This window comes from Apium graveolens, chromosome 7, assembly GCF_009905375.1.
Source record: "Apium graveolens cultivar Ventura chromosome 7, ASM990537v1, whole genome shotgun sequence".
Taxonomy (NCBI): Eukaryota; Viridiplantae; Streptophyta; class Magnoliopsida; order Apiales; family Apiaceae; genus Apium; species Apium graveolens.
In genome coordinates, this window is record NC_133653.1 from 120,437,535 (window position 1) to 120,509,623 (window position 72,089).

General features: G+C 36.3%; 2 protein-coding genes and 1 non-coding gene across 9 annotated transcripts; 2 read left to right on the forward strand and 1 right to left on the reverse strand.

Annotated features, from left to right (window-relative positions):
• The first annotated feature begins 16,951 nt into the window (after nucleotides 1-16,951).
• Nucleotides 16,952-17,058, forward strand: LOC141675951 (small nucleolar RNA R71). Its single transcript, XR_012556573.1, has one exon. It is a non-coding gene; the product is annotated as a small nucleolar RNA R71 (small nucleolar RNA).
• Nucleotides 17,059-20,063: 3,005 nt separating this feature from the next.
• Nucleotides 20,064-23,916, forward strand: LOC141672997 (uncharacterized). Of its 7 annotated transcripts, none has more exons than XM_074479718.1 (5): nucleotides 20,064-20,205; nucleotides 21,793-21,981; nucleotides 22,944-23,197; nucleotides 23,319-23,443; nucleotides 23,549-23,916. In XM_074479718.1, exons 3-5 carry the CDS (start codon nucleotides 23,113-23,115, stop codon nucleotides 23,795-23,797), a joined length of 459 nt encoding a protein of 152 aa, XP_074335819.1. In that variant the 5' UTR covers nucleotides 20,064-20,205; nucleotides 21,793-21,981; nucleotides 22,944-23,112; the 3' UTR covers nucleotides 23,798-23,916. The 7 variants fall into 7 exon arrangements, with proteins under 7 accessions (XP_074335819.1, XP_074335822.1, XP_074335818.1 ...); XM_074479721.1 differs by having other exon boundaries at nucleotides 21,793-21,873; XM_074479717.1 differs by having other exon boundaries at nucleotides 21,793-21,861.
• A 6,916-nt stretch (nucleotides 23,917-30,832) lies between these two features.
• LOC141674004 (uncharacterized) lies at nucleotides 30,833-31,584 on the reverse strand. The gene is made up of 2 exons (XM_074480732.1): nucleotides 31,273-31,584; nucleotides 30,833-31,069 (listed from the first exon to the last, which is right to left on the reverse strand). The coding sequence occupies exons 1-2, from the start codon at nucleotides 31,582-31,584 to the stop codon at nucleotides 30,833-30,835; spliced, it is 549 nt and encodes a 182-aa protein (XP_074336833.1).
• Between the last annotated feature and the right edge of the window lie 40,505 nt (nucleotides 31,585-72,089).

The following is a 72,089-nucleotide window of genomic DNA, read 5'->3' on the forward strand; positions in this document are numbered from 1 at the left end:
AATTGTGTCTTGTAAAAATAAAATTGCATATCTTGAGAACTTAGCTGCATCTACCCTAGGAGACCATTGTATGACTGACCAAAAGATTATAAATACCTACCAAGTTCCAATTTCAGAGGACTTAGCTATGGTTCATGAATTAGAGGACATAGGTATGGATGTAAGGGGACCACCTATTGAAAATCTTCCTGATTTGGTTCATGTGTGTGATGCTGATGGTAATGTCATTGGGTGAACTATGTGCTGCTTGTTGTTGGATGATTCGGTGTTGTGTTGTTCTGCTGTTTATGCACTTCTTTTGATGATCTATGTTTAATGTACTTTTAAGAACTTTGTATTGCCTTAATATGAATTGTAATTTGAATTGTTGGCTGGATTTGATGGAGTACATGTACTCCTGGTATTTGTAAACTTAAAACAGGTGCATGATTTTGTTCTATTTAATCAATGAATCCCTCTGATTAATAAGAACACTTTTGGTTAAATGTCATGATATGTTTCTGCAAGTTATGTAATTTCAATTCATCTTATGATTTCAGCTTTCTTGACTTAATCTGTTAGCTTAACAAGATATGAAATATCTTTGACTTCTCTAACCAGTCTATGCAGGAACAAGATGAAATTTGTATTTAGCCACTTATAATATGATCTAGAACTCATTGCAATTAACTGTTATTAACCTATTAGGCCTGTCCATTTCTATATTATGCAGAATTAAGATAAAATGGCTATTTCTGAAACTCTGACTTATTGATGTACAATATTGAGTCTAAAACTAAATGCAGCTATCAAACTACTTGATATCTATCTTAGTGATTAAAAGTTGCTATTACAAATTTTAGAACTAAAAAAAATTGGAAAACCAGTATATTTGTATTATTTAACCCTCTGCATGCATGAAGCAAACATTCACTTATAAGCCAAAGAAAATCAGCAAAGCCTTGCAGACATGAGATCTCAGGAAATAAAAGTATGACACTTCATGTATTTTTCATTTCTTTTTAAACCAACCCAAAGAAATTGGCTCTGCTAAGGTAAAACAGGTATAGTTTCTCAAATTTGTGTACTTAGTTAAGTGTATTAGGCTAATTAGAGGTTTGTATAATTTAGTTAAGTCTCCTTGCTATTTAGAAAGTTTCAAATAGATTATATTAGCTTGTCTAAATCTGTAAAGAGCATGCAGTGAAAAGTTATAGTTTGTATGCTAGAATGATAATAGTGTATCAACTAGAATGTATTAGCTCAAACTCATGTAAACTGCTATTTCTCTTGTTTGTATCTGATAAAAAGCACTGACTTAGAATGTATTAGGTCATTTGACATGTAATAGTTGCTGATACATTAGTTAGATTGAGTTAGGATTGACTTTTGTAACTTCAGTTGATATAAATTATCAGAATCATGAATCTGTGTATATCATTTATATGCCCCAACTTATATGAACTTACAAAAAATCAAATAACCAGGTACATGCATGCAAAAGGCCATATAAAACACGCAAAAATTAGAAATATTTACCATGATTCTTCAAACACAAAGGCGTTATATACAATGTCATAGTATGCTTAAAACAAGATCAAATAGTTAAAAACTCAAATATGATAGTATCTTTTGGATCCAAACAGAAATGTTCAATACATTGTATTTCCAAATATAAACTGCAAATGAAATTCATTTTCTTCAAATACTATGTGCACTTAAAAGAAACATATTGTCATGGTTAATTTTAGAAAAAATTGAATTGTATGCATGAACCATATATCTCTTAAGATACAAACTACTTTTCATCAATTCATGTTACTAAAAATTCACAAGTAAAATAGCACTTCTAGCCATCAAATGTAGTAAAACAAAAAGGGAAGAAAAATTTGACTTAAGTGTTTCTCTAAATTCCTTGAATTTGCATTGCATGCTTCATACAATGAAATGTTGTTACCATGATAAACTAGATTATGCTTTTTTGCTATCTCCCAAACAAAAGGGGAAGGGAATTTGGACCCCTCCTTATTTTTCAAAAACATAGATGTTGCTAGTTAAAATAATGTGCTTCTATATATATGATAAATCTAACAAGGTTTTTGCAGGAATTATCCTAAGAGATGAATAAATCTAAGTCCCACAAACTGTATGCGCAAAAATATTTTTAAAACTCATGCATACACCAAGGGGAAGCACACACTTGAAAATTTTAGAATTTATGTTTGTTTGGCAAATACCAAAAAGGGGAAGATGGAAAGGATATCTTCGATATATTATTTATTTTGGTATTTGTACAATTAAACATAAATTTTAATTACACGTAGATCCTCTCCATTAGGACATGATTTTAATTGATCCAAATCAAAGTCAAATGGTCAAACTAGCGAAATTATTTTCAAGTATATTCATATAAAAGAGATACTCCATTATTCTAAAATATCAAAATTATATTGTTATGGAATATATCTCTAAGGCAATATGATCAAAGAAGAAATATCAAGGTATGATATCTCTTAGATCTCAGTTGCAACATCAATAAGGCAACAAGCTTGAAAAAAGGATATATCAGATATATTCCTTAGAAGATTCGTGCCATATCAAAAATATTTTACTCTTCGCTCCAAAATATATTTTACATCCATCAAAAGAGTTTTTATCCAAATTTTATTAATATTCATGATCGAAATATTAATATCCATTTTTATAACCCATTCCATGTATACGTGAAGTAATTTTCTCTCGTTTCGTAAAATCAGTATTTCTCGGAGAAAATTATTCAAATATACTCTAAAATATTTCCTACCCTCCAAATATATTTTATATATTAGTAAATATATTTTAAGTATTTATTCAAGACAAAACTTTGGTCAAAAGATCCATATATTTAATTTCAAGACCAATGGTATTTTACATGGAAAAAAAGGCTGACAGAACAGTCTATATTTTAAATAAAATACTTCCACTCACTAGAATGACTTGAAATTTGGTATGGATCATTTAAATGTTATTTTCTATGCATGGTAAAAATTTCGTAACATTTCGATAATTTTTGTTCAGGCACAAATTTTGAGGCAGTTGGTCCCACAGTTGACCACGTTTGAGTTAGTTACCATTGACCAAAGTTGGCCAAAATTTGCAGGACATCATTTTATAATATTTAGGTAATTATAATATTTTTATGGTATTTATTTAAGAGATTTTAGTGTGGTCATATTTAATGGTGTTTAATGCTTAATTAAAATAATTAAATAATGGTTAAAAGAAAAGAAAAATATATATTTATTCAAATATATCAGCTGAGTTTTTGAACCCATAAAGTTGTTTGTCTTACATGTCTATGTCAAAGAAACACAACCTACTTGCCAAGTCATCAATCTATGTGACATACAACATCCACCATCCATTTTTCTCAAATCTCCACTATTCAATCCACCTAACTTTTCCTATAAATAACCCCCACCCCAACCCATTTCAACCAAGTTAAAGAGCCACAAAATTGCAGGTATTTTTTCAAGCAGTGTTTCTCTTCATCTCTTTCAAATTCTATACACACACTTCTTCTCAAAAACCTTCTCTCTCTTCTATATACTTACATATATACAAGGTTTTTGATATGCAAGCTTAGCTTCACCCAACCAAGTTTTATCCCACCAAGTGAGCTCATCCACTACCACTCTTCGGCCTCCCGAAGGGCTGACCAAGTTCGACCAAAGTGCCAAAATTCGGCCAAAGCTACGGCGAATTTTTCCGGTGAACTTTTCCGACTATTTTCCAAAAGTGGTAATTTTTAGCTTCTTCTTTGAGTTTCTTTTATTTGAGCTTTGTACTTAATTTCTCTACTTCATCTCAAGCTCTAATACTAGATCTCCTATAAAGAAGGTTCTCAAAGAAAAGAGAACAAAGATTCGAACTCGGAATTCGAATAAAGTACTTGATCTTCAAAAAGAAGCTTTAAAAGAAGAAGATCTATAAAATACAAGTACTTAAATCTCTATAACTCCTCATGAGTGAGATTTCATAAATCTCTATAACTCCTCACGAGTAAGATTTCATATTTGAGAAACCTCGCGAGTTGGCCAATTACTTGCACTTTATTTATCTCGATCTTAGACAACATATTTCGTGAATATAGAAATAATTATGAAAGGTATCGTATAATCCTCACTAACATCTTTAGTGTTCCTTGGGATTATAATTCGATCAATAGTAAGCTTTGTTTCTCAAATATCAAAGACGGAATTAATCACACGAGTTGGCCAATTATTTGCACTTCATTTATTTGGATCTTGGACAACGCATAGTTCGTGTATATAGTATCATTACGAAAAGTATCGTATAATCCCCACTAACATCTTTAGTGTTCCGTGGGATTATAAATCGATAAATAGTAAACTTCGTAATCATCCGTCTAAGCTTCAAAGGTGGATTTAATCACACGAGTTGGCCAATTACTTGTACTTCATTTATTTGGATCTTGGCCAAAGCATAGTTCGTGTATATAGAATCATTACGAAAAGTATCGTATAATCCCCACTAACATCTTCAGTGTTCAGTGGGATTATAAATCGATAAATAGTAAACTTCGTAATCATCCACCTAAACTTCAAAAGCACAAATCCAAAGCCAATTACTTGCACTTCTTTTATCTCGATCCTGGGTTATATAGAACCTATATATTATGCACGATGTTAAAAGTATACTTTGGCTCTACAATTGTCAAAATACAAGTATACTAAAATCCTTAAGCCTACGAGCTTAGAAAGGATAAGTTACAATTCCAAGATTGTAATTAAAAGTATTCTTCGTTTTATAAATACATAATCGAAAGAAGAAGAATACTAAAGAAGTCATAAGCTATATTTCTTATATATATAAGACTTCTTATTTTACTCCGATATACATTATCTTTAAAGACAGAGTAATCGAAAGTATACTTGACATATTATTTTATATCCCAAGTCAAGTATACATAATTGATATTTAATATTCTTATTTGAATATTATATTATCTTGTGGGCTAGTACCGTAACATACTAGTTCAAGCTATCTTTTCTCTATACGTTTTATTTTGTGGATTGTCTTATTAGTTTTGTAATGAGGTGAAGTGACGTGAGGTGATTCTCGTTCTAAGACCCAAGTCCTATACGTACTAACGGGGAGTTAGTAGTATTTGTACTGTGAAGAAGAGGAAAGACCCAAGACCGGATCACTAAGATCCAAGACCGACAAAAGCTAAGGAAGCCAAGTCCACACAAGGGTTCTACATCAACTTTGAAGAAATAGCGGGGAGTTATTATCTAAGATAAGTTGTGTAAGTATTACTTTTATTTTGAGGTGGTGACCCTTGTGTTACGCACCAAGACAAATATTTGTAAGAGTGTAAAGACTTCTCCGCCTACTAAAGGAGCGAGTTTATTATAAGGGAAAATCCCGAGTCTGGGAGAGGAGCTCGGGGACTGGACGTAGGGGTGAGCGAATCTATTAGAGGTTGCGCCATCACGAACCAGGATAAAATCTCCATGTGGTATTTTCTTTCCCTACATTTTATTTTCCGCACATATAAACTACATAATCACTCGGTAAAGTTTTAAAAAGGGATAAATTATTTTAAAATGCCATTGGTAATTAAATTATTCAACCCCCTTCTAGCTTAATATAGCCCTTTTACGGGACCTATCACAAAGCCTTCAAAGCCTAAAGCCAAAGTTGTTGCAAAGAAGAAAATCAATTTCTAGAGCAACTAAATCATAAATACTGATATATTCAATCTATAGAGTTGCTCAATCTTTTGATACTGATGAAATTGCTGAAGAAGAAGAAGTTAGTCAAGCTCACCAAAGAAGCAAGATTCATGGAGCTGACTGGGCTGAAAAACTGAAGTTAACCTCTGACATTGCTCAAGTTAATAAAGAAGAAGTTGTTATTCAACCAATCACAACCTCTGATCCTACTCATGTTGATGATTTTTCAAACCCAATTCAAGCTGAATTATCAAATCCTGATTCTGAAGATATAGTCTCTGATAAGCCAAAACTTACTCTTGAAGAAAAGAAAAGGCTACTATGGGAAGCAAGAAACCGGCACCTAGAAGAGATTCTTCTGAAACATTAAAGAAGATTTAAAGTGGAAGTTCTCACTCTAGAAAACCTGGTATCACAAGTGGTCTGGGAAGGTTAAATGTTGATCCATCTATAGGAGTTGCTTTGATTCTAAGAAAGCATGCTAATTTGACAGAAATTGGAGACAATATGATGCTTGAAGACTTACAGAAGATCATATCAGTTCAAATTATTATTGATCTTGTTGGAGAGAAAATGATTTATTTTCCAGAGCCTGGGAGAAACTTAAGATTGACACAAGAACAGTTAAGAGAAAAACCATGGCAGGAATTGGAACTTATTGCTACAATTCTCAAGGTAACTAATTTTGTAACTACCAGATGGTCTACACTCATAAAGAACCTGATACAGTTAAAGCATAGATGAATGCCTTACAAATCTAACTACATTTCAAAGTACATTGATCAAACTGAATATGCTGTTGATATGCCTATTGGAGGAGCCAAGATAGAAATGAGTCTAGGGATTAAAGTTTTAACCTTTAATCTTGATGGAAAGAAAATTGGATTCTGGAGCTGGATGATCTATCTCTTATAAATTCAAAGTACATAATCTCAGGGCATCCATCTATCATAATGATTAATCAACAGATGAACTGAAAGAACACAAACAGAGAATGCAATGGTATTTGGATATAATGGAAGAAAATCTGCTGAAAAAGTTTCTTCAAGATTTTCCAGACTGTGTTAGAGATCAGAATGAAGACTAAAGACTGATATCCACTGAAGTAAGAAGGAATATATTTACTTGATTTCTGCATTTAGATAGTTTTGACATCATCAATTGAAACTTGTACATATTTTCATAATGCACAAGTTGGGGGAGATTGTTAGATATAATTGATGATATCTTGACAGAAACTATCAAAAATTCTTATCAAGACTTATATCAGTATTTACTGAAGAGTGACATCATTAGTACTTATATCAGTATTTGATGATCAACAGATAATGTCATCGGCATTTGTCACTTCATTAGATATTCAAGGAGGAAAAGGAAAGCAGAAATTCAAGGCGGTAAAGGACTTTATCTCAGAAGCAATCATACATGGATATGTAATAGGTTTCCTTATTGTAATAAAATAGGATTTCTTATTGGTTGTGTAACAGTGCCCTATATAAAGCACATATTAGGTTCATGCTATAATTAATTGTGAATATTGTTATATCATTCGAATAACCTAGCAGCTCTCAAGGATATTTGTTCATCCTTTTGAGAGAGTACGTTTGTAATCAGTTTTTATCTATTAATATAAAAACTGTTGATTTTGTTGAAATTTTATCGAATTATTTGAATAAACTGTATTCACCCCTGTACAGTTGATTACGGACCTAACAGTCTAATTTTTGTTTACTTCACTATCCTTCAATTAGTTTATTGATTCATTTTCACAATAATTTTTAAAAGCAAAAAAATTATTTTACATAAATTCAAAAAAAAATATTATAAAAAAACCCTCGGTGCCTCGGTGCAAAGCACAGCTACATACTAGTTATATAAATAGCTGCAATTTAGTTTAGGTAGTAAATGTCTTTCTTTTGTCAAAATTTTGTAACTCTCTTAATCAGTGATTCTTTTTGTTCTATATGGAACATATTTTGTTTATTGATGTTTTTATATGAATTTTTTTATTTTTAATTATGGTTCCTAATTTTAGTTACAGTCTTTATTTAGAAATCTAATTGTTTTTTTTTTAATTTTTCTTCAAAATTTACTGTCTCAAAGTAAAATGTCGAATCAGTTTTGGCTTTTCGTACCTCTAATAAGTTTCTATACCTTTGATGGCTGTTGAATTTTTTCCAAAATATTATCCGTTGGTGCATACCAAAATGTTATACGTTGGTGTATTACAATTTTATTTCTTAATGATGTTTGGTGCATGTTAGGGCGAAAACACGCGCTAATATTCACGCAAGTATACGCGTTCGCAAGTAATATAGAATATTTTCTAGTTCGTTCCCTCGGAGACTCAGACTAAATTATTGTCTAATTAAACTCACTCACCAATGTATGATTACTTCTCAATGTTAAGACACTAACACTTAAAATTGTTGATTAAATATTAACTATAATTAACTACTTAATTAATCACTTAACTAACACTTCAATTTATCAATAATAAAACACTCATGAGATCACAACTTCATTATTACTTCCTTCTATAGCCATTGTTATTACCTTTAGCATGTGACAGTGATGATATTAATCGAATAACACGAAACTGATAAAAGCCAACTTTCATTGTACTAATACCATTCTACCAAGCATCCACAATTAAGATAGAAGTTGAATAGTCATCAATTATGTTGAGTTCCTATATGTCTACAGAAATTGACAACACAACGATTTAAACACAAGTTATTCCTTTGGATTATATAGGGCAAATAAAACTGTTAGAGTTACCCACTAATCATGCACAACATACATGAACCTATGCTAGCATGGCAAGTTCTAAATCTCAAGATCCATCGTCGCTTCACAAGAGATTAACACCCTATCTTATATGTTCGCGATGCACATAAGACGAATACGCACAACCAATACTAGATATCATGAAATCATCACACACTAAAGTATTAAACAATTAACTAAAGAATTCCATAATAAATCCATTGCAACCCCATGATCATGATTAGCCCATAATAGCACTTATCGTCATCATGGGTTCATATGAAATCATGATAAACAAACACAAGAAAATAATAACTAAACTAATTATATTAAAACAGAGTACGTCACAAGAGTAAATAAGTTCAAAGCAAGAAAACTAGCATCCAACGTTACAACGAAACAAGAATCACAAGAAGATATGCTTCCTCTTCGTTGCGGTGTGCTAAATCGGTCTTCTTCCTTATCTCCTTCGCTTCTTGCGTAAAAACACAATCTTCTTCAATCCACACTTGTGAAAACGTCTCAAATCTACTTATATAATAGTCCCATAAAACTCAGATTACATAGAAGTGGAAACCAAACAGAAGTAGAAGTCCTAAAATAATTTGTCTTTTTCCCGACCCTGCGCGGCCGCTCAGCATAGCTGAGCGGGCGCTTAGCTTGCTGCACGGCCGCTCAGCAATGCTGAGCGGGCGCTCAGACCTCTACTGGGAAAAAATGATTTTGCTCCGTTTCTTCGCCGTAATCTGCCCGTTTCTTTCCTCTCGCTATGGTAAACACATGCCAAGGCTTATTCTTGATGATTCCTCCCCCGAAATGCAACTAAAACCCTGAAATGCATAAACACTAGAAAAACGAATCAAATACACAAAATACTTGATTTCAAGACACCAATTTAAGCCATTTTAAGACGTTCTAAGTGGTATAAAATGCCACTTATCACACCCCCAAACTTAAATCGATGCTTTCCCTCAAGCGTCACAGACTCAAAAACAAATAAAAACATGCATGAATGCAATCTATATGAAAATGCAGCGATCCCCCTTACTACGATTAACCAACCAAATTGCCACATCTCAACGAATGCAGTTAGACAACCAAAGATCAATAAACTCATGCAAACGGACATACAGCCAGAAACGTGGTGTGTGCAAATGCTTAACAGATATGCTTCGGAACTAGACCAATTACTATGACTAGACTATCCTCAAGGCAATCCTACGATTATACAAAGAATAAAAAATTCTAGGCACAAAGGGATATACAACACTACAAGAACTCTGGAGCTTATTACGGAATCATGCTTTTTATTTACAACTCAAATGCTTATTTGACCGTGCAATGAGTGAGGTCCACAAAAGACTTATACAATGGTATCCATGTAACGAGCGTTAGGTTAGCGGATCCCAGACTCTAAAAGCCTTAGGTCACTAGGCACAAAGTCCCCTAAGAACTTAATAACTCGAATACCAAAGAGCACACTCTTGATCAATTATGCATAAACTAAATTTTTTTTTTTTATAACTTCTGAGCAAGTGCGTTTTGCTCCTTCTTGCTCAACCCTAGACTACTCGCACCATATGCGAGCCGGCTACTAGCCATTTGACGCCTAGCCACAACTAGCAACAACTTCCATATTTTTTTTCTCCAAAATTTTTTTTCTTTTTCATGCCTTTATCACTAAGAACCTATAATCGAATTCTAAGCATAATAAGTAGATTGACCTTGAAAACAACCAAACCATAACAACAATCTAGCCCTTACGCATTCTCTAAGACTTAGTGGACTTACAATTGTTTCTAGCATGTATATCAACCTACACGACTTAATATCACTTTAATGCTATCACTACACTCGCATCAATATCACAATTCAGTCGATAAATCATTACAAAAGGGATCATGGTAAATGCATGAGCTACATGACATTAATAACAAAAAAAAACTATATGGCATAAATTATGCAACTATATGAACTAAACTATCATGAATATGCAACTATATGACACACACACAATATTCCTTAACTACCACCCCCAAACTAAAAATCTTCACTGTCCTCAGTGAAAGTAGTAGAAAGGAACACAGGGTATACCTACTCGGAGTCATCATCATCATCACCCTCAGTGGGTGGAGTATCAGGCGGCGGGTATGCAGAGTCCTCACCAAAAACTGGCCACTGGATATCAGCTCCAAGGCCTCGAAAAGCAGTCCCTAACGCAAGGGTGAGCTCCTGAGCAAACCTGCTCTGCGTCTCATACATGGGATCCATCCGCCGTGAAAGCCTCCTATACTGGGCATCAACCATCCCAGCACCCTCCTGAGCTCTCGAAGAACCAGCCTCATCACGCCCTGGCCTAGCCATAGTAGCACCTCGTGTTGGACGCCCTCCTGGAAGACGATAACCCAGCCCATGCTCCTCAGGCTCACCACCGGTCCACTCCTGCATCCCATTCAGAGTGCCAGAATCAATCGGAGCTGCTGGCAACTACAACTGCTCATGAGCCGGCCAGTTCACTCCCACTGCTCGGCATAGCTTCGTAACCGTAGATGCATAAGGGATGTTCATATGCTTCGCTCCCCTCAAAAACTTCAGAATTCCTTGGTAGATAAACTCACCAAGGTCCACATAGTATTCCTCATTCAGAATTCCCCACAACAACTGTGCTCTCTCAACTGTGACCTCGTGTGCATGCGAAGAAGGCAAAATATTAGCACAAATAAATGCATTCCATGCACGGGCATACCTGTTCATGGCGATCGCCGGAAAGTGACGATACTCATTAGTGCCGGTCCTGCAGGTCCAAACTGTGCCCGGTCGACAGAGAGTCGCACAAATCAAATCCAAGTCAAAATCCTCAGCAGTCTTTTCATTCCAGTTCTCCTCCTCGGGCTTTCTCTCTCGCTGTCCAATCACACGGCGAATCGCCGCAGGATGATAATCAACCGTCAGCCCTCGGACCACAGAAAACCCATTCTTTTCGGCCTTCGCGTTCGCGTAGAACTCGCGAACAACGCTCATCGGTACCGCTTCGGGTGACTCACAAAAAGCTATCCACCCCTTCTCTGCAATCATGGGCAGCAACTCACCATCCCTCCCCGATGGTAAAAACCCCCTCTCCTTCAGAATCGGCTTCCCCAACAGCCTAGTGTACTCCTCCTCTGCGGCTCTGTCAGTTAACCGAGGCCTTGCAGCAGTACCCCTCGATGAATCAGCAGTAGGAACTGTGCTGCTGCTGTCAATAGTGCGTGCTCTCTTGGGTGCCATTGATTCGTGAATAAAAGTGTGTAAGAACTGATTTTTGATGTTTGTGAGAGGGTTTAAGTGTAGGAAGTTTTGTTGGAGATATGTAGGATAGGTGTATGTATATATAGGGTGTGGATTAGATTAGGGTTTGGGAATTAAGGGGTAAAATGATGGGGTAGTGGTAACAAATCGTGGGTTTATGGGCTAAAACTGTTTTTGTGTTTTTTTTTTCTGAACTGTAAAAAAAAATTCTGGTACTCGACCCCTGAGCGGGCGCTCAGCTTGCTGCGCGGTCGCTCAGCAAAGCTGAGCGGGCGCTCAGGGGGACACTGGAAAAAAAAAATTTCAGCCCCTGTTTTCTGATTTTTTTTGTGTTTTTGGATAGGTTATTAACTTCTAAGGGTTCCTGTAACAACAATTCATGGGTTGCCTCCCACGCAGCGCTTTTTTTTCGTCATTAGCTTGACGTTTCGTACCCTTCTCAAGTAGTCAACAAAATGGCACTAACCACTTCTCGGTTTGCCATGTCCCCATAGTAGTGCTTCAACCGCTGACCATTAACCTTGAATGCTTGGTCCGGATCATTCTCAAAAATTTCCACCGCTCCATGTGGAAACACAGTTTTGACAATAAAAGGTCCAGACCACCTTGATTTCAACTTCCCAGGAAAAAGTCGGAGCCGAGAGTTGAATAAAAGAACTTGTTGCCCTGGCACAAATAACTTAGGATGTAGCTTCCTATCGTGCCACCTCTTCACCTTTTCCTTATACATTTTGTTATTCTCGTATGCTTGAAGTCGAAATTCATCAAGTTCATTAAGCTGAAGCATTCTTTTCTTACCAGCTACATCTAAATCCATGTTCAACTTCTTCAATGCCCAGTAGGCCTTATGCTCAAGCTCCGCAGGTAGATGACATCCCTTACCGTACACCAACTGAAATGGTGACATCCCAAGTGGAGTTTTGTATGCTGTTCTGTAAGCCCAAACAGCTTCATCGAGCTTTAAAGACCAATCCTTCCTTGACGGATAAACAACCTTCTCTAGAATGCGCTTTATCTCTCTGTTAGACACTTCCGCTTGACCATTTGTTTGCGGATGATGGGCAGTGGCTACTCGATGATTCACATTATAACGCTGCATCATAGAAGTGAACTTACGGTTGCAAAAATGCGATCCTTCATCACTTATGATTACCCGAGGTGTTCCAAACCTTGTGAAAATTTGCTTATGAAGAAAATTTAGCACTGCCTTTGAATCATTTGTCGGTAAAGCTTTAACTTCGACCCATTTTGAGACATAATCGACTGTCAGCAAGATGTACTGATTATTGCAAGACGAGATAAAAGGCCCCATGAAATCGATTCCCCACACATCAAAGACCTCGACTTCAAGCATAACATTTAATGGCATCTCATCCTTCCTTGACAAATTTCCCACTCTTTGGCAATGATCACACCTTAAAATAAACTGATGAGCATCCTTGAACAAAGTAGGCCAGAAAAAACCTGCTTGCAGAATATGAGTTGCCGTCTTCTCACCACCATAGTGTCCACCATAAACCGTGGAATGGCAGTCTCGTAATATCCCCTCCGTCTCACAGAACGGGATACATCTCCTAATGATCTGGTCAGCTCCCTGTCTAAACAAATATGGTTCATCCCACATATACCACTTCACCTCATGCAGAAACTTCTTCTTTTGAGCGGATGTCAAATTAGGAGGCATTATATTGCTGACGAGATAGTTTACAATATCTGTAAACCATGGTTCTTCCTCCTGAATTGCAAATAACTGCTCATCCGGAAAAGATTCGTTGATTAACGTCATATCCTGTGAAGTAGAATCAGGATTCTCCAATCTAGAGAGATGGTCAGCTACTTGATTCTCAGTACCTTTTCTATCTTTGATCTCTAACTCAAATTCCTGAAGTAAAAGCACCCAACGAATGAGTCTCGGCTTCGAATCCTTCTTGGAAACTAGATAGCGAATAGCTGCATGATCAGTGAATACTGTTACTTTCGTACCAAGTAGATACGATCGAAATTTCTCAAAACCAAAGACTATAGCCAAAAGCTCCTTCTCAGTAGTGGTGTAGTTCAATTGGGCACCATTTTAAGTCTTACTCGCATAGTAGACCACATGGAAGAGGTTTTTCTTGCGCTGTCCCAGAACTGCACCTACCGCATAATCACTCGCATCACACATCATCTCAAACGGTTCTGTCCAATCTGGTGCTGTAATAACTGGTGCAGTGATCAAACTCTTCTTGAGAGTCTCGAATGCTGCCAAACATTCATCATCAAATTTGAAAGGCACATCTTTCTCAAGCAAATTGCACAACGGCTTAGATATCTTTGAAAAGTCCTTGATGAATCGCCGATAAAAACCCGTATGACCAAGAAAACTACGGATTCCTTTCACAGAATTAGGTGGGGGAAGATTTTCAATGACTCCCACCTTGTCCTTGTCCACCTCCAGACCCTTGCTAGAGACCTTATGCCCAAGGATAATGCCTTCACGCACCATAAAATGACATTTCTCCCAATTGAGCACCAAATTAGTTTCCACGCATCTTTTGAGTACGGCGCGCAGATTATTCAAACATTCATCATATGAGTGTCCAAAGACGGAGAAGTCATCCATGAACACTTCGACGTTATTTCCAATCATGTCAGAGAATATAGCCATCATACATCCCTGAAAAGTGGCTGGGGCGCCACATAACCCAAACGAAACTCTGCGAAAAGCAAACGTGCCAAATGGACAAGTGAAGGTAGTCTTTTCCTGATCCTCTGATGCAATACAAATCTGATTATACCCGGAATAACCATCCAGAAGACAAAAATACTCATGACCCGCCAATCTGTCAAGCATCTGATCAATAAATGGAAGAGGGAAGTGATCCTTCATTGTGGCTTTGTTCAATTTTCTATAATCCATGCATACTCTCCATCCTGTAACTGTTCGAGTAGGGATGAGCTCATTCTTTTCATTTGCGACCACAGTGATACCTCCTTTCTTAGGTACACATTGTACGGGGCTCACCCACGAGCTGTCAGAAATAGGATAAATGATGCCTGCATCCAGCCATTTCAGAATTTCTTTCTTCACCACTTCCTTCATGATGGGATTCAGTCTTCACTGCTGTTCCACAGTTGGCTTACTACCTTCCTCTAGCAGAATTTTATGCATACAATATGAAGGACTTATCCCCTTGATGTCTGCTATGGTCCATCCTATAGCCGATTTGAATTCTCTCAAAGTCCTTAAGAGCTTGTCTTCCTCACTACCTGAAAGGTCAGATGAAATAATAACAGGTAACATAGATGAATCACCTAAAAAAGCATACCTCAAGTGTTCAGGTAATGGCTTGAGCTCCAAGGTAGGTGCTTCCTCTATTGATGGTTTGAGCTTCCCTTCAGCATTCTTAAGGTCAGAAGTACCAAGAGATTCAAATGGTATGTCCAGCTTTCGCTTCCAGGGAGAAGCGTTCAGATATTGTAATTGCTCGTTGCCATCTTCATCATCGCTGTCAAAATCCCCCACTAAGGCCTTTTCCAATGCATCAGACATTAGCATGCGATCGAGTTCCGAAGTAACCGCAAAATCAATCACATCCAATTTTAAGCACTCCTTATCTTCTGTAGGGAATTTCATTGCCTTGAATACGTTGAAGGTCACATCCTGATCTTGGACCCGCATAGTAAGTTCACCTTTTTGCACATCTATCAAGGTACGACCAGTAGCCAAGAAAGGCCTTCCCAAGATTATGGGAATCTTCTTATCTTCCTCAAAATCCAGAATAACAAAATCTGCAGGAAAGAAGAGCTTATCCACCTTGACGAGCACATCCTCAACTATGCCCCTTGGGTAAGTAATGGAACGGTCAGCCAATTGTAGCGACATGTATGTGGGTTTTGGATCAGGCAGATCCAGCTTTTTAAAGATCGACAACGGCATCAGATTAATGCTTGCTCCCAAATCACAAAGGCACTTGTCAAAAGTCAGATTGCCAATGGTGCAAGGAATGGTGAACCTTCCTGGATCTTTCAGTTTTGGTGGTAACTTTTGCTGCAGAACAGCGCTGCATTCTTCTGTGAGAGCAACGGTTTCAAGGTCATCCAGTTTCACCTTCCTTGAAAGAATAGTCTTCATAAACTTCGCATAACAAGGCATTTGTTCCAGAGCCTCAGCGAAAGGTATATTGATGTGAAGTTTCTTGAACACCTCCAGAAACTTCCCGAACTGTCTATCCAGCTTTTGTTGCTGCAATCTCTTAGGAAAAGGTGGTGGAGGATAGAGCTGTTTCTCTCCTGTATTAGCCTCAGGTAGAGTGTGTTCAACAGTAGTCTTCCTTGGTTCCGCCGCTTTCTCCTTTTGCTTAGATTCTTCATCTCTAATTTCAGCTTCTACTTCTTTTGCCTTTTCAGCATCAGCCACTTTTCCAGACCTTAAGGTAATAGCCTTGACTTGCTCTTTAGCTTCCTTCCTGCCTGGTACTTCCGTGTCACTGGGAAGAGTGCCAGGTTGACGATTGAGCACTGCATTGGCTAATTGACCGATTTGATTTTCCAAGGTCTTGATAGAAACCGCCTGACTCTTGCACAACAGCTTAAGTTCCTCAAAATCAGCACTAGTAGGTGCAGCTGTACTTCCCTGTTGAGGATATGATTGCCTTGTAGCATACTGCTGTGGTTGCTGGAATCCAGGTGGGTTAAACTGTTTACTCACTCCTTGCTGATATGGTGGCTGAATAGCATTCTGATTATTCCCCCAGCTGAAATTTGGATGATTTCTGTTGTTAGGATGATAGGTCGCTGGCACAGGCTGCTGTTGTCGCTGATAATTATTCACATATTGAACAGATTCGTTGACAAGAAAACACTGATCCGTAGCATGAGAACCTACACAAAGCTCACAAACCATAGCTATTTGAATAACTTCATATGTAGCCAGAGAATCAACCTTCATTGATAGTGCTTGGAGCTGGGCTGCAATAGCGGTGGCTGCATCAACTTCCAGAATACCTGCTACCTTGCCTGACGTCATCCTCTGAGTTGGGTTTTGATGCTCATTTGCAGCCATAGTCTCTATAAGATTATACGCATCAGTATAGCTTTTAGCCCATAAGGCGCCTCCAGCTGCTGCATCGAGCATGGGCCGAGATTGGGCCCCAAAACCATTATAGAAACCAGTGATCACCATCCAATCCGGCATTCCATGATGTGGACATTTTCTCAACATTTCCTTGTAGCGTTCTCAAACCTCGCACATAGATTCTGTAGGTTGCTGCGCAAACTGAGTAAGAGCACTCCTCATAGCAGCAGTCTTTGCCATCGGATAAAACTTCTCCAGAAACTTTTGTGCAAGATCTTGCCACGTAGTGATGGACCCAGCTGGTTCAGAATGTAACCAGTTTTTAGCCTTGTCCCTCAGTGAGAATGGGAAAAGCCTCAACTTGATAGCCTCATCAGTCACGCCATTATACTTAAAAGTGCTGCAGATCTCGACAAAATTCCTTATGTGCATGTTGGGGTCTTCAGTTGCCGCTCCTCCAAAAGAAACAGAATTCTGCACCATCTGAATAGTGCCCGGCTTGATTTCAAAGGTGTTAGCTTGAATAGCCGGATGAAGGATGCTTGACTGAATGTCATCAATTTTAGGCCGAGAAAAATCCATAAGAGCTGGATCAGCTTGAACAATACGATCTCCCATGTTTACTGGTTCTTTCTGCTCAGTTCCTGAATCCGAATCCTCAAAATCTAACTTCTCCGGAATATCAAGAACTTCGTCTGTCTCCTCAGCTGTATCTAAAGTCCTCTTGCGAGCACGAGAACGAGTTTGCATAAACGCTTGCTAAAGTACCTGAAACACAACCGGAAAAAATAAGTAACTACTACGTCCTAATCACTGAGTCCTAATGACCAATGATGGTAAGTACATAAACTGAACAAATACGCCGAGTCCCCGGCAGCGGCGCCAAAAACTTGTTAGGGCGAAAACACGCGCTAATATTCACGCAAGTATACGCATTCGCAAGTAATATAGAATATTTTCTAGTTCGTTCCCTCAGAGACTCAGACTAAATTATTGTCTAATTAAACTCACTCACCAATGTATGATTACTTCTCAATGTTAAGACACTAACACTTAAAATTGTTGATTAAATATTAACTATAATTAACTACTTAATTAATCACTTAACTAACACTTCAATTTATCAATAATAAAACACTCATGAGATCACAACTTCATTATTACTTCCTTCTATAGCCATTGTTATTACCTTTAGCATGTGACAGTGATGATATTAATCGAATAACACGAAACTGATAAAAGCCAACTTTCATTGTACTAATACCATTCTACCAAGCATCCACAATTAAGATGAAGTTGAATAGTCATCAATTATGTTGAGTTCCTATATGTCTACAGAAATTAACCACACAACGATTTAAACACAAGTTATTCCTTTTGATTACATAGGGCAAATAAAACTGTTAGAGTTACCCACTAATCATGCACAACGTACATGAACCTATGCTAGAATGGCAAGTTCTAAATCTCAAGATCCACCGTCGCTTCACAAGAGATTAACACCCTATCTTATATGTTCGCGACGCACATAAGACGAATACGCACAACCAATACTAGATATCATGCAATCATCACACACTAAAGTATTAAATAATTAACTAAAGAATTCCATAATAAATCCATTGCAACCCCATGATCACGATTAGCCCATAATAGCACTTATCGTCATCATGGGTTCATATGAAATCATGATAAACAAACACAAGAAAATAATAACTAAACTAATTATATTAAAACAGAGTACGTCACAAGAGTAAATAAGTTCAAAGCAAGAAAACTAGCATCCAACGTTACAACGAAACAAGAATCACAAGAAGATATGCTTCCTCTTCGTTGCGGTGTGCTAAATCGGTCTTCTTCCTTATCTCCTTCGCTTCTTACGTAAAAACACAATCTTCTTCAATCCACACTTGTGAAAACGTCTCAAATCTACTTATATAATAGTCCCATAAAACTCAGATTACATAGAAGTGGAAACCAAACAGAAGTAGAAGTCCTAAAATAATTTGTCTTTTTTCCCGACCCTGCGCGGCCGCTCAGCATAGCTGAGCGGGCGCTCAGCTTGCTGCGCGGCCGCTCAGCAATGCTGAGCGGGCGCTCAGACCTCTACCGGAAAAAAAATGATTTTGCTCCGTTTCTTCGCCGTAATCTGCCCGTTTCTTTCCTCTCGCTATGGTAAACACATGCCAAGGCTTATTCTTGATGATTCCTCCCCCGAAATGCAACTAAAACCCTGAAATGCATAAACACTAGAAAAACGCATCAAATACACAAAATACTTGATTTCAAGACACCAATTTAAGCCATTTTAAGACGTTCTAAGTGGTATAAAATGTCACTTATCAGTGCATAACAATATATATTTAAAAAATTTAATTATCTTGTATATATTTAAATAATATCAATCGAAAAAAGCTATTAGATAAGTAGGAAAAATAAAAATTATTTTATGATATTGTATTAATGTTGTACTCTTAAATATAAATTATTTATTTTAGTATCTAATGAAAGGTTATTCCTTTGCTTAGACTTTACCTTTAAATCTTTTTTATAGAACATTATATTTTAGTTTGAGATCTAATATATTGCATAATATATTTTAATTTTAAACTTTTCTAATACTAATTTTGTTTTTTTTTTGTTTTTGCAAGAATCTTATTTCATTTTATGTTAATGTACTATTATCTAAATTTTCGGGGACATTTTATCTGCTTTTCGGTTAGATAGTGAACTTTCTCGAATGAAAGAATCTCATTAGCAGCAAATATTATATTTTGATACAATTCATCTATGTGAAATTACTTGACAAAAAAATGAGGTGATAACATTAACAAGAATAAAACTATTAGAGTTTTTTGGAAGACAGTGAAGAGAGGACATGCTGTCAAAGTTAGCAAATACCATCAAAGTTGGAACTTACAATCACATTGATGATCGCTAAACAGTAATTTCAAAAGTTTAAATTCTAAATATCAAAAGATATTTATTCTAAGGAAAGTAAACAGAAAATACCAAAAGTTACACGAAACTTCACAATTAAAGATCACGTCATTTTGAAGTCGTACAAAATAAAAAGCTTACCAGTAACTTAGTTTCGGTTTAATTTTCAACTTTCGAAATCGAATCGCAAAAATAATATTTAGTTTGGTTTTGAATATTAATTTTAAAAAGGGAAATATTTAATTACCCGAAATTGAATTCAATCACAAATTATGTTAATTAACTGGTCGGGCCTCAGGAAAGCAGTAACATTGGGCCGGGCTAAGCTGAGTCTCTCATTAATTTATCGAAAGTGAGACTTTAACATTTCGACCCGAACTAAACCACTGGAGTTGCTCAAAAATCAGCATCGCCGAACGCACTGTCCGGCCGGTAAGCTACTCACTCTAAATTCATTAATATTTGTATGTAATTTTTGTATTATAAGCTGAATTTATTTAATAATCATCATTATATTCTTACCCATTTACTGATTCTAGTTTATATTACCTCTTGTACAACTTTTGATTGAATGTATGCTTTCGAATCTATTTCGAATTTTGTTTCATGTTGTCGCGATTAATTCCATTTCGTGTATGCTTTTGAGTCTATTATATTTGTTTTTCTTAATGTTGGGATTAGTTACTTCCGCACAACTTGTTACATATATGGAGAGAGACCATTGTTCGTAGTACTTTCTATAAGCTGAGGAGATGGGATTCCGATTCGCTATTTATATTGATGACAAATCATGATTTATTTCTTCGATGTTCACATCGTCCAGAACTGGATTGCTTCTTTATTTTGATCTTACGTGATCTTTCTTTGTGATACCAGCCAGTTGGGTTCCATGGCCCTACACAGCGCTTAGACTATTGAAAATTATCACGAATGTTGTGATTCTTGTTGGCTATACCTATACCTATACGCTTTGTAAGTTATATGAAGAATACTGTCGAGCTAAGTCATGCTTAACATAAAAAAAACAAATGTGGTTAGACGGAAGTTGAAAATATACTTCTTTAAAAAAAAGATTTGGTATTTTTCGTGAACTTAATAAGTTTAGTCCAGAGGTTCTTGACCAACCTACCATACTGTTTAATACAAACACTCTTAAAGTTTTATCGCTCATAAGTTTTCCTTGATTAGTCTGTTGTATCTATTAAACTTGGAATCAAATTGCATTTTGCCCAAAAAATATTGAGTTAGTTTTATTTAACAGACCACACCCGTTTTTATTCGGTGATCCCCTGCTACAGATCACTCTCATATTCCTTCTTTATCTTTATACCATCTTGAACCCTTGATTTACTCAATTATGCCTTCAGATTATCATTTTGAGCCCCGGATATATACTTGATTATAATTTAGTCAGCATTTTTTTTCAGTTGGGAAATGGGAATTTCTGGTACTCCAGGTTTAGTTAATATAAGCATCAAATGTTCTAATTCTGCAATCACCTAAGTCCAGGGTTCATTTTCTTTGACATAATCACTTGTGTTAGGTCCCAATGTGTTTGTAGAAGGGGGTTGAATACAAACAGTACCGAATAATCGAATTAAATGCGGAATAAAAATATGAAACAAAATTCAAGTTAAATAAGAATATTATTAAACTTGAAAGGTGTTACAACAACTGTATCGATTACAAGGAATTAATCTCAAATTAATTATCACAAATCTAGAATAAATTCGACATTAACTTTTTGTATTTTTGCAATAAAAAGATTCAAATGCTAAACGCAATTTGAGATTAAGTTCTAGGGATTTTGATCCGCTAGATAGTTACACAAGAACAAGATAAAGATTTCTAGTGGTTTGGATTTAATTTTACAAACTAGAAATTATGATCTTGAAGTTTACAGATTAAGGATAAAATATTTCTTCTGCGGCTGCTCTGTTTTTTGTTCTTGTATTGGTTTCTGTATGTTGGATTAATTGAGTCTTCTGCTGCTTTTTGTTTTTATCAATCATTCAACAGACTCACTTCAACTAGCAAGACTTTTGGCAAGACTATCTGTTGTGCTTCGCAAGACAATCCCAACAGCTGGTATGACAATCGGTAGGACTAATGATTGTACTAGCAAGACAATCTGATTGAACTACAATGACTTTCAGTATGACAATCAGTTGAACTAGCAAGACAATCTGCTTCCCAGTAGAACTTTTGGTATGACTATTGAAATGACTTGGCATGACAATCGGTAGTCATGCTAGTTCATTTTCACTTGTCTTGCTGATTTAAGACTGTTTTTAATCCAATTAAACTTCTGAAAATTCTTAATATTAATTCTGAATTAATTAATCAATTAATTCAATTAATAAATAAATTAATCTTTGCAGATATAATTTATTTTCTTAATTAAATTATATGACTTAATTAATTGATAGAGAATTAATACTACTCTTGAACTGCAACCATTCTTCTGCAAATCTTCTGAAAATCACTGAAAATTATGAATCAATTCCACCACTTCAACATTGACACTCGATGTACTGTCTGGTTCATGAGTGACTAACTTCCGTGACGTTTCTTCATGTCTTGACTTTGACACTTTGATTTTCTTCAGATTAAATCCTTGTAATTATCTGATACCCTGACGAGATCTCTGTCACTTGATTAAATCCACAATCTTGATTTGAATCACTGAGGCTTGATCAATTTCTTGAACTTCTTCCAGTGAATTAACTCCTCAAGTCTGTAGATGAACCTTGTTTCTGAATCCTCTGACAGATGTTACTTTGTGAGATCTCTTTGATGGTAGATTCACTATTTACTTATTACATTCTTATATGAGTTGAGTTAAATCCTCGAATATACAAATAGGCTATGACATATGCCTTTCAACTTGTCTACTATTACACACAATTATGTAGGTCTTTTTCAAAAGATGAACTACATTAATATTGTGTAATTGACTAATTGTAGTGTATACTGAAATTGAGAATGTAATACTCTTTTTGCTTGAGTTAGGTTTGAGCTGACCGGCCCAGCACAATATTAATCTTTAAGATAACATTGTAAGAATTGTCTATATTCTGAACATCTGAAATTGTTGAACTCATAATCTGTTCCTGCTTGCATTGCCTTAATCCCAGTGTTAGTACTCAGATTGTTTTTATTTGTCATAGTAAATCTGGAAAAGGCATACATTATTAGTAGGTCAATCCCAGAAATGAGAGGTTGTGACTTTGTTATCTAAACCCAAAAATGTGTGATCTATGAAGACTCTATGGTTATCAAAGACATTCATTCTGCGTGGCCGATTCCTTCAATTCTCTTTTACTTATATGGAAGAAAATGATGAATTATGCAACATCCCTCTGTAGAAGACTGAGTATCAGCGAGCTAGTATCCAAAGTTCCAGTGTACAATTCTGGCAGTGGTATGTTTTCTTAAAATAAAGTACTTATTTTAGTTCATTCTTATCAATATGTAATAATGCTGGGTTACTCTTCACCATGACAATGCTAGTGTTTAATTATTTTTAATGTTATGATACCTAGATGCATCTGGAGGTGGTTTGAACTTGATATTAAGGCGTTGGGCCTCCAAGAAAACTGCAGGTTCCACTAAAAATGGGCGAGATTTAAAACCCAAGAATCTCGGGGTGAAGAAGTTTGGTGGGGAAGTAAGCAGATGTCAATTCTAGTATGCTTAAATTTCTAAGGACCTTAAACATTTTGCAATGTATTATATAATGGTTCTGCTAATTAACTTGTGACAATTGTAACAGAGAGTCATACCTGGAAATATAATTGTTCGTCAAAGAGGCACCCGATTCCATCCTGGGAATTATGTTGGAATCGGCAAAGGCCACACTCTATTTGCTCTGAAAGCAGGAAAATTCAAGTTTGAATGCCCCAAGCTTAGTGGACGCAAATGGGTGCATGTTGAACCCAAGAAAGGCTACATGCTTCACCCTCTCTACTCAAATGTTCCAGTTTCAAAACCGAAGACGAGTGCTTCATTTTCTTGCAGCTAGCAATAGCATGACACTTTTCTGTACACATACTTTTTTTTAATCTTTTGGACACCGAGATATCGCTTCTTACATTTTGTAGCAAGACCAAGGGTTCTAATTTTAATAATCTTTGTTTAACACATCGTTGTCTCACTAAGCCTTCAAAATTCATAAATCGATATTTCATGTAAAATAAATTAAGCTGTTTAACAGGAGCAGTGATTGCATGGTAAAATTATTCAGAATATCCGTACATTGTTTTGTTAAATATGAGTAGTAAATTAAGGAGTCTCTGTAATTTGAGTTGCTCAATATAGTGAATTTGTGCAGATAATGTTGTCAAACCCTCAAGTTATATCTTTTTTTACTGATATAGTAGTGTATCAATACTCTTGCAGTACTAGTAAGAAATTCCAACTCAGAATTCTAACGTCCAGCTAAATTGTCTCATCTGCTTCTTTAAAACTTTGAACTTCAGGAGAAATTTGTAACTGACTTCAAGTCTGTGTATAGACCCTTATATCTTGTTTTACGAAGTTGGTAGTGTATACTCTTGCTGATAACTCCGGTGAGCGGGGCGGCTCCTTCCGACGTCGTGTCTAGACCTTCTGGGTGTGAATGAGGTGTTGCTGCTGTTGGGTATCTGCAAAACAACATCGGAGGGGGGTTTGAGCCCCGCGGCGCCTCCGGGGTGAGAATAAGAGTCTGGTTGGGGAAGATGAAGATAGAGAGGACCAGGGTGGCTGTGTGTGTATATGCCTGTGTATATGAGAGTGTGTATGGTAAAATGTGTCAAACCCCTAGACCCTTCATCTTTGGGGTATATATAGCCCAAAGGTAGGGTTTAGGGGTTGATACCTTTAGATCAGGGCCGTCAATTGTTATAGGCGGAGGACGTCTGGCTTGAGTAGATTGCATACACATGTCTAGGAAAGGATCACCTTCAGGGTGTCCCAACGGTACTGTGACACGCGCCGTGTTTGTCTGATATGTTAGTTGTTGATAGTTGTCATTATCGTGTGCTCACGTACCGTTCCTTAGCGGGTTGTGCGGGTTGTGGAGTGTGCATGTGCTTGTCGGGACCCCCTCGGGTCTGCCCTAGCTGGGTGATCCTGGTTCTGGGCTAGATCCTGGTTGGTAGGTGATCCAGGTCCTGGGTTGGATCCTGGCTGTGAGATGATCTGGGTCCTTGATTGACCCTGAGCCTGGGTCTCTCCACTTGATTGCATGGGTGAGGGGGGATCTTGGTCCATCAGTTGAGCCTGCTTCACCCTGATCTGGGTTGGGCCCTAGCCAGGTTGCTTATACCTTATCACTTGCTATACTAGTAAATGTCGACCCAAATTATTTGACGGAGTTCACCGTGTATTGAAAGACAAGTGTTGTTAGCTAATGAGGATCAACAACACATTTTTTGGGGCTGTAGCTTTGCAAAAAAAAAATTGGGAGGGAGTTCTCGGTTGGTGAGGAATCTGTAGCAAAGTTCATGCATACACTAACTTTAATTTGTGGGGTTGGTTAAATTGGTTTAGTGTGCATTCGGTCAAAGTGGGTGGGGAGTAGCAATAGCTTCTTCTTTTGGTCTCTCTATGGCTAAATAGGAATAGAGGCGTTTTTGAAAATAAATTCTATAAATGTGAGGAGTTGTTACTTTTAATTAAGATTAGAGCTTATGCTTGGTGTCAGGCGTCAAATTTGGTCCCAGTACTAGAATGTAAATCCAGTGGGGGTCATTACTAGTCATGCTGGATCATTGCACAAAAGTCTGTTGGGATTTTCCTGTGAAATTTTTTGGTTTTACGGATGGATCACTAATCAGGAGAGTTAATTCCAGCTACCAAGTCGGCATGAGAAGTTATTTAAAGGATAACTCAAAGAAGCTGCTATGTATATTTTCGGGACCAATTTTAGTTACTTCTGTGTTCATCTCGGAGTTCAGTGCAATCCTAAACTTAATTAGAGTTGTGGTAAATAGTCGTTTTCATAAAGACGACTGTGTCATTTATACGGATAGTGAGGAGGTGCTTCTTTTACTGAGCAAAATTAAAACAGGGCTTGATGATGAAAGAAATCTTGTGGATTTGAACACAGTAGAAATTATTAAAATACATAATCTTGAGGTTGAGGAGGTGCAGATGACCTTGCTAAGCAGGGTAGAGACCAGAATTCGATAATAAATGGTTGGTTTACTTAAACTGGGTTGCTGTGTAAATTTGGGCTTGAGTTGGGTCTGGTGATCTTCTCCTCTACTTTGTCAGAGTTAGAGAATTCTGAAACAGGACATAGGACTTGGTCCCTTTATGACCAATTTGTGCGGATTTTTGAGGAAGAATTGGAGGAAGGAGTTCTGATCAATGTTGCAGTTGTGGAAGTTGATGTTATATTCAAAGATGTGAATGACCACTATCAAAGCTATTGTTGGATGTTCTGCACTCAGTTTTAGTTGGAAGTTCCGCTCCTTGTTGATATGTCAAGTTTGTTAAGTTAAAGGTCTTTATTTAAATTCCGTTCTTCTATTTTATATTAATGGTTACACTAGTTGGTTTGTTTAGTGGTTATGACTAATCATAGTGGTGCATTTTTATCTAATGGCCGCTTCCGCTTGAATGGTCTCCTTAGCTGCTTGATAAGAGCCAATTTTAATACAATCTCCTGCTTCTCAAAAATAAGTGTTGTAACCTGAACGTTATTCTTTTGATCATTTTTTTGAGTAAATTATTACCAAATATCTTGGTTTCTGAATCTTTCTGGTGTTTTTTCCCAGGTAGACGATTACCGAATACTATGGCATCTGGTGTAATGTTTCTTACCACATTTTGATTATAAGCCTAATAAAGAAATAAGGTACTCCGATTGTTTTTTTTAATTTCATTGTAAACTAGTACTACATTGAAGAACAAAATGCTGCAGTTTTTAGCTCTGTTGGTACAGTTGGTAAGTGTCACTTACAAATCTTGTATTGAGACCCTTGGTAATTGTCGCTTACAAATCTACTTTGTACGGAAATGAAGAGTGCGACCTGTACTTGATATTGAACCCCTGAATCGAAAATGCAACTCTTCTGGCTATATGCCTAGCACCCTCGGTTAGTGTCACTACAAATATTGTATGGAGACCCTTGGTAAGTCTCGCAAACCTAAACTGTATGGAAATGAGGATTCTGGTCATTACTTTATTTTGAAACCCTGAATCGAAAATGTAACTATTTTTTGCTACATACATGCACCCTTAAATAGCTACTGTTTTTTTAATCACTAAATGATTCTTCAATTGTTTCACGGTAATGTCGTCCATTATTTTCTTCCTAGTAAGTTGAAACTTGAATTCATGTTTCCTACGGTGGTAAGTGATTATCTTTACTTGCTTTGTGTTACGGGTGAGATAGTCTTGAGAGCAACAGAACGGAGGTACAATGATAGTTTTTAGGGTCATTTGACCTTGATAAGAAACAAGCCCCAACTTTGTGCAAGACAAAGGCAAGGCCACGAGAGTATAATGTTATAACTTTGCCTTAAACATGGAATTCAACAAGTTGTTTGTGACCTTTTGGTTTCGGTTTTTGTGACAAGGTAACCTCTAAACTTGATCCGAAACTTCTTGCAATACGTTTCTCATAGTAAAATGTTTTTTCTCCTGGTAGAATTCTGTTATTTCCATGACTTTCTGGCAAGCTACACAATTTGCAAGCATTTTTTCCTCTAGTGATCATAAAAATTCTTTGAAAACACGAGTGTGTTAGTTAAATAACATGTAGTCATAGGCAGGCACATACAGTTCTAGAAGAGGTCACTGTCAGACAATGTGGGACATCAAGTTTGTCAGAAGTTGTACAGGAATTGATCGATCTCTTTATTCTCTCTTTTCCGTTCCCCCTTGTGTTTGCACTACATAATAATAACTAGAAATATGCAGATTGGAGAAGACCTCAAATACAATCATCTGCATCCCAAAAATCAATTTCAGTGTTAGGTACAGAACTCGATGAAATCAGGAAAAGGAATATTTTTTATATTTTTTCTCTGACTTACATATGGTGGTATTACAACCATTATATAGATAAATGGATATATCTAGACTCTTCCTAGAATTCATCATAAATTAGATATATGAATAATTTTCAAGACTCTTGATTTCATACACTGATAATGAGTCTAGGACTAGAACATTCTAGATACTTGGTTCATGGGAATTATAAATTATCTTTTTAACATCCCCTCTTAATTTGTAATTCTTAGTCGATCTCTAAAGTATGCGAACTTATCACTTGAGACTGTCTTTGTGAATATATCTGCAACTTGCTCATTTGTGCCAATGTAGTCCAAGCGAATGTCTTCGTCTTGCACCAGATCTCGAATAAAATGATAACGAAGTTTAATATGCTTGGTCTGACTATGAAAAATAGGATTTTCAGTCATTGCTATGGCTGAATTATTATCGCAATAAATAATAGTTGGATCATTCTGAACTTACTCTAAATCGAACAAAATTCGTCTTAGCCAAACAGCTTCACATGGAACTTCCATTGCTGAAACATATTCAGCTTATACGGTTGATACGGCTGTTGTTTTCTATTTTTTTATGACCAAGAGATAACATTTGTTACTAGAAAGAAAACATATCCATATGTACTCTTGCCATCATCCAATGATCCTCCCCAATCATTATCTGTATACCCAACCAGCCTTTTGTCTTCATTATGAACATATTTGAGACCATGATTCTTTGTACCCTTAAGATAACGCAGAATGTGTTTTTCAACTGCATAATGTGTACGACTTGGATTATGCATAAATCTTAAGAGAAGGCTAACTGATTGTACTATATCTGGATGAGTATTTGTGAGATATATAAGTGATCCCACAAGACTTCTATAAATTCTTTCATTAACCTTGTCGAACCATCTTCAAGTTGTAATTTTTGATTTGTAGCCATCGGAGTTTTTATTGAATTACAACCTTCCATGTTAAACTTCTTTAATAAACAATCAACATATCTTTCTTGAGAAAACAATATTTCTCCTTCTGATTGCTTCACTTGAATACCCAAAAAATATTTCATGAGGCCTAGGTCAGTCATCTCGAATTCTTCTTTCATAAAATTCTTAAAATCTTTTACCAGGTCAACATTAGTTCCAAAGTAAATTAAGTCATCCACATATAAACACGCAATTAGAAAATCATGTGTACCGGATTTTTTAATCTACAAGGATGGCTCATTTTTGCTTCTCTGAAAACCTTTTTGACGAAAATACCCATCTATCTTGTTGTTCCAAGCACGCGGTGCTTGTTTCAGTCCATATAACTCCTTAACAAGACGATAAACTTTATCTTCTTTTCCTTTTATCACGTAGCCTTGAGGATGCTCTACGTAAACCTCTTCCTTAAGTTCTTCATTTAGAAACGCTGACTTGACATCGAGTTGATAAACTGGTAGTTGAAGTTGAGTTGCCAAAGCAAGAACAGTTCTAATTGTTTCGATGCGAGCTACCGGAGAAAACGTTTTAGTGAAATCAACTCCAGGCTGTTGAGAATATCTTTTTGCTACTAGTCGAGCTTTGTGCTTTTGCATACTTCAATCCTTGTTATATTTTATTTTAAAAACCCATTTGACTCCATTTACGTCTTTGTTAGTTGGACGATTAACAAGATGCCACGTATTGTTTCTCTCAATTGTTGAAATTTCTTCATTCATCGCTTTTCTCCAAGTTTGTTCTTTTGCAGCTTCTTCATAATATTGGGGTTCGCCAATAAAGAATGCCAAATTGCAAGAATCGTATACATCATAGATTGAGTGAATTCTTCTAACAGATGTATCCATGGTGCCTTCAATTAATTCCAAGTCTTTTATATGAGTGGAATCTTCATAAATTCTGGTGTATATAAGGGAACATCAGTTGCAGGTGATTGAGGTGATTTTTCATCAAGAAACCATCTTCCTGTTTCATCAAAAATCACATCTCGTAAGATAGTAATATTCCTTGTAGTTGGACTGTAGAGACGATAGTCTTTTGACTCTTCACTATAGCCGATAAAAATAAGTTTCTCTCCCTTTTCAAACTTTTCTCTGTGTAAGAGGGAATGTGAGAATAAGCAATATAGCCGAATACTCGAAGCCCTTGTACATCAGGTTTCTTTCTAAACTAAGCTTCATAAGGAGTTTTGTTAAAAACAACCTTTGTTCGAGAGATATTGAGTATATAGACGGCTCTATTAACAGCCTCGTCCCAGAAGTTATGTGCAAGACCTTTACCTTTTAACATGCTTCTTACCACTTCGACAATTGTCCGATTTTTGCGTTCTACGATGCCATTTTATTAAGGGTTGTACCTGATTGTCAGTTGCCTCTGAGTACCTTTCTATTTGCAATAATCTTAAAAATGATTTGATAAGTACTCTCCGCCACGATCTGTTCTAAGAGTTTTGATCTGTTTGTTAATTTATTTCTCAACCAATACCTTAAATTATAGAAAATAAGTGAAGGCTTCAGACTTTTGCTTGAGAAAATAGACCCACATCATCCTTGTATAGTCATCAACGAACAAAAGAAAGTACTTGCTTCCATTTATTGACGGAGTTCGTGATTCACATAAATCTGAGTGAACCAATTCCAGCGGGGCTTTTGCTCTCCAAACAGTCTTTGGAAATGGCAGTCTTTGCATTTTTCCGTAGATGCATCCTTCACAAAATTTGTTTACATCTGAGATATCGGGTAAACCAACCACCATATTTTTATCTTTCAATAATTTAAGGCCCTTGAAATTGAGATGTCCGTATCTCAAGTTCCATAAAATTGATTCCTCACCGTTATCAACTTTGAGGGCAAATCTTTCATGTAGTGGCAAAATCAATGTAAATGTTTTGTTTGGTATCATCTTTACTTTAGCCACTTCAGATTTTTCTTTTTATTAAAAACAGTACATTGCTCATCATCAAATGTTAGAGAAAACCCCTTTTTCATTAGTTGACCAGTGCTTAACAGATTTTGTGTTAATTTTGGAACATAATAGACATCAGTAATTTGCTAAAGCTTACCTTCTTTTGAATGAAAGGTAATGACTCATTTGCCTTCAATTTTGAGAGTCTTTCCCTCTCCAATCTTTACCTCAGACTTCTGACTTTCATCAAGTTCTGCAAATAAATCCCGAATTCCGGACATATGATTACTGCAAGCACTGTCAATATACCAACAGTTGTATTGTTGTAGTTGTGCATTCATGCATGAAAAAATAACTTGCACGTCTCCATCCTGTTCTGAGAAATTAGCCTGGTTTCTATTTTTAAACCAATAATCCTTCTGAAAATGATTTGGAATTTTGCATCTTTTACAATGAAAGTTGCAATTTCTTGATCCATGATTTGTTTTGTTGAATATAAGGCATTTGGAACTATTGGTCCTGTTATTATAATTGTACTTCTTTCCTCTGTCTCGTACTTGCCAAATCTGATTTCTCACTTTGTTTCTGATTTGGTTGTTGTAGTGCTCCTTTTGTTGCTGACCTGGTGTGAGACTTCCTTCTTATCATAGATGTTCAATTTTGCTTGAAAAGCTTGATCTATAGACTGCTTTGCAAATCTTTGAATTTGTTCTTGATATGCTTCAAGAGCACCCATAAGTTCATCAAGAGTAAGTGTTATCAGATCTTTGGAAACTTCAATGGCTGCTACCACATGTCCAAATTTTGCAGGCAGGCTTCTCAAGACTTTTATCACAATATTTTTGTCTTTTAAGGTATCACCATAACTTATAATCTGATTTGTTATGGTTGAAACTTTGGAGAAAAATTCGGAGACAGTTTCACTTTCTTTCATCTACAAATTATCAAATTCTTTCCAAAGTGATTGAAGTTTTACCGAGATCACTTTGTCATATCCTTGAAACTGCTTATTCAGGATATCCTATGCTTCTTTTGAAGTTCTAGCATTCATGATACGCGGAAAAATGGCTTTGTTGACTCCTTGTTGAATAAAGAGAAGAGATCTTGCATCTTTTTTTCTTTTATTTCTGAATTCAGTTTGCTTAGCAGCTGTCCAGGACGTTATCTCCTCCGGAGTTTCTGCTGCTTCGTACCCCTCTTCAACTAATTCCCATAAATCATGAGACATAAATAATGTCCTCATTTGAATGCTCCAGAAATCAAAACTTTCATCATTGAAAATGGGAATACTATTTTGTGCATAGCTGAATATTGAATCATTACTTATTGCCATGCTATTTTATGAGAGGAGTGATATTATTTATGTATTTTTAGGAGTGAGATATGAGAAGCTCTGACACCAAATTTGTTAGGTTCAAAACTCGATGAAATCGGGAAAAGGAATATTTTTTATATTTTTTCTCTGACTTACATATGTTGGTATTACAACCATTATATAGATAAATGGATATATCTAGACTCTTCCTAAAATTTATCATAAATTAGATACATGAATAATTTTCAAGATTCTTGGTTTCATACACTGAATACTGATAGTGAGTCTAGGACTAGAACATTCTAGATACTTGGTTCATGGGAATTACAAATTGTCTTTTTAACATTCAGCATGGCAAGGGTGGTAGAATATGCCAATGTGATGTTATACAGCCTTCTTTTCCAAACCTGTAAGTTGAATTCACATCCATGGAATTAGTCTCAGTTTGACTTATCGAACTATAGTACCTGAGTCATTACTCAAACAGAAGTATCATTTTACTAGTCAACTACATTTATGCCAAGTAGTCTTTCTTTCGTTGTGGTGGATCATCTAACAGGTAAGCGACTAAATGAACACGTAACTCAAATCAGTGGCGAACGGTACTGTTTATATGTGGTAATAGGCAAGGTATTGTTGAAGTGTCTTAGAGACTAGAATGGACAAGATGATAAATAGAAAATGTCATAGGATATTCACTCAGAGATACGACAATGTCACGGAGCTATATAACTGAATTACAATTATCTCTTTTCTCTTGCGACTGTTTGCCTACTTGTTAGTCCCTTAACAATATGACAAGAATTACAGAAAGGGGGTTGAATGGAATTCTTGAAACTTTTTCTTGAAATAAAATGTTCTAACTCAAATATAAATATAAGTGTATTGATTAGCACAATGCGGAATAAAACTTAAGTGAATCAAAGCACAAGTAAAAACAAGAGTCTTTAAAAACTTTCTGGTGGATTTGAATGATTCCACCAGAGATATATATTATATATCAAGAGAACACTGTGTGCAAGAATGCTCACAGCTGCTTACAAATATTGAACTGCTGAGAATACAGAGAAATGCTAAGAATTCTGCTTACAAATATTTCTCTTGTTGTCTCCCAGATTCTTGTTTCTATTTGCTACTTCTTGGTTTATATATCACCAAGATTACAGAGTAATAAGAAAAGATAATAAAACAAAAACTATCTAATCTATTACAATACTACTTCATTACTCTATTCCAGCATCTTTGAATATCTTCGTAATAGCATGGAAATGGCAATACTTTTTTGTTCTCGAAAACCCAGTTGAATAGGCTACCACATTCTATTTGCATCCACTCGACGCGTGTGACTGTGTTGTCACTGTCAACTGATATTTGAATTCTTTATCCGTTGGGTTCATGATCATCCGTCGAGATTGATCATCCGTCGAGATATTGATCATCCGTCGACTTCATTGTAGGTTATCCATCGGGTAGCAAACTGGCACTTGACTTCATTTCACTTATGCAGAATTACAAGACATCATCTATGTATAATTAATCAACCTATTCTGCATATCTAATTAAAGTCAACATGACTTGAATACTACTTATAGAATTTATATAATGGTGAATGCAGAAATATGCTACGGACTCATTATTACATAAGCTACTTACTCGATGGATAAATAAGTCATCATCCGTGGGACTATATTGAGTTATCCGTCGGGACTATAATTCTTATCTGTCGAGTGCTACACTATTTTACTAAGTAAAATCTACTAAGGTGTTTTGTTCATGAAATCATCAAGTACACAACATATACGCAACAATCTCCCCCAATTTATATCTACTGGAATTGTAGCCATAAATTAAGAGATATTTGATGATAACAAAATACCCTAAAAATATAACTTTAAGAGAAAGTAGATATTACTGAAAAGTGCTTCAAATAATAAAAATTATACAAAGTTTTGCTCACAGTCATTTTCAAGATGCTCCTCTAGCCTGAGCAGATTTATCTAGTTCCTTGAAGGTCTGGATCTTCTTCCAAGCTTTCTATTGTTTTCTTCAATCTGATTTTGGATCTGCCTATGGAATTCTAGTTCATCAGATTCTGAGAGATTTAGTTTTCCTTGCATTTCCAAAAGAGTCTCATTGCTAGAGATACTCAATTGGTCTTCCAATCTGAAGAATATTCTCACACCTTTGTCATCAATGAACTCCATCAGCCAGTAGGGCCTTAGATGCACTCTTCTCCCTGTGTAAGGGATGATTAGAGTCTTTGGGAGTGCATCTTTAGCTCTAACACTCCTTAGTTCTTCAATCTTCTTCAATACTAGTCTTCTTGCAGTGACATTGAACCCAAAGTTCTTCTTGAAGGATGAGTAAACTTTAATCAGTACAGCTTGGCTTTCTTGAAGAATTCTGTGAAGTGGCCACTGAATCTCCTTTCCTCCTTTGTACTTGAACACTAACCTTTCAGGTAGGTTTCTGTATGCATCAATACCTCTTACTTCATCTAGTTCATCCAGACAGAGATTTAGGTCAGAAAATTCATTGATGTCACACAAGTACAGATAGTCTCCCCTATTGACTTTGGGCTGAACTTAGACTATAGATTTGGATTTGAGAGGTGATAGCTTCACTTTCTTGACTGCTCTTGACTTTGTCCTTTTTGGCTTGCTAAGGATTGGTAGATTGAAGTCTGGAATTGGTATGTTCTCCCATTCTATTGGCTCATCCTTGGGAATAATAGGTTCACCATGAATATTCCTGTAGGGATCCACCACCCTTATGTCTTCAAATACCACAGAGGGCTTTGATGCTTGTGTTGTAGCTAGTGTGGATTCCTTAGGAAATTGATCTCCCAATTCCTTGTCAACAATATCCAGTTTCCTTTTAGTTCTTTTAGCCAATGTTTTCTTTCTTGGAGATTTCTTCTGTTCTTCAACTTGCTTCCTTGATTCAGTAGCTTCAGATGGTTGAGAGGGAAATTGTTGTGATGAATTTACAGCATGTAGCTTGGCCAAGATAGCAATCTGCTCTCTCTTCTGTTTAGCCTTTTTAGCATCTAGAGCAGCCTGCTTCTTTTCTTGCTTTAATCTAGCTTTTTATTCTCTCTTTGCTTGAGCAAATTGAGGATGTCCAGCCACCACACAAATTTCTTTCCCATTCCTGAAAATCTTAGCAATCCTCCTTTTAGAAGCTGAATCAGCTGGATCTTTATAGAAGGCAATTGATCTTGACAGAAGCTTCTTCTCATCAGGCTTGGGTGTCTCATACACAGTGTCCAAGGGGTTATTCAAGGATTATTTTGAGTAGTTTGCCCTTGGTTTAAGAATCATTTCAGCCTTTGGAGACTTGATGCAGGAAGATTGTCCTCTTTCCAGATAGTTCATGCTCATCTCATCCACACTAATTTGCTTGACTTGAGAGTGATGGATGGCTGACTTAACTGGCTCCTTGACAAGTTCAAACTTCTTCTGTATCTCCTCATCAATCTTCTCCCAGTTGACCAAACTCAACTTTTCTTTCTCAGCAACTTTCAAGTTGGTTGCTACTGCTTGAATCAGATCTATACCATCTGTGACTAGTGGCTTTGAGATAGTAATTGAAGGCATAATTACTTTACTAATTGTATCTAAAGCTTCTTGTTAGGTCCCAATGTGTTTGTAGAAGGGGGGTTGAATACAAACAGTACCGAATAATCGAATTAAATGCGGAATAAAAAATGTGAAACAAAATTCAAGTTAAATAAAAATATTATTAAACTTGAAAGGTGTTACAACAACTGTATCGATTACAAGGAATTAATCTTAAATTAATTATCACAAATCTAGAATAAATTTGACATGAACTTTTTCTATTTTTGTAATAAAAAGATTCAAATGCTAAACACAATTTGAGATTAAGTTCTAGGGATTTTGATCCGCTAGATTGTTACACAAGAACAAGATAAAGATTTCTAGTTGATTGGATTTAACTTTACAGTCTAGAAATTGATCATGAAGTTGCAGATGAGATGAAATATTTGTGTCTGCTTCTTTTTCTTTGTTCTCGAATTCTGTGTTCTTGATTGGATGATTATTTTTCTTTCTGCTGCTTCTATGTCTTTTTAATTCATTCAACGGAATTGAATTGAACTGGAATGACAATCCTATAGCTGGCAAGACTTTCGGTAGGACAATGGATTGAACTAGCAAGACAATCTGATTGAACTACAATGACTTTCGGTATGACAATCAGTTGAACTAGCAAGACTATCTCCTTCCCAGTAGAACTTTCGGTAGGACAATTGAAATGACTTGGCATGACAATCGGTATGACAATCCTGATTGTCATGCTAGTTCATTTTCAATTGTCTTGCTGATTTAAGACTGTTTTTAATCCAATTTAACTTCTGAAAATCCTTAATATTAATTCTGAATTAATTAATCAATTAATTTAAGTAATCAAATAAATTAATCTTTGCAGATATAATTTATTTTCTTAATTAAATTATATGACTTAATTAATTAATAGAGAATTAATACTAACCCTGAGCAGCAACCAATCTTCTGAATATCTTCTGAAAATCACTGAGAATTATGAATCAATTCCACCACTTCAACGTTGACACTCGATGTACTGTCTGGTTCATGAGTGACTAACTTCCGTGACATTTTTTCATGTCTTGACTTTGACACTTTGATTTTCTTCAGATTAAATCCTTGTAATTAATGATACTCTGACGAGATCTCTGTCACTTGATTTATATCACTGAGGCTTGATCAATTTCTTGAACTTCTTCCAGTGAATTAACTCCTCAAATCTGTAGATGAACCTTGTTTCTGAATCCTCTGACAGATGTTACTTTGCGAGATCTCTCTGACGGTCGATCCACTATTTACTTATTACATTCTTATTTGAGTTGAGTTGAATCCTCGAATATACAAATAGGCCTATGACATATGACTTACAATCTCCCCCTATTTGTTTGTTAGACAATAACACACAAATACCTAGAGGATAACTCAATTAACAAATAAGAAAAAGATATAAAAAGAAATGCAAAGTAAATAGTAGAAAAGTTCTGGACTAGATTTAATATTTTCCAGATTCCAAGTAGATGTTCCTCTAGACTGAACATATCTTCAAGTAGTTTCATTTTCATTTGTACAACCACATTTCCTGTTGAGAAGCCCATATCTCTCTTGCTTCTCCCCCTATGAGAATCAACTGATTAAAGAAGATCACCTTCGTTTACCACCTCTCCCGTACAATAGGATCCGCAGATAAAAGCCAATGGTACTCCCCTTTTGAAAACAGCTTCTTCCCTTACTAGAAAATCACCTTGTGTTTACCACCTCTCCCGTACAATAGGATCCGTAGTTACAAACAACAATGGTGTGGTGTAGTGCACATGTAGGATCTTTTTCTTCCTCACTGCTATTTCTCCCCCTTAGTTGAGGAATCCTTCAAACTATTACTTAAGCTTTTATCTCCCCCTTAAAGAAGGAATGTATGCCGTCGTCTGAAGGAGTTCTCATATTCACTTGGTTGGAAAAGAAATAACAAGTAGTTTCTCTTTCTTCCTCACTGTGAGTGTGTGATTCTGTTTAGTGTACCTCACATGAGTTTCACTCTTCTCTCCATTCGTGTTTACACTCATTCTCACAAGTGTATCACTCTTCTCTCATAGCTCCATAATCCAGCTGTACCTGCAAGGAAAATCACCTTAGCCATCCTTAAGGAGGTCACAGGTGGTGCAATGGGAGTTCACAAATCCCCATCCTTGTTAAACTCATCAGATGAATCTGAGTCATAATCTACAAGTTGCTAGTTTCCCTTTTAGGGTTCCAGATTTGAATTCTGGGAAGGTAAACAATGATCCAACGAATTTAGCATAAAGATCAAAGTTCCCTTCTAATGCCTGTGAAGACATTTCCTTGTGACTTATCAGGTAATATCTGAATCATTATCAACAAGTTGCCGATCTGCACCTATGTCAGATCCACTATCCGCAGATGCATCCAGGGGATTTAAGCCTGGGGAGGTAGACACTGACCACTGACATATGGCTTATGGATCAGTATCCTCTCCTAACACCTATAAAGGCAATTGGTCCATTAACGAACCTTGAACAATCGAATCTGACCTTAAAATGGTCGAAACTCTTGTTTCCGTCAACTCATCCTTTGTGTGTGTAACCTCTCCTTGTGCATCAAGAATTGTTTATGTTTGAAGTGGTGACACTACATCGGATACCTTGGCCGACAGGCAAAATTCAATAGACGCACCCTGTTGAGAGAATGAATCTAGTAACTGTTTTTGTGCCTTTTCAGCCATTACATCTTTTTGAGAAGATGTATGGGGGCTAGCAGTTGTCTCGGTTTAAATACTACTCATCTATGTAGGAGACAGAGCTACTGGGTTGACTACAGAACCTTCCTTATGTGGTGCACTAAGGCACTATCTCCCTCACACTCATTCATACTACATTTAGTGGTAAGAGAGTGTTGGTTGGTTCTGTTTTTGTGATTGTCTTTACAGTCTGGGATAGACGTTGTGGGTTTTCAACCTCATGACTGTCAATGAAAGAAAGTCATTGGAGACTGAACCTGTAACACAGAACATATGGTAATAGAGAGAAAATGATGTACAATAGTGATTTCAAAAGATTTTACATGAAATAAGAAATCACTAATGTAGAAAGAAGTTTGATTTTATTTTTCAATATGAATGAGTTTTTGATAAAACATTGATCACTTAGGGTAAAGTCTAAGTAATTCTCATTCATGTCAAAAGCTTACAAATATCTGCAACATAATGTTAACAACATATCATTGACCGATACTTGTCAAGTACTTTAGATACTAATTGTTATGTTGCATTAACAATATATCACTGCACATATAAAACAATATGATTGTGCCTAATGATAAGAGAGTTAAAAATATGACGACTCTACTAGTTCATATTAAACAATAACTTTAGTTAGAGTGCCATACCATGTTCTTGATGATTGCTTGAGTAGTACACTAGTTCATACCAACCTGAAGTGAGATTGTGAAGAAGAGATTGCATAGTCCAATAGATCTGCAGCTGCAAAGTCCATGAACTGTGGTGCATTGACTTCCTCTTTTGACTCACCAACCAGGAGTACACTTGTACACATCTTACTAGAGTCCAATTCCAAGTGTAATGTGCAGCAGGTGCCTGATATGTCGTAATATTCTCAAGTCTCATCACTGGTGCTATATGTTAGATGATGCTTCCTGATAATAACCTAGCACACTATATAAAATTTTCGATGATAACATTCCCAGCTTGCAAACAGCCATATCCCTCGGATAAACCTTTGCTGTTATCTCCAAAGGTAACCAGGGGGCCAGCTTTCTCAATCCACATTTGATAGCAGGGCTCTATCTCCGGTCATATGTCTTGATGATCCACTGTCAAGAATCCACACTTCCGGTTTCACCTGTTTTAATGCCCTGCAACACAAATGGATTAACCCTTCTTTGGAACCCAAACTTGGTTGGGCCCGGCATACTTGTAGAACTGTCCTTTGTCAGGCAAAATAACATTTTTAATCTTAATTGTCTCAACTTTCTCAATGACTGAACATTTGACCTGGTAAACAGCTTTAATAAATTTCTGTTTAAGCTTAGGCACAAATGTCTCCTTTCTAGCCTTAGAAGGACTAGCAGTCTTAGACCTATCATGCTTCTTATTATTCACATGCTGACGATGAGTAGTCTTATCACTAGAAACATGCTTACCATTAAAATAAGCATACATCAAATTAAAAGCACAAGATATACAATTAGCAACACCATATGCTTTATGAGAGTGATTAACAGCAGACAATTTGTGCATGGTAGACATGGCATTTTTGTTATCCAACTCATGTATGTCTGAGTTAGTCTCAGTTGCTTTCACAACTTTGACTGGAACTTTTGACACACTTGACTTGGAAACAACCTTCTCATTAGCATGATCTTCAGCACGTATTTCTTCCTGAATAACAGAAGAGGTCGCATCAAATGGTTCAACAATTGATGGTTTATAGAGGGGTTCATCAACACCCTTAAGCACATGTGGTACTTCCCTCCCTTTAGCACATACATGAGGAGGGGAGTTTATGCCTAATTCTCTAATAGCAGCATTGTAATCATAACCTATTCCAGATGTTTGATTAACAGCTTGCTTACTGTAGAACTCTTTAGCCTTCGAACAAGAATTGAAGTAGGCTCTAACCTTAGTCTCAAGACCGGTGATCTTGTCTTTGAGAATAGTTTCGAGTTTTCTATAACAGTCAACTCTATTCTCTAGAAAAGATACTTTTTCTTTTAATTTGTCTTGATTAATGTGCACAAGTCTTAATTCATTGACCTCTTTCTCAAGGTCTGTGATCTGTAAACTTAACAGTTCATTATCACGACGTGCACAATCTAAGTTACCTCTTAGATGATAAACCATTTCAGCATCAGAAAGTTTTACCTCTATTCTTGACGATGAAGCTTTTCCATCAATAGCCATAAGAGCAAGATTTCCTTCTTCTTCATCTTCACTGTCAGTATTATCCCAGCTTCTTCCCTTTGCCAGATAAGCCCTTTCAGAGTTCTTTCTTACTTGCTTTGACTTCCTACATTCTGTGGCAAAGTATCCCAATATGGTGCTCCGATCAACCATCCCTGTTTTGTATCCACCACTGCTGGTATTAGAGGATGAAGATCCACCTGTCTGGAATCTGTTGTAGTTGGACTTGTACTTAAGCTTGGGATTCCTCTTGAATCTGACATGGGAGAATCTCTTGACAATTTGGGCCATTGACTCGTCTTCCAATTGCTCCAGCTCTTCCAAGGAATAAAAATCATCACTTGATTGATTTGTAGTAGGAGGATCATATTCTGCTACTAACATATTTTCCTCAGCCTTGGAACACTGTACCATTCTCTCTAACTGTTGAGATTGTTGTTGTTGTTGACCTACAGCTACAAGTGCAGTAGATGTGCTAATCATCCTATCTTTCCCGTAGACTTCCTTTTGTTGAATCTGCTCCAACTCATAGGTTTTTAACACACCATAGAGTCTATCCAAAGAAATCTCACTCAGATCTCTAGCTTCTCTAATGGCAGTGATTCTATGTTCAAGATGAGTTGGTAGTGTTAAAAGGAACTTTTTGTTGACCTCCCTGATTGAATAATACTTACCATTTATGTTCAGGTTGTTGATCAACGCATTGTACCTCTCAAACACTTCAGTAATTCCTTCTCCTGGATTGGATTTGAAATGTTCATATTCAGAGGTTAGGATCTCCAACTTATTCTCCCTAACTTCCTCTGTGCCTTCATTAATTACCTCAATAGTTTCCCACATGTGTTTAGAATTTTTATAGTTCATCACATGTCTGTTCATTAAAGGATCAAGGGAATCAATTAATATTAATTGAAGGCTGGCATCCAAGGAGGCTTCTTCCTTCTCAACAAGAGTAAAATCTTCGGGCTCTTTTGGATAGGTTCTGGCTTTGGTAATCACCACATCATCTACTATCACCTCCGGTTCAATAACCATCGGAGTTTTTATACCCTTCTTTAACAAGTTTGAATATTTGGGATTTGCCACTTATAAAAACAAGAGCATCTTCTTCTTCCACATAATATAATTCTCTTTATCAAATTGTGGAATTTTAACGGTTCCAACTTTTTATGAAGTCATTATGAATTTTTGAATGAATAAAAATTCAAAGAGTTGAAAAATCACAAAAGTCTAGGATCTTGATTTGTTCGTTAATCAGAAGGCTCTGATACCAATTGTTAGGTCTCAATGTGTTTGTAGAAGGGGGGGTTGAATACAAACAGTACCGAATAATCGAATTAAATGCGGAATAAAAAATGTGAAACAAAATTCAAGTTAAATAAAAATATTATTAAACTTGAAAGGTGTTACAACAACTATATCGATTACAAGGAATTAATCTCAAATTAATTATCACAAATCTAGAATAAATTCGACATGAACTTTTTCTATTTTTGTAATAAAAAGATTCAAATGCTAAACGCAATTTGAGATTAAGTTCTAGGGATTTTGATCCGCTAGATTGTTACACAAGAACAAGATAAAGATTTCTAGTTGATTGGATTTAACTTTACAATCTAAAAATTGATCTTGAAGTTGCAGATGAGATGAAATATTTGTGTCTGCTTCTTTTTCTTTGTTCTCGAGTTCTGTGTTCTTGATTGGATGATTATTTTTCTTTCTGCTGCTTCTATGTCTTTTTAATTCATTCAACAGAATTGAATTGAACTGGAATGACAATCCTATAGCTGTCAAGACTTTTGGTAGGACAATGGATTGAACTAGCAAGACAATCTGATTGAACTACAATGACTTTCGGTATGACAATCAGTTGAACTAGCAAGACTATCTCCTTCCCAGTAGAACTTTCGGTAGGACAATTGAAATGACTTGGCTATCTCCTTCCCAGTAGAACTTTCGGTAGGACAATTGAAATGACTTGGCATGACAATCGGTATGACAATCCTGATTGTCATGCTAGTTCATTTTCAATTGTCTTGCTGATTTAAGACTGTTTTTAATCCAATTTAACTTCTGAAAATCCTTAATATTAATTCTGAATTAATTAATCAATTAATTTAATTAATCAAATAAATTAATCTTTGCAGATATAATTTATTTTCTTAATTAAATTATATGACTTAATTAATTAATAGAGAATTAATACTAACCCTGAGCAGCAACCAATCTTCTGAATATCTTCTGAAAATTACTGAGAATTATGAATCAATTCCACCACTTCAACGTTGACACTCGATGTACTGTCTGGTTCATGAGTGACTAACTTCCGTGACGTTTCTTCATGTCTTGACTTTGACACTTTGATTTTCTTCAGATTAAATCCTTGTAATTAATGATACTCTGACGAGATCTCTGTCACTTGATTTATATCACTGAGGCTTGATCAATTTCTTGAACTTCTTCCAGTGAATTAACTCCTCAAGTCTGTAGATGAACCTTGTTTCTGAATCCTCTAACAGATGTTACTTTGCGAGATCTCTCTGACGGTCGATCCACTATTTACTTATTACATTCTTATTTGAGTTGAGTTGAATCCTCGAATATACAAATAGGCCTATGACATATGACTTACACTTCTCCTCCTCACTTGGTCCTTTCTCCCCTTTTTGTTATCATCAATTTGAGTTGTGGAGGGGGTTTGAGCTGCCACCAGTTTTTGAAGTAGATCAGTCTGTTGGGCTTGATGGAGATGAATGGCAGTCAAAGATGCTTCCATAGCTGACACTCTTATATCCAAGGATTCTATCTTGGTTGCAAGATCAGAATTTTTCCTTAATTGCCTCTTGATGTCAATCATTGCAGTGTCTGGAAGTTTAGAGTCTATTTTATCTGAAATGGCCTTCTTCATCTCCTCAATATCAACCTTCATGGTGTTCACATCTCTAGCATGCTGGAAGCCCTGGATTTGCTGAAGTTGCAGGGAGGCTAGACGTGCCTGAAGGAGCTTCTTGGTGCTAGAATTGGTAGTGGTTTGAAGAGCAGTATGAGTTTGATTAATTAACTGGATCAGGGTTGTCTTGAAGTAATGCTCATCACAGTGCTTTGAAAATGCCCATGATGGCATACCTGACCTTGAGCTTGAGCCTACTTCTCCCCCTATGGCCATCGCTTCATCTGCACTATCCCCACTACCATCTCCAAAGAAATTAGCTGAACCCCCAGTCTCATAGTCCACATCACCAGATGTAGAAGGCAAAGCTGTGATGGCATCCTTAGCCCTTTGTATAGACTGGGTGGTATGCACCAGATTGAGCATCCTTTTTGCATTGCCATTGCCCTGTTCAGCTAGAATTTGATAAGCTAGAACAGGGTGAGTAAATACCTCAGCATCAAGAGAAGTATAATCTATAATAGCTTTAGAATGCTGAGATAGTCCTTCCATGTCAGCATCCTAGGCATTCATTGACTCACTAGCAATGACATCCATCCTTATTGCTCCAGTACTTGCATTTCTCTCATTTTCTCTCTTTTGTTGCATCAGGGTCTCACCCTGGCTCCCCACCCTCACACCCTCACCTTCACCTACTATGGTGGGACTCCTCTCACTCCCTTTTGCCAATCCTGAAGAAATGGATTGCAGATTTTCACTCATTTCCTCTCTTTTTTCCTGGGAGCAACCCAGACTCTCACTCAAAACACTCTTCTCTCTCAATCCTAAGAGTGATTGTACAACCACTAAATCTTCTGCACTTGAAAGAATTGAAGTTTGAAGCTATGCAGAGATACTCGACGGATGAGTGATATCCATCGAGTGAGTGGTTTTGCTATCTGACGGATAACTGCTGTTAGGCTTATCCGTCGGGATACAATCACTACTCGACGGATGAGTAATATCCGTCGAGAGAGTAGAAATGAATGAGCTGGGAAAAGAAACTATTGTTGACTCTGTGCTGATTGAAGATATTTTAGGCACAGATGACACAACAGTTCCTAAAAGGATTGGCAAGTGAGCCAACAAATCATCTAAAAGATGATGCTCACTTGCACTAGATTTTGGATTCCCCAACAGAGTTAAAGAAGGGGAATCAGGAATTTATGTGTTTATCATATCCACATCCATAGAATTTGTTGGTGAGTATGGTGTTTGAGGTGCTTCTATAACTAGAGATTTTGGCTGTGACTCCACATTTATTGGAGCCACATCAAGCTGAATTTGTGAAGGTGCAGTGACTGTGTCTTTAACACCAGTTTGCACAGTATGTATACCCTGTGCATCCCCAAAGGTTTTTGATTTCTTCTTTCTGGCATAAGTTTGGAGTGAGCTTGTGTCCCTAACCCTCTTGGCCTGTGCTCTTGGTTGAGAGCTTTGTTCAATAGCTACATCCTTTTGGGAGGATGCAACTAGAAATGAGCTTTTATCCTTTTTAAGCACTGCAGTTTGTTGGGAAACTGCAGTGTGGCTAGGCTGGGATTCACTCAACTCTCCAACCTTGTCCTTGGGGTTTCTTTTATGTTCACCCCTTCCCTCACCTAACTTACCCTCATTCACACTCCCTTCTTTGGCTTTAGTGGATTTTTCAACTGGCATCTTTTGGAAGATACTAGAGGGGGCTTTCTTTGATTTGGATTTTGAAATAATAGTAGGTTTGGCAGCTTTGGTAGGCAACTGTTTGGTCATTGGCACAGTTGCCATAGCTACCCTTGAGCTCAAAGAAATTGTGGAGGTTGGAATAGTTGTAGGGATGGATGAACTTACCTCACTTACCTGAGGTGCTTGCGTTACAGGAAAGTAGAACATTGACACATCCTTATGATGATTGGCCCTGTTCAAATCTGTAATGAGCCTTCTCTCTTGAACCCAACAATCCAGTTTGTTGTTTGGGTTCTCAAGCACAATCTCTTCACAGAGGTGGTTAGCCAATAACATAAGAAATCTAGCATAATACACATTTTTACCTCTTTTATTTAACTCCCCTAATTTAAAACCTAACTCAAACAAGACAAGATTACTAAAATTATAAAATTTATCTGTAACTAGCATGTATAGCATGTTAAGCATGGAAATATTCACTGAATCAAAATTACTGATCTTTCCTGAGAAAACCTTTGTAACTACATCACACAAGAAACTCCACTCTTTCCTAAGACCCATTCTCCTAATATTACTCAGTTTAGAAGTAGAAAGTGCATAGTGCATGGAATTGAGCATATTGACTATATCAGTGTCAGTGTGTGGTGAAGTCACATTGTCATCAGGAATTTTGAAACATGCTTTTATCACATCACTATTTATACAGAATTCTTTACCTTTAATGGTTAGAGTGATGGTATCATCTATAGAGTTATAGGTAGCAGTGGTCCACATCTCTTCAATAACTTCACAAAAGATGGTGGGTGATTCCAGCATGGCATAATTAAGCTTGCAATTCTTCACAAAGTCCATCATCTTGTGATAGTCATCCGATTGCTGAATACCCTTGTTCACTAATACAGTGAAATTGTTCTTCTCATAAATGAACCCAGTTTGAGACATAATCTTTACAACAGGTGCCATTGTTAGAGAATAAGAGCTTGAAGAGAAAGAGAGTAAGTGCTTTGAGAGAGAATGAAATTAGAGCAGATGAATTGAGAATGATAAAAGAAAAGCAATTGTAATGAAATAAGCTTTTATACTATCTCAAAAATAACTGATAAAAATAATAAAGTAAAATAAAGTAACCAATAAAAATTGCCTAAAATAGCCGTTTAAAAATAAACTGTAAAAATTCCACCCATTATCCGTCGTGTTATGCTTACAAACTGTAAGTATACTCGATAGATAATGTACAGGGAATTAACGGCTGAGATTAAGACAATTCGACGGATGAGGATAAACAGTTATCCGTCGAGACATAAAATGTTCCAGAAAAGTAATTGATTTTTATTAGCAAATTGTATTTCGATGGATGACCAAACTCGATGGATAAAGGTCATCCGTCGAGATGTAAATTCTGACTTAGCCAAAATTTCATCCAAGACTGAAAAATCAATTAAATTTTTGGCTGCATTTCAACTTGCAAATTAACTCAGATAGATTTAAGAGTAATTAAGCATACCTAACTCACTTACCAACCTTGAAAAGGTGGATTCATCCAGTGGCTTGGTAAAGATATCTGTAAGCTGCTTCTCACTGGGAACAAAATATAGTTCCACAGTACCATTCATTACATGTTCCCTTATGAAATGGTACTTGATATCTATGTGCTTTGTCCTTGAATGTTGTATTGGATTTTTAGTGATGGCAATTGCACTTGTGTTATCACAGAAAATAGGAATCCTCTCAACTTGCAAACATAAGTCTAGCAATTGATTTCTCATCCATAAAATTTATGCACAGCAACTGCCAGCAGCAATATATTCAGCTTCAGCTGTAGAAGTAGAAACTGAATTTTGCTTTTTACTGAACCAGGACACAAGCTTATTTCCTAGAAATTGACAGGTTCATGTTGTACTCTTTCTATCAATTCTGCAACCTACATGATCTGCATCTGAATAACCAGTTAGATCAAAACCAGAGTCTCTAGGGTACCAAATGCCAAGGTTTGGTGTTCCCTTGAGATATCTGAAAATTCTCTTAATAGCTATTAAGTGAGATTCTCTAGGATCAGCCTGAAATCTAGCACATAAACATGTAGCAAACATTATATCTGGCCTATTAGCTGTTAAGTACAGAAGTGAGCCAACCATGCCTCTATAACTTGAAATATCCACAAACTTTTCAGTAGTGTTTAATTCAAGCTTAGTTGCAGTGGCCATGGGAGTTTTTACAGATGTTCAATTCATTAGATCAAACTTCTTTAAAAGATCAAAAATATATTTAGTTTGACTAATGAATATTCCATCACTAACTTGCTTAACTTGTAAGCCAAGAGAGTAAGTTAGTTCTCCCATCATACTCATTTCATACTTTGCATCAATTTGGCAAACTTTTTGCAAAGTTTCTCATCTGTAGAGCCAAAAATAATATTATCTACATAAATTTGAACAAGTATACTAGAGCCATTAACATTTCTGAAAAATAAAGTTTTATCTACAGTACCTCCTGTGAAGTGATTTTCCAAAAGGAACTTTGATAAAGTGTCATACCAGGCTCTAGGTGCTTGCTTCAGTCCATAAAGTGCTTTCAAAAGATAATAGACATGTTCTGGAAAATTTGGATCTTCAAAACCAGGAGGTTGACTGACATAAACTTCTTCCTCCAAATCTCCATTCAGAAAGGCACTTTTGACATCCATTTGATAGACTTTGAAATTGGCATGGGCTGCATAGGCTAAGAAGATTCTGATGGCTTCAAGTCTTGCAACAGGAGCAAATGTTTCATCAAAATCTATTCCTTCTTGCTGACAATAGCCCTTAGCAACCAATCTAGCTTTGTTCCTGACAACTATGCCATTTTCATCCATCTTGTTTCTGAATACCCACTTGGTGTCTATTGGATTCATTCCTTTAGGCTTGGGCACCAACTTCCATACATTATTCCTTTCAAATTGGTTTAGCTCCTCCTGCATAGCTAAAATCCAATCAGGATCCAACAAAGCTTCTTCTACCTTCTTTGGTTCTTCCTTGGAAAGAAAGCTGTTGTATAGACATTCTTCCTGAGTTGCTCTTCTTATTTGAACTTTAGAAGAAACATCACCAATAATAAGCTCAACGGGGTGATCTTTTATCCATTTCCTTTGTTGAGGCAGATTAGCTCTAGATGAAGAAACCTCATTGTTGTCTTGATGTGTGATTGAGTTTTGATTATTAGAAACTCCCCCTGAGTTTGTGGATCTTTGATTTGAGAAAGGGGAACTTTCTATAGGTGATCTATCTTGACTTCCTGCTCCTTTTGATAACCCGACAAATGGTGAATTTTGGGTACCGACGGATGAAGCTGGTTGTCTCCCGAAGGATAACATATATTGTCTTCCGATGGATGAAGCATTATGCAACTCGACAGATGTTGAGTTTTGTGCTTCATTGGTGGTAGATTTATCTGCATTATCCTTAGATACATTCTCTTGATCACTTTCATCATCACTGTCATCATTAACCATCTCCACATTGTCAAATTTGAGGCTCTCATGGTAATCTCCATCTTTCAGTCCTTCAATCTTTTTATCATCAAACACAACATGTATTGATTCCACAACAATGTTGGTTCTTAGATTGTAGACTCTATATGCTTTACCAACAGCATATCCAACAAAAATTCCTTCATCCGCTTTAGCATCAAACTTCCCATTTTGATCAGTTTGATTTCTCAGAATATAGCATTTATAGCCAAAGACATGAAGAAAGTTTAGAGTTGGCTTCTTGTTCTTGAACAATTGATAGGGAGTCATGCATCTTGCTTGATCAACCAGACAAATATTCTGAGTGTAATATGCAGTATTTACAGCTTCAGCCCAGAAATATGTTGGTAACTTAGATTCTTCAAGCATTGTCCTTGCAGCTTCAATAAGTGATCTGTTCTTCCTTTCCACTACTCAATTCTGTTGTAGAGTCCTTGCTGCTGAAAACTCATGCAGAATCCCATTTTCCTCAAAAAATGCTCTCATGGCAGAATTCTTGAACTCAGTTCCATTGTCACTTCTGATTCTTCTAACCTTGAAATCAGGATGATTATTGACTTGCCTTATGTGATTGATGATGATTTCACTAGCCTCATCTTTAGACTTTAGGAAATATGTCCAAGAGAACTTTGAGAAATCATCTACAAACTAGGCAAAATCTTTTCCTTGAGATGGACAATACATTGACTGGTACAAACAAATCCATGTGAAGCAGTTGCAAAGGCTCTTCAATTGTTGAATCAAGTTTCTTCTTGAATGATGCTTTAATCTTCTTCCCTTTTTGGCAGGCATCACACAGTCCATCCTTAGAAAACTCCACTAGAGGAATGCCTCTGACCAGTTCTTTCTTTACTAGTTCATTCATGGTCTTGAAGTTTAAATGGGATAGCTTCTTGTGCTATAGCCAACTTTCATCCTGACTTGCTTTACTGAGAAGACAAGTTACAGATTCTGCATTAGATGAGTTGAAATCAGCTAGGTACACATTTCCTTTTCTCACACCAGTGAGAACCACTTTGTTGCTTCTTTTATTAGTCACAACATAGGCTTCTGTGTTGAAAGTTACTGAATTGCCTTTATCACAAAGCTGGCTGATACTCAACAGATTGTGTTTGAGACCATCCACTAAAGCAACCTCCTCAATGATGACATTGTCCTTTGAAATCAAGCCATATCCCATAGTGTAACCCTTGCTGTCATCTCCAAAAGTAATACTTGGGCTAGCTCTCTCCTTAAACTCTGTGAGCAGGGTAGAATCACCAGTCATGTGTCTTGAACAACCACTATCCAAGTACCAAAGATTCTTTCTGTTTCCCTGCACACATCAAAATCAAATCAAGTTGATTTTGGTACCCAAGATTCCTTGGGTCCTGCCTTGTTAGCTTTCTTTTTCTGTTTCTTAGGCTTTATCTCATTTGGTTAGGGATTTCAGATTCAACCTTAGTCATTTGAGTTGGGCCTTTGAAACCATTCATTGCTTCATAATTGTCATGCATATTATGACTAACATGAAATGGCATGCAATGTGTAAACATATTATTCCAGTAAGGCATGTTAAATGGCATTTGTGGCATACTATATGCAGCATAATAAGGATTAGGTGCAAATGGCATATTAGCAAACTGTGCATTCATGTTCTGTGTAGACATAGCATTAACAGGCATGGGAGGCATGGCATTCATGTTAGGAAATTGAGGTTGCACAGACATGGAAGTAGGCACGGCAGATTTGTAATTAACAGATAGATGATTTACACTACCACACTTGACACAGATTTTTCTAGGAGCATATTTATCAGGTGTGTAGTTATTGTGTTTGTTAATCCCTACTTTACCATTCCTATTGTTTTTCTTTTTAGTCTCTATTTTTACCTCAATCTTTTCAAGTCTGTCACTTAACTGTTTGACAGTCATGTGACCAACATTAGCCTTTTTCCCTTTCTTACCTTGACTCGACTCTCCTGAAACAAAGTTCTTGGAAACAGACCCATACTTCTCATTCAGCTTAACTAGTTTGGCTTTACTGATGGGCTTGCTCAGAGCTGACGGATGATGATTTTCTTCATTCGATGGATAACACTTTTTGTTATCAGACGGATGATCCTCATCATCCGTCGAGTCTATATCTGTTAGCAGTCCATCTACCAAATTAGGTTCTAGTTTCTCTTTGTTCTTTTTCCAGGCTTCATCACAGAAGGACTCGATTCCTTAAACTTTGGTGATTTGAGCATGGACATCCCTGGATGTTTTCCATGCCTTAATCACCTCTTATTCACGCTCGAGCTGCTTCTTCAAAATTTCTTCCTTTTTCAAGGACTCAGTTAATTCCTCCTTGCCAATCTTACACTCAATTTTTAATTTCTCAAAATCAATGAACTGAGACTCAAGCACATTATTCCTCTCACTCAGAAACAAATTGTTTTCTTTAATTTTAGCATTTTCTTTAGTAAGAGACTTAAGTGTAACACGCAAATGATATAACTCTGTAGACATGTCATTAATGGCATCATTACACTCAGCTTTATATAAATGTGCAAGGTTTGTAGTAATTACCTGATTGCTTGAGGAACTTGTTTCTGTCTCATCAGACTTGGCCATTAGGGCTAGATTGATATAGCTGACATCTTTATCTTCATCCAGACCATCTGCTGCCCAGACATTTTCTTGTGTAATAAAAGCCCTTTCCTTTTGCTTGAGTAGATCAAAGTATTTTTGCTTATAATCCACAGACTCAAACTTTTTCTTACTAGAATCTGACTTCCTATACTCACTAGCAAAATGCCCTGTCAAACCACATTTGAAACATTTGAATTATGATTTATCCACCATGTTTCTATTTGGCTTGGCTGCTCCAAAGTTCTTCTTGAACTTGAGCTTGGCAAATCTCCTGGAAAGAAAAGCTAGGTGCTCATCAATGTCCTTCATGTCATCTTGGCTCAATGAATCTTCACTTTCTACTGTAAGCCCCTTGCCCTTGTTCTCACAGACCCTTGAGGTTGATTCAACAGCTTCCATCTTCACTTCCTTCTCATTTTCATCCTGCTCTATTTCAAGCTCATAGGTTTTTAGGATGCCATACAGTCTCTCCAAAGTAAACTCCTTATAATCTTGTGAGTTTCTTAATGAGACTGTCATTGGTTTCCATTCCTTTGGAAGAGATCTAAGGAATTTCATATTAGAATCTTTAGTTTGATAGACCCTTCCATGCAACTTTAGAGCATTTAGTAGTTTCTGAAACCTACTAAAGATGTCAGTGAGAGACTCACTTTCTTCATTATGGAAATGCTCATATTGCTGAATCAGGAGCTGCATCTTGTTTTTTCTAACTTGCTCAGTGCCATCACAGATGATCTGTATTATATCCCAAACTTCCTTGGCAGTTTTGCAGTTGATAATGTTGTCAAACATATCTCCATCAACTCCATTAAATGGGATATTCATGGCCTTTTTATCCTTCCTGACTTGTTCAATGTCAGAATCAGACCATTCATGCCTTGGCTTGGGGACTGATGGCTCGTTTCCTGTTGCAGCTCTCTTTGGAACATGAGGGCCTCTTTCTATGCAGTCCACATAGGCCTCATCTTGAGAAAGCATATGAAGATGCATCTTTACCTTCCAATGATGGTAATTATCTTTATCCAGAAAAGGAATCTTGACTCCAACATCCTTCTTGTTCATCTTGTTATATTGTTTTGATCTTTAAACTCTTTGTAAGTTAAGAGCTTGCTCTGATACCAATTGTTAGACCCTTAACAATATGACAAGAATTACAGTAGGGGGGTTGAATAGAAGTCTTGAAACTTTTTCTTGAAATAAAATGTTCTAACTCAAATATAAATATAAGTGTATTGATTAGCAAAATGTGGAATAAAACTTAAGTGAATCAAAACACAAGTAATTAAAAACAAGAGTCTTTAAAAATTTTCTGGTGGATTTGAATGATTCCACCAGAGATAAATATTATATATCGAGAGAACTCTGTGTGCAAGAATGCTCACAGCTGCTTACAAATATTGAACTGCTGAGAATACAGAGAAATGTTAAGAATTCTGCTTACAAATATTTCTTTTGTTGTCTCTCAGATTCTTGTTTCTATTTTCTACTTCTTGGTTTATATATCACCAAGATTACAGAGTAATAAGACAAGATAATAAAACAAAAATTATCTAATTTATTACAATGCTACTTCATTACTCTATTCCAGCATCTTTGAATATCTTCATAATAGCATGAAAATGGCATTATTTCTTTGTTCTCAAAAACCCAGTTGAATAGGCTACCACATTCCATTTGCATCCACTCGATGCATGTGACTGTGTTGTCACTGTCAACTGATATTTGAATTCTTTATCCGTCGGGTTCAAGATCATCCGTCGAGATTGATCATCCGTCGAGATATTGATCATCCGTCGACTTCATTGTAGGTTATCCGTCGGGTAGCAAACTGGCACTTGACTTCATTTCACTTATGCAGAATTACAAGACATCATCTATGTACAATTAATCAACCTATTCTGCATATCTAATTAAAGTCAACATGACTTGAATACTACTTACAGAATTTATACAATGGTGAATGCAGAAATGTGCTACAGACTCATTATTACATAAGCTACTCACTTGATGGATAAATAAGACATCATCCGTCGGGACTATATTGAGTTATCCGTCGGGACTATAATTCTTATCCGTCGAGTGCTACATTATTTCACTAAGTAAAATCTACTAAGGTGTTTTGTTCATGAAATCATCAAGTACACAACATATACGCAACACTACTAAAAAAACTCCGTGCTAGCTTACTTGAGTTACTTTTATAGATAAGTAGGCTAAAACATGAGTTAATCGTAACAAGCTCCAATTCATTATAAGTTTCTGAAAACAAAATGAATATATGGATTGACTGTACATAATTATCATGTTTAAAAATATACCAAATTATTTCCGACAAAGCAATAGTGAAAGCTTGTGTTACATGTTTGATTATGGAGAAGATGTTGTCCCTAAAGAAGATCGTGCGCCAATAGACTCTAAATTGTAGCATATCTTCCCCCCATATAGTAGATTTTGTTGGGTATAATTCTAACTACACATCAACAATGGGTAGTTATATATATAATAACAAGAACAAGGCAAATAACCAAATAACCAACTAACGAAACAAAACACGAAGGCAATAACAAACTATAAAGACTGTAATTGACAAAGAAAGTAAAGAAAACTTATCTCTTATCACTTTCCAAATTCTGATAAGAAGAAGAACACAACAGTTGAGTCGCCAAACCCTTCAAGAGGACTTGACTGTTCTTGAAGAGATTATTGCCCCCCACTTAAGCTGTGATGGAATGCAGCAATATCGCTTCCAGGATAAAATAGCAACAGGTCAATCTGGCCACTGAACCAACAATGATCAACGGCGACTCGCACCTCAGTTTGCCCATAAAAAGACTATGCAACTCATATATGTTTGCAAGGTAAGCACCGAGACTTGTGTTATATTTATCTCAAGTATACCTTCCAATATATAGGCATCTCAAGTTGCTCTTCTTCTATTTTACTCGATGTGGTATCTCAAGTAACAAAACTGGAAAAAGTAAACAAAATGGGTTTTCCTTATTAATTATATTATATCCTGATTAATTAATATTAATATTATAAAATATATTAAGAGTATAATTAAAATAATCCTTACTCAATATATTTAATATTAGTAATTAAATAATCAATATAAATAATTAAACTTGTAATAGAAAAGAAAAATATAAACAAACCAGAGATGCAGTAGTGTTGATTCGAAAAAGGTTAGAAGCAGCCCAAGATAGACAGAGAAAGTATGCAGATTTGTATAGGAAGGATATGGACTTCGAGATAGGAGCTCTGGTGTTACTAAAGATATCACCTTGGAAAGGGTTAGTGCGTTTTGGTCAGAAAGGAAAACTTAGTCCCAGATTTATAGGACCCTTTGAGGTATTAAGAAAGTGGGAAAAGTTGCTTACGAGATAGTATTACCACCGCAGTGGCAGCACTTTCATAATGTGTTCCACGTATCCATGGTGAAGCCCTATATCCCTAGTTCGAATCAAATTATAGAATATGAACCGATTGAACTGCAGCCAGATTTGTCCTATGTGGAACAACCGATCCAAATCCTAGACAGTAAAGAACGAGTCCTTAGGAAAAAGTCGATTCCTATAGTAAAAGTCTTTTGGAGAAATCCTCGAGTAGAAGAGTCTACTTGGGAGTTAGAGTCAGACATGCTTGATAAATATCCTCATTTGTTTAGCTAAGTCAGATTCTGGGGACAAAATCTTTTTTTAAGAGGGAAAGGATATAATGACTCGTGTGTTTTTCTTTTTATTCTAATATTTTAAAGTGTAATAAAGGTTTAAATAATTAAATAAATGTGTGTATTGATTTTGGCAGCAGTTATTGATTGTTATTTATTTATTTGTGATCTGTTGAAATGTGAGATTGGATTGTGTGATTATTTATTGAGTTATACGATTTTATTTCGCTTGTAAAAGTAATTTTATTATAGTATTAATTCCATAAATATTTGGATGATTTCTAAAATTGGTTTTATAATTTTATAATTTCAATAATTATTTTTAGGACTTTATAAAATTGAGAAATCAATATTTCATTAATTATTTATTTTTAAATGATTTTCTGATTGTGTTTATTTGTAAAATCCATATTTAATTCAGGAAATCTTCAAAAATCATGAAACTCATATTTTATTAAGTTCGTATTATTCTGAGAATTTTAATATTATTTTGGGAATTTTCAGAATTAGTTTCACCCGCGCGTCGTTTCGTTATTTGTTAAAAAGCGGGTATAAAATGCACCTTAAAAATTATTTTTAAAATTACGAAATTTATGTTTTCGTAACTTCGGGATATTTATATTATTTTAACTTTATTTTGGCAATTTTTTGAAACTATTTTAAGGGTGGCTTGGTTCGCTAAAATTCAGTTTTCGGGGCAAAATTTTGATTCCCGAATATGTCGGGGATACGTGTCAAAATCTTATAAAAGAAATTGACACGTATCCAATTAACAGATACGTGTCACAAGACCACAAGCACACCCGCTCACACGCGGTTTCTTCTGTTTCTCTTCACTCTCTCTCTCTATTCTCTCTTTTGCTCTCTCTATTCTCTCTCTATATCCTCTCGGTTTCTTTTGTGTCTCTCCTTCTCGCCGGTTTCTTGCCCCTATTCCGTCGTCATTGCCGTGTTTATTCCGGTGGCTTGGTCTCGGTTCCGGCTTCGTTCTTCCTGGTATATGCATATATACATACAACAGCGTATATATATATATATATATATATATATATATTGTGTGAGTTTTAGTGTGTGTGGTGTGTGGCGGTTGGCCGTGTCTGGTGGCTGTGTTTTTTGCCGTGGTTTGGCCATGTTCTGTGCTCCTTGTTTTGCTTGTTTTGGGCTCTGTTGGGCTTGTTCATTCGGGCCTTGGTTTCTTTGTTTGGGCCTTGCAGTTGGGTTCGACTGTTGGGCCGAATTTCTGCAGTGGGCTTATTATTATAATTTTAATGTCTATTTTCTCTTTTTCTACAGGAAAATAAATGAATAATATTCATGAAATAAAAACTTTTGTTGCGTAATTTATTTGGGAACCCGTATTAAATCGGGCGCCAATAAATTATATCGCTGTTGACGATGAACTTCGGTGAGTCAACGGTGGACGGTGATGACGATGTTCTGAGTCCTAAATTTTATAAATAAATAAAATGATTTATGTAAAATATTTTCGGACTTAAATAAATGATTACAAATTGTGTTGCGGTATACGTTGTATAAAATGATGGAATTGATATTGTGGATTGTTGTGACTGTTGGCGTCGATTGTAATCGACGGGTAGGCTTATAAACAAAGAAGTTGCTGCCAAAATTTTCTACAGATGTATTTGTATACGTACGTATTTATATTATGTGTTACCTCTATTTGTTCGGATTACGTGATTACGTGACTATGTGTATAATAACTATACGAGTCGGGGTATCAGATTGAGTTATTAGGATTTGAGGATATCAAGCATGTCGGTATAACTGATTAGGGTACCCTGTATTTGTAGATCCCAGTCGAGTTTCCCAGGATCGAAATTAGCGTGAAAGTTACTTAGGGTTTGGTAAAGCGTTGCAAGGCAAGTACCCCTGGCCATTCTTTTATGGTTCAGTACGTATGAATAGCTAAATGTTTTATTATCGTAATGGAACAGAAACATTTTAAGTCGTATCCCCTATAGTTATAAATCACTGTTGTCAAATTGTTTTGGGGGAAAAGTAATTTCGAAAGGTACCTATCTCGAATGAAATGATTTGCAAACTGGATTTTATACGTGTGCTGGTAAAAATGAATGATTTTGAAAATGAGATAGGTACAAGTGTTTTGAAAATAGGATAAAACGGTCAGATATGGGATACATATGGGCCAGATTAGGCCTATTGAGGTGGCGTAAGAGGCTAATTTGGTTGCGCACAATATATAACCGATTAGTCCAGCAGGTCAGAGACCTAGCTAGTCTCTGAGTTTCGGAACAGGTAAATGGGATGGCAGTTAGAGCCGTCTGGTGTTGATAGCCTGATCAGTTGTCTTCACATATCCGTTACGTATCTGATTTGGATTTGTGATTCCCGTGAGGGTATAGGTGGTTGGCACAACGGTTTTATAAATGTGAATAACAAGCTACAATTGGACTCTGGTACTTACACAGCACACTACTATGTTGTTTTGATAAAGCATGCTAGTTAGTGATATCCAGTTATCTCCGATTTTCATTATATAATGTTGATGACATGATTACAGCTCTGTTCATATTATTGTTACATTACTGTTTTTATTTCGTTATTCATATGTTGGTACTATTGAGCGATTATGCTCACCCTTGCAAACTGTTATGTATATTTCACAGATGCCTAGAAGACCAGTCAGGCATACCCGTGTTCCCGCCCCTTCAGGACCCGGTTCCTCTGAGGTAGTTTGTATCAGACAATGAGGTCTGATGAGTTGCTGAATAAAGTTAGAGTGTGTTAGATGTTGAATAAATGGGTTGTAATAATATGAACCTGAATCATACTTGAACCTGGATCGGATCTTGGTTTGGGCTCAAGTTAGTATATTTTAATAATAATCTTGTTGTTTATATTTTGGTAATTGTGTTTAGTGACGTCAACTCCTGACCCCGGGGTTGAGGCCATCACAATCATTGCATTCATCTTTAGAAAGGTGTGATAGATTTATAGTGATTACCTGATTGTTTGATGAACTGACTTCTGTCTCGTCTGACTTGGTCATTAGGGCTAGGTTGACATAATTCAAGTCTTCATCTACATCCTCACCATCAGCTGCCCAGTCACTTTGTTGAGTGATAAAAGCATGTTCTTTTGTTTGAGCAATTCAAAGTATTTCTTCTTATAATCTACAGGCTCAAACTTTCTCTTTTCTGATCTAGGCTTTCTGCATTCATTTGTAAAGTGACCATTCATCCCATATTTGAAGCATTTGAATTTAGCTTTATCAACCATATTCCTGTTGGATTTTGGAGCTCTAAAGTTTCTCTTGAATTTGAGTTTGGAAAATCTCTTTGACAGAAAATCCAAATACTCATCAATATCATCCATTTTATCCTAGCTTGTGCAGTGCTCATCTTCAGCTACCAACCATTTGCCCTTGCCTTCACAATCACTTGTGTTCGGTGCAGATTCAACAGCTTCAACCTTCAACTTTTTTCCTCTCTCTAATTCAGCTACTAATGCAACAGATCCACCCTTCTTTCCTCCTTTCTGCAATAGCTCATCCTGCTCCATTTCGAGCTCATAGGTTTTTAAGATACCATACAGTCTCTCTAGAGTAAATTTTTTATACTCTTGATAATTTCTGAGAGAGACTGTCTTTGTTTTTCATTATTTTGGAAGAGACATCAGGAATTTCAGATTTGAATCTTTAGTTTGGTAGATCTTTCCATACAACTTTAAAACATTCGGTAGTTTTTGAAATCTACTGAAAATGTCACTTAGTGACTCTCCATCTTCAAAGTGAAAATGTTCATATTATTGTATGGGGAGTTGCATCTTGTTTTCTCTGACCAGCTCAGTTCCCTCACATAGCACTTGAATGTGGTCCCAAATTTCCTTAGAATTATTACAGTTAATAACATTTTCAAATATATCTCCATCAAGACCATTGAACAGAATATTCATGGCCTTTTTGTCCTTATGAACTTGCTCAATGTCTTCATCTGTCCATTCTGACCTTGGCTTTGGGACTGTTTGCTCATTTCCAACAGCTCCTTCAATATCTGTTGCAGGCCTTCGAGGAATATCAGGTTGTTTTTCTATGCAGTCAATATATCTTTCATCTTGAGAGAGTAGATAAAGGTGCATCTTCACTTTCCAGTGATGATATTTGTCTTTGTCTAGAATTGGGATCTTCACTCCAATATCCTTTCTACTCATGTTGTTAGATTGTTTAATCTTTAAACTCTTTGTATGTCAAGAGCTTGCTCTGATACCAATTGTTATTCCCTAACAATCTATCAACAGAATTACAGAAGGGGGGTTGATTGGAATTCTGGTTACTTTTTGATATTATGAAAACTTCTTACAAAATATAATTATGCTTGAATATGCTAGAGTGCGGATAAATAATAATAGTATTCAAGAACATAAAGTAAATAAACAGATGTTTAAATCTTTTTGGTAGATTGAACTTTCCACCGCATATATATATATGAAGAAATCTCCATGATACAAAGTTATACGCAGCTTCTTACAAGTAATAAAACTAAGAACTTGACAGTGCTAAGAATACAGCTTAAAAGACTCTCTAGTTGATGTGCTTGAATACTTTCTAATTCTTAGTTTTTTTTTGTTACTAGCTACTCTTGGTTTTTATATCACCAAGTCACATATGAAAATAAGACAAAATATAAAACCTATTAGCTAGGTCCAATCACATGTTTCTTCCTTTCTCTATCATATGTAATCCAGTTAGATATTGCATCTTTGAACGTCCCTATTTTGCATAGAAATGGAAATGCTTCATTTTCTTCTAGATCCTGATTACAGGATGCCACATTACTTTTGTATACAATCAACCCATATGACTGTCAAGTCACTGTCAAGTCCCTTTCAACTGCTATTAGAATTGATTATTCGTTGAGGCTTCATATGCGTTATATGTTGAAGCTTCATCTGACATCCGTTGAAACTTGACTAGCTCATCCATTGAAAGTATTCTGAATTATCCGTTGAGCTTTATAGGGTCATCCATTGAATATTTGTAGATTAGCAGTTGAAGTAGATTCCATAGCAGTTGATACTCTTTCACTTATACAAAATTACACGGCATCTTCTATATACAGTTAGCCCACCTATTTTGTATATCTTTCTAGTAGTCAACATGACTTAGAAATAACTAACACTCCCAAATTCCTCAGCTAATCTAGTATGCAGAATGTGTTACAAACTTATTCAAGTAAGCTACTATTTTAACGGATAAATAATATGATCATCGGTTGAAAGCTATAAAAACATTTAACATATCTTCTTAGAGTGTTTTTGGTAAGTTATCATCAAGCCTACAACATCTTCCTTATACCTGTTGTACTTTTTCAGTCAATATTGCAACCGGCATAATCTGCATCCGAATAGCCAATTAGATCAAAACCAGAATCTCTAGGGTACCAAATGCCAAGTTTTGGTGTACCCTTGATATATCTGAAAATCCTCTTAATAGCTATTAAATGAGATTCCCTAGGATCAGCTTGGAATCTAGCATAAAGACATGTAGAAAACATTATATCTGGCCTAAAAGCTGTCAAATATAAGAGTGAGCCAACCATATCTCTATAACTTGAAATGTCCACAGACTTTTCAGTTTTGTTCAATTCAAGTTTGGTGGCAGTGGCCATGGGAGTTTTTGTAGATGTGCAATCCATTAAGTCAAACTTCTGTAAAATATCATGAATATATTTAGTTTGACTAATGAATATTCCATCACTAATTTGCTTAACTTGTAAACAAAGAAAATAAGTTAGTTCTCCCATCATGCTCATTTCATATTTACTTTTCATCAATTTGGCAAACTTTTTACAAAGTTTATCATCTGTAGATTCAAATATTATATCATCTATATAAATTTGAACAAGTATACTAGAGCCATTTACATTTCTAAAGAAAAGAGTTTTGTCAACAGTACCTCTAGTGAAGTGATTTTCTAAAAGGAACTTTGATAATGTTTCATACCAGGCTCTAGGTGCTTGCTTCAATCCATAAAGTGCTTTCAATAAATAATAAACATAGTCTGGAAAGTTGGGGTCTTCAAAACTGGAGGTTGACTGACATAGACTTTCTCCTCCAATTCTCTATACATAAATGCACTTTTTACATCCATTTGATAGACTTTGAAATTGGCATGGGCTGCATAGGCTAAAAGATTCAGATAGCTTCAAGTCTTGCAACTGGAGCAAATGTTTCATCAAAATCTATTCCCTCTTGCTGAGAGTACCCTTTGGCAACAAATCTAGCTTTGTTTCTTATGAATATGCCATTTTCATCCATTTTGTCTCTGAATACCCATTTAGTATCAATAAATTTCTTGTTTTTAGGTTTGGATACCAGCTTCCATACTGTCATTCTTTCAAATTCGTTTAGCTCTTCCAGCATAGTTAAAACCCAATCTGGATCCATTAGAGCTTCTTCTACCCCCTTTGGTTCATCCTGTGATAGAAAGCTACTGTACAGACATTAATCTTGAGTTGTTTTCCTTGTTTGCACTCTAGATGTTGCATCACCAATGATTAGTTCAAATGGATGATTCTTAGTCCACTTTCTTTGAGGTGGTAGATTTGTTCTAGATGAAGTGGCCTCATTAGTGTCTTGATGTGTGACTAAGTGTTGAATAGTTAACACTCCCCCTGAGTTGGTGGATCTTTGATTTGAAGAATGAGTTCTATCAAACAGTGATCTAGAATAACCTTTAGCTCCTATTGAAAAGTGATCATCAACGGATGTTGTATTCTGCCTTTCGACGGATGATGCACTTTGTGATGGAATTTACGGATGAGCGGAAGCGTGAAATAACAATTATTCCGTAAAAACCATATACCGCACATATAGAAAAACATATAAAAGGGAAAAACTGAGGAATCGAAACGATACCTCGTGAATCGAAGCTATATAATGATTGGAGTGCTAGCAGTTGCTCCTCAGTGTGTGAAGCACTCTACCGGTATCCACCAAGAACGATCCTCTTCGATGAACCTTTTTATAAAACTGAGCTTTTATAAAAATGGAGTTTTTGGGGGAGAGAGAGAGAGGAAGAAGATAGAGGCTAGGGTTTTCCAAAACCAAAATTGTGTGTCTTATGAAATGAGCCATCCATCTCATTCTATTTATAGGACTCTCCTAAGGTTTTATAATATATCTTTATATATATTAACCCCCACATTTTATCTTCATAAAATGCTTTAATAATAATTAAAACTATTTTAATCATTATTCCTTTTTTTTAACTATTTAGAAAATAATTCTCTCTCTCATTTTTCATCAAAGAAAATATTCTTTTATGGTGTGACCCTATAGGTTCAATATTATGGCGGTAGTAGAAATAAATAATAATAAACTTTTATTAATTATTTATATGAATATTAAAATTCACTAAATATAATTAACTGATTAATTATATTTATTCTATATCGTGAGTGATGCTTCTCAACATATCGCGACTATCCAGATAATATGAATTCACTGCTTAGAATACCAAGAACCTGTCAGTGAATAGTTACTGTACAATTAACTCCTTCTACCCTCCAATGTCATGATTAAATACAAGGCATGGAACTTGTGTCAAGCCTATCTAATTTAATCATTTGCTTTCCCATTCACTATGCTCAGTTCTATGTAAATTAGAAACTCCTTTCTAATTTCATTCACTCTGGCCAGAGATTCCTGAACTAGCATAAGTGGATCAGCTTTGAACATTCTCTTCCTTCACTGGAAGGGGTAGATCCTTTATTGATCATACACTATCTTCGTGTACAAATTCCTATACCCAGTAGAGCCCTAATAATTGTCCCTGGAGACTAAGAACTAAACCAAAGCATAGTTCAGTGTACACAAGATGACTATGATGACCTCAAGTCTAAGGATACTTGTACAACTATCACTATGTGAACAACTGCTGACACGTGAGTGAACTCCATCAGTTGTTCAGCTGTGCGAGTCATGTTCAGTGAACTTATTCTATAATAAGCACCTACATACTAGCTATAGTGTCACCACACAAATATCTATGAGAACAGACATCCTTCATAATGAAGCAAGCATAGTATGTACCGATCTTTGCGGATTATTAATTACCAGTTAGTAATCCTATGACCAGGAACTATTTAAGTTTAGAGTTATCATCTTTTAGGTCTCACTATTATGATCTCATCATAATCCATAAAAAGCTTTACTCTAAACTATGGTATATCTTATTTAAACACTTAAATAGATAGAGACCGAAATAAAAACAAAACAAGTCTTTTATTAATATCAATGAAATCAAAATAGATTACATAAAAGTTATTCCTAAATCCTCATACGTGATTGGACTTAGGACATATCTCTTTCAATCTCCCACTTGTACTAAAGCCAATCATTCTAGTATCTAATACCCATCTTGTCTTTATGATGATCAAAGTGACTTTCAGAAAGTGGCTTTGTGAGTGGGTCTGCTATGTTGTTATGTGTGTCAACTCTCTTTCAATACAATACAAGAAATGTTTCCGCGCTCCCACTAACCCTTTTGTAGACACATGTTTCATCTACGTTTTTGATAAAACCAAACTCTTTGATTGTCTCATCAAAATGGATGTTCCATCTACGAGAAGCTTGCTTTAAACCACATATGGTTCGCAGCAGCTTACACACACTAGGTTTTCATTTTCCTTGGAAAGAAAACCATCTGGCCATCTGCCAGATCTCATAGTCGTAGTAAGCAGCAATCACAAGCAAAATCCGAACTGATTTTAACAGGGCTACAGGTAAAAGGTTTCATCAAAGTCAATCCATTGCCTTTGTTTGAATCCTTTTGCCACAAGCATGGCTTTAAAGGTCTCCACCTGGCCATCTGCTCTAATCTTTCTTTTGTATACCGTATACATAGATTCCATTTCGGATTTCATGGCACTTTACCATTTCTCTGAGTCAACACTACTCATAGCCTCATTATAGGTCATAGGGTCGTCATCATCAATGATTGACAACTCATTGTCATTCTCAATGACAAGGCCATAATACCTCTCAGGTTGGCGAGACACTCTCCCTGACCTACTAATGGGCTGTTCCACAGAAGGTTGTTCAGTCTGAACAGGTGTTTCCACTTGATTCTTAGTAGTTTGTACTTCTTGAACTTCATCAAGTTCAATTTTGCTCCCATTGTTTCCTTCAAGGATAAACTCCTTTTCCAAGAAGGTAGCATGTCTGGAGACAAACACCCGATGATCGGTGTAAAAGTAATACCCTAAAGTCTCTTTAGGATATCCCACAAAACTATATTTTACGGATCGAGATTCCAGCTTATCTGGGTCAACTTTCTTGACATAAGCTGGACATCCCCAAATCTTAACGTGTTTAAGACTCGGTTTCCTTTCTTTCCATATCTCATATGGAGTTTGAGGAACAGATTTGGAAGGCACCTTATTCAGTAAATATGCTGAGGTTTCCAATGCATAACCCCATAAGAATACTGGAAGATTCGCATAGCTCATCATGGAGCGAACCATGTCTAACAAAGTTCGATTTCTCCTTTCAGATACCAATCTGGAGGAGTCCACTGGGAGACTATACCCTTTTCTTTGAGATAATCCAGAAACTCTCCATTCAAGTATTTACCACCTCAATCTGATCGAAGAGTTATAATACCATTTTTGGTTTGTTTCTCCACTTCATACTTATACTCTTTGAACTTTTCAAAGGCATCAGACTTGTGTTTCATCAAACACATATCCGAATCTAGATCTATCATCTATGAAAGTAATGAAGTATGAAAATCCACCCATGGCTTGCGTAGACATTTGTCCACATACAACTGTGTGTACCAATCCTAGCAAATCTGCAGCACTCTCTCCATGTCCACTAAATGGAGATTTGGTCATTTTACCCAATAGACAAGACTCGCATGTAGGATATGATTCAAAATCAAAAGGGGTCAAGTAACCCTTCCTTATGCAATGTCCGCAGTCTATTTTCACTAATATGACCAAGTCTGCAGTGCCAAAAGAAAGTGAGATTTTCATCATCCCTTTTCTTTTATTAGTTTGTTCAATCTGAAGTAAATTATGTCACATACATACAGACCATTATTTAAAATACCACGTCAATAAAGAATATTATCTCTAAGGATAGAACATTCATTATTCTTAATAATAAAATGAAAAACCATCCAAATCCAACATAGGAATAGAAACAATATTCCTTACAATCGAGGAAATAAAATAACAATTATTTCAAACAATAGTCTTGCCCGTAGGCATATGTAAATGAAATGATCCTACATCTTCAGCAGCAACTCTTGCTGCATTTCCCATCAGTAGAATCACCTCCTCTTCCTCAAGAGTCCTACTTCTCCTTAGTCCATGCAACGAATTGCAGATGTAAGAACCACAGGCGGTATCTAATACCCAAGTAGAAATTTGACTTAATGACATATTCATTTCTATCATGAACATACCTGAATCAGAAGCGGTAGTCTCACTCCCCTTCTTCTTCTTCAACTCTGCAAGGTAAACCTTGCAGTTCCTCTTCCAGTGCCCCACCTTGTTACAGTGAAAGCAAACAACTTTGCTCTTGGGGTCTTCAGCTTTTGGTGGAACCGGCTTTTTTCACCTACTTTCTTCTTCTTGGAAGGGTTCCTCTTCCTTATCTTAGGATTGGAACCTTCACCAATTAGAAGAACAGAACTCTTCTTAGGGGGAAATTCGATTCCGCAGTCTTCAAAATATTGTGGAGTTCAACCAGGCTGACATCCAGCTTATTCATGTGAAAGTTCACAACAAACTGCGAAAACGAACCCGGAAGTGATTGCAAGACCAAGTCTTGGCTCAACTCCCCATCCATGGCAAAACCAAGTTGTCCAAGACGTTCAATCAAATTGATCATCTTAAGTACATGGTCATTCACGGATGATCCCTCAGACATCTTACAACCGAACAGCTCCTTCGATATCTCATATCGAGTTGTCCTCCCTGCCACATCATACAACTCTTGTAGATGCATAAGGATAGTGTGAGCATCCATATGCTCATGCTGCTTCTGTAGCTCAATGTTCATGGAAGCCAGCATGATGCATTGAGCAACATTTGCATCATCTATCCACTTACGATGTAATAACCCCAAAATTTTGAATTTTTTTTTACCCTTGTGAATAGTGTTTTTGCTAAAATTTCTGAACAAGAAAACTTTTCATGCCACACTATGTAGGGGTTCAGTTATGGATATTCTGAGATTTTATTAGTACTCTATATGGTATATAAGTGTATGTAAAGATCGTCAGAATCCAATTCCGAACACGTTGATTTTCCCGGAAATCCACTAGATACGGAAAGAATTGAGTGTAAGGTAACAGGATAAAAAGGATTTAAATTAAAGGATTATAAGAGAGGATCATAAAAGGAATATAATTGAGAAAGGTTAAGGGAACCCAAGTAATAAGATCCCAGATATGATCTCTCAAACGATAAACGAGAACGAAAGATAAGCGAACCGTAAAACAAATAAGTGACCAAGAGACAAGCTTGTACAAGAAGCCAAGGATTGTGACATCATCAAATCACAAGGTGTGGACAAGTGGAAGCATTATGACATGTGCAAGGTGACATAAGCATGACATAAGGGAAGGAATTGTTGGATGATTGTAAACCACACAAAGTTCAAGGTTAGAAAGGTAATTAACCAAAAACAAAACCAAAACAACCAAGCTAGCCAAAACAAATCAAAGCAAACACAAATTTTTTTTCATTTCTTCAACATTGCTCTCGGCTTTTTCTTCTTTTCAAAGGAAGAAAAATCAAAAATCAAGTTCCAAGCATTGTTAAATCACAAGGTAATTATCTAAGGTTCCTTGTACATAGATATGGATATCCTATAAGTTTAAGCTTCTAATTCCTTCACAATCTCTTCCAATAAATCAAGGAAGAAGATGGTGAATAGTAACCTTCAAGAAATAACTTTGGTTTTCTTGATTTTTTATGAAAGTTCGAGGTAGCTTAAGCATAGATCAATGCTTCCAGGGGCATTCCAAGGATCTTTCATTGATTAAAAGCTTCAAGGAAGGTATAACATCTCCAAACCCTAGCTTTACTTTGTATATTAGGATGATTTTAATAGTTATGGTAAAGAGTAGGTTGATGCTTGTTGGTTTAGAGTTTGGGTTGGAATGGTAGTGAATTGAAGGTTGAAATCTTATGGTTTGGTTAAAGGACTTAAGTATAGTTTAAATTCAAGTTTAAGAATAAGTATAAATTGTTAATGTTGAGTTGATTGGGGCTGTTATGATGTAGTGAGGATGGATTTTGTTTGTATGGATTGATTGGTGATAGTTTGGTGTTGTTTTGGAATGGTTTAAATTTGGGAAATCGCGTAAATATAGCCGTCGTAATGTCCGATTTACTTTAGGCTGTTTTTGTTCTTAACATTAGGACCCGTGAACTCACTGCTAGGTGTTGACCATTGCCATGATTAGATAGTTCATGTTACGAGCTTCGTTTTGATATGTAGTTCGTTTGATTCCGATGTACGGTTTAGGAGAAACGGCCGTTTTAAGTAACGACGTTTCGCGAACGAATCATTACCCCTCTCCTTACTTTGAAACCTTGGTTAAGGACCTTAAATGACTAATTGGGGTAAGAAACAATTATGTAAAGTGGATTAGGCAGTGGGAAAGGTACTCGCGAAAGAATCGCCTTAAAACCCTTAATGGTTAAATTATTAAAAATGGTGGAGCTGAGGGTACTCGAGCGACTTAAGTAAATCGTTAAGCGCGAAAGCGAACGTTCGGACTCTAAGTGGTTAAAGTCTAGTTTCTTAAGCGACCGGGGTTTAATTCCGACTTATGTTGTTGTTCATAGGTTACCAGACCCACTCTAAGCTTAAGCCTATCCGGGAGCACTCAGGCAAGTTTTCTACCCGTATAACTGTTGTTGTGATGTATATGTGTATATGCATGATCTTGCGATAAATGCATATTTGTTATTAGCAAATTCTTGCGATATATTGTAGCATGTGATATGGTATATATGCATGCCTGTTTCATATTCTTGATTTATATATCTGTTGGTTCAATGCTTATAGTTGCATAATACCTATGCTAGAGATAAGCGGTATTTGAGTATACCCTTAGTATAGGGGATCAAAAGGTGAACATTTCTAAAACCGGGAGGCGAGGCTCCCGAGTATAATATATATTTATATATATATATTGATATAGTTTTTAAAACTATTAATCGAATAAGGTTTATTCGATAATTTTATTTTATTTAATGAATATTATTTCGAATATTCATTTGAGGGCTTATGACTCAGTTTATTTTATTTAATGAATATTATTTCAAATATTCATTCGAGGTCTTATGACTCAGTTTATATTATTTATTGAATATTATTTGAATATTCATTTGAGGATCTATGACTCCGATTATTTGCTGAGATATATACATTATTTTATTAAAGGATAAGGTGTCGATAATCAAACTTATTTTCGATTATTCAAATAAAGATAGTACTTTCGTATAAGTATATCTTTGGTTATCTACTACTCATTTCAAGTATAAGTCTTACAACTTCTACTTCAATTATTCGTATAAAGATTATTCTTTATGGGAATATTATTTAAATAATAATATTCAGATATTTTTTTTATATATTGGGACTGATTTATTTTATTAAATCAGCATCACTCCGAACATTCTTAAAAATGTTTTGCGAGTCTTCAAAATGATTTTTAAAAGTTAGAGCGGATCCCAAAACTCATTTTTATATTTAAGATCCTCCTTTCGAAGGGGATTTAAATACTCGCTCAAAACCTGAGGGATCCGGCTCTGTGGTGTGTTTTATATTCGCAATAAGGTTGCTGTCTTGATAAAAGAATTTTGATTACTTACCCAACACTCGGGAAGTAAAATTCTTGGAACAAGTTAATCCATTAACAGGCATCGCCTGGGAAATATCGGTGAGTTTTCCTTTCCAACTAGATACGACTTCTTGGTGGAGCCGTATCAACAAGTTTCTACTTGGGGAAAGGGGGGACGAGCTTTACGTTTCAGAGTCATGGATTTCACCTGAACTAGGAGTGGCATAAGTGGTCGAGTGGCGCCGGCCCAGCCTTATTATATTGGCCCAAAATGGTCTGGAAGTTCCGCTAAGACGTTCCATTCCTTAGGAGTCCAGTGTTCGGTTGACAAGTAAATCCGATAGGTTCTCCTCTACATGTAGAAAATGGTGGGGTTGTACTACTACGACTGATCATCGTAAGTGGTTTTCCTGGCGCGGCAAACTCACGTAATGAGTTCATCATCCAATTGGATATTTCTGCAACACTACCCAGAGCACTTCGATAGAAACGCTACGGTTGGGCGATTGTTGAGTGTTGGCAGGGTCAAGTTTTCAAAATGATGTGTGCATCAAATGAAGTATCTCATAACTTCATTTTATTTTGATGATATTTTAAAGATTGATTCTATACAAGTTTTGTCTTGTAGCTTAATCTATATGATGAACTATTTATACATTGAACGGTAGTAGTTCAAGTAGTATTCGGAAAAGATATAAGTATATTGGAGTATCTTGTAACTTCATCTTTTAAACTTATATCTAGTAAATGATTATCTTATGCATGTTAAAGATTTTCAGAAAAACGTTGAGACAAGGTTAGATATATGAGATCACCTTGCAACAATATTTTTATACAGTTATAAACTGGAACTCTGTGTATATTATACACGTCAGAGGATTTCAAAGATTGTGAAAAGTATATATGTACATATACTGAATATTTTGCAACTTCATCGCATTAAGATATCAAACTTGGTTCATTTCTTTTGACCAAGACTTTCATGAGTACTATGAGAAGGCTCACATATTGTTAATCATTATACATATTATTTTGGTGGGCTTGCTGCTCACCCTTGCTTTCTTCTTTCATCACACAACAACAGATGGAAAAGATGAACAGGACCAAGCTCCCGATTCGCAAGCGATTAGGAAACGTTCCGCAGTTTCCTATAGGCGTTGATGTCGCTGTAGCCGAGGTAGGAACTACCAATAGGCTAGGCTTTCAACTTTTGATGTACCAGACTTATGTATCTTTATCAATTGTAATAATGGCAAAGAAATGTAAATTTATTCAGAAACCCTTTTAAGGTGTAATGGCAAGTAATTGTGGAATGAAATGACTCGTGTTATTTTTTGGATATTCATCTCTGAGATTATAACTTGTGGTGTGTGTGTTTATTGTGGGGTCACAGTACAGAGTAGTTGATTATTTATTAAGATTGGGTGTTATTAAGGGAAATGGAACTCGTGACAACCCGGATCCCCGACCCCGGATTTGGGGGTGTTACAGAAATGGTATCAGAGCTAAGTGTTATAAACCTCAGAGATGATGTGACGTTAAAATAATAAGTTCACTAAGATAATAAGAACTCTTGTCAAGTTCATAGTCAGACTACCTAACGTAGTACTGACAGTTAAAACCCTTACGGGAACCCTTATAAATATCGTGATAGAAGCGTAGTTCGTTATCGTATATGGTATCGGGACTCCGAACCCTGAGGTTGAGGAGCAACAACGCGATGATGTTTTATTACTTATTGGAGATTAGATTATGGATCCGATAGAGCGTCCTAACGCGAGATCGGATGATGTTCATATTGAGGATGTAGTGGTTGAGGATGTTGTCCTAGAAGGGATAGTTGCTGAGGAGGATCCCATGGAGGATCCTGACAAGAATGAATAAAGGACCACTGATGAATTGATGACCATGGTTAGGTCGACTACCAGAGGTAGGATTGGTCCGTCACTACCAGAGCTTCATTCAAGTTTGTAAGGATAGTAGCCCCTTTAACGCGGCTTACTCGTAAGGCTGAGAAGTTTGAATGGACAGAGAAACGCGAGAATAGCTTTCAAGAACTGAAGCAAAGATTGATGATGGCCCCTATGTTGGCATTACCGGATGGAAAAAGGAGATTTTGTGATTTGTATTGACACTTCGCATAAGGAATTAGGGTGCTCGTATACAGCACAACAAGGTACTCGCGTACGCGTCAAGACAATTAAGGGAATATAAAATTCGATATCCCCACCCATGAGCTTGGGCTCGTGGCAATAGTTTTGCCCTAAATATTGGAGGCACTACTTGTATGGAGAGAAGTGTGAGATTTACACAAGCCATAAGTGATCTAGTGCATTTTCACGCAGAAAGAGCTCAACATACGCCAGAGAAGGCGGTTAGAGCTAATCAAGAATTATGATTGGGAGATTCTTTATCATTCTGGGAAAGCCAATGTGGTGGCTGATGCCCTTAGTAAAAAGGAGAGACTCAAGATAATAATGTCTTTGAGAGAGTTTATAAGAGATTTTGAGAAAATGGAAATAGAAGTGAAGGTAACCGGAGACGGTACCGAAAAGCTGTTTGAGATTGCAATACAGCCCGAATTATTGGAAAAGAACATATTGTGCCAGAAAAAGTGATAAATGAAGGCAGAGAGCCAACAAATAGATAAGAGATTAATACCAAGAAAGATGATAAGGGAAAAATGAGGTATTCCTACGGAATTTGGGTTCCAAATGTTCAAGAGCCTAAAGATGAAATCTTAGATGAAAGCTAGTTTGAGGAATAAGATTTAGAGCAAACCCTGAACGTGATAGTCAGGGAGGTCGCCATCAAGATAGAAGGAGCCCATAACATAATGGAGTGGAAAATGAGGAGTTTAACGTATAAGATAACCCCAAGTATGGGAGAAGGATGAAACATTTCAAACTAAGGAAACAGAAAATCGAGTAAGGAAAGGGGACCCGAGACGGTACTCCTATACGACAATTCATGGACCTGTCTAAACAGAACTTATACTTTTATTCCCAACCACCACCTTGAGGAAACAATGCGGTGAGAAAATCTTTCCGAACCTTTAAGTCGCTAAGCTCTCAGAGTTCCAAGGAACAAGTTGACCCAGTCAAGGCAAGAGCCTGGCTAAAGGAAATAGAGGAATCAATTGAGATTCTAAATGATTGACGAAGTGCAAAAGACTATTTTTTTCCACTTACCTTCCTAAGAGAGAGGCCACCCGCTGGTGAAAGGCCAAGGAAGGCACAGAGCAAGAGATTATAATAAACTGATTTAAGTTCAGTCAATTGTTTTCAGGAAAGTACTTCCCAAGGTTATGGAGATAGTGTAAAAGCTTTAGAGCCAGAACAAAGGCAGATGAGTATAATGAATTATGAATCTAAGTTGTAAAAGTTATCAAG

What these genes read in the sequence shown, in the direction of transcription:
- LOC141672997 (XM_074479718.1), top strand. Translation starts at nt 23,113, where the DNA reads ATGATGAATTATGCAACATCCCTCTGTAGAAGACTGAGTATCAGCGAG. An exon ending in AGTGTACAATTCTGGCAGTG is followed by an intron (nt 23,198 to 23,318) that starts GTATGTTTTCTT and finishes TATGATACCTAG; the next exon opens with ATGCATCTGGAGGTGGTTTG. An exon ending in TGAAGAAGTTTGGTGGGGAA is followed by an intron (nt 23,444 to 23,548) that starts GTAAGCAGATGT and finishes CAATTGTAACAG; the next exon opens with AGAGTCATACCTGGAAATAT.
- LOC141674004 (XM_074480732.1), bottom strand. Translation starts at nt 31,584, where the DNA reads ATGAAAGAAAGTGAAACTGTCTCCGAATTTTTCTCCAAAGTTTCAACC. An exon ending in AGAAGGAAGTCTCACACCAG is followed by an intron (nt 31,070 to 31,272) that starts GTCAGCAACAAA and finishes AATCATTTTCAG; the next exon opens with AAGGATTATTGGTTTAAAAA.